Source organism: Equus przewalskii, chromosome 2, assembly GCF_037783145.1.
Source record: "Equus przewalskii isolate Varuska chromosome 2, EquPr2, whole genome shotgun sequence".
Classification (NCBI taxonomy): domain Eukaryota; kingdom Metazoa; phylum Chordata; class Mammalia; order Perissodactyla; family Equidae; genus Equus; species Equus przewalskii.
The window spans coordinates 69365427-69437515 of record NC_091832.1 but is presented as its reverse complement, the minus strand read 5'-3'; the positions used below and the strand labels follow the sequence as shown (position 1 = coordinate 69437515).

The 72089-nt window shown below is 37.1% G+C and overlaps 1 long non-coding RNA gene across 2 annotated transcripts; it reads right to left on the bottom strand.

The window, feature by feature from the left end:
- Positions 1–12554: 12554 nt before the first annotated feature.
- Positions 12555–51406, bottom strand: LOC103562882 (uncharacterized). 2 transcript variants are annotated; one of them, XR_011536901.1, is made up of 5 exons: positions 51198–51406; positions 39055–39166; positions 33837–35224; positions 19575–19930; positions 12555–16325 (listed from the first exon to the last, which is right to left on the bottom strand). It is a non-coding gene; the product is annotated as an uncharacterized lncRNA (long non-coding RNA). The 2 variants fall into 2 exon arrangements; XR_011536902.1 differs by lacking the exon at positions 39055–39166.
- Positions 51407–72089: the final 20683 nt, after the last annotated feature.

The following is a 72089-nucleotide window of genomic DNA, read 5'->3' as shown; positions in this document are numbered from 1 at the left end:
GTTTTTTTCTGCGTGGTGTTTTGACCCTTGTTTCTCCATTCTTGTTCTCCTTCAATGCTGTCCTTTGGCTGTTAATCTTTCAGGAATTCCTCAAAGTTTCCAATTTACATTATTTCAGTCTTTTTTATTTCTTAATGAAGTTGTCGATTTATCCTTTATTAAAAGTCTTTATGTCATCACAAGAATTATGTTGCAGGAAGTGAGATAAAAAATTATGTTTGTTCCATAACCTGGACCCAAATGCCGTCCTTTGGATTTTGCAACATGAAAATCATGAATGACCCTGATAAGAGCAGGTTTAACAAAGTGGTGGGAGGAATGTAGATTTTTGAGGATCGAACAGTAAATAGTGGATGCAGAAGCCACAGCAGTAAGTCCAGACAATCGCCTATACAATAGTAACATTTCCAATTCAGATTATCATTTGAGATATTTGACATGTGATCTTTGTTTCTATGTAATAGAAACATCGTATAATATTTCAGAGGAACTGATAGCTTGAAATGCAGCATACGTTCCATAACTGTAGAAAGGCAGATCTTGTACAGAGTACAGAGCTCAAGAGACTAGAGGCTCTATTTCCAACAGCTGTTCAAACACGGATTTGTTAAGTCACTTTGAGTAAATTACTTAACCTAGTCTATAGAATATTATTTCTTGTCCCCTGCCCACCTCAGACTTGCTTGGTGAGGATTCATAGGCACAGCACTTCTTGACTCATATATATGATCTGTCAAGGTTATACGTTGATGGGGCGTTAATTGCTCAATTAGCGTCTGAGAACACGTTCTCTAAGCCAGTCTTTTTGAGAGATCCCTGGTCCACCAACATTAAAATTATCTGGGTTTCTGAGCCACAATCCAAACCTACTAAGTTAGAATGTCTATGGATAGGCCTGATAATCAGCATTTTTCCAGCCCTTTCGTGAGTCTACCCCAGGCCGAGTTTGGAGGATCACTGCTTTGGGCCAGGAAGCTCTGCATGCCTGCCAACGAAAGAGGTGATTAATGTTCCTGTCAGGTTACACTTATTTATATGTCAAAGAACAACCACAATTTAAAATAGGAAACTGACTTTTAAATCAGCATAATTAGGATGCTCTTAAATGATAACAGTCAAACTTTTGGGGGAAAAATTGGCTTGGTCCGAAGCACACATTTACGGATGATAATATCACAATGTGAGAGACTGTCCCACATTTCTTTCACCTTCATTTTGGAATGTATTGCTACCACATCAAATACAGTTTTCAAGGCAAAATTTGATAGCTTGAGGAGTCATTCACTGAGTCCCCTTTTTCCCTTGGTTCTCCTCTGCTACTGGGTAAGAAAAAAGTCAAGTCTCTAAGTCATTCCAAATACACAAATTTTGTGTATAAAATTGTACACAAATGATAGAAAAGGGGAAAATTACTCTGGTCAAACACAACTTGTGTAAGAGTCCCAGCCTTAGAAACCTCTTGGGGGACTGCAACCTTTCAGAGACTTTTGGTTTGAGAAAGCTAGAGACTGGAACTACGGAGTCACACAGAGGAAATCCTGTTAACTGTTACCAGGTCGATCATGTGACCCAGGGCTCTTTAAAATGAGACAAGAGCTTTGTCCTCTGCCTCTGCTGCTGCCCACAGCACCTAGAGTCGACTCAGGACCACGCACCCTCTGGGCGGTGAGAAGCACCAGAAGATGCTCCAGTGTCCACCTCTTCTGCTTTTCTCCCCCAGCTCCCTCACTGATGTTCTAGAACACTCTAACCACTTGACCCACTCTGTGATGGTCTTTTAGTTTTAACATCAAAGGAGAAGCAGTAGATGGAGCGTTCATATGTCTTGATAAATATTTTCTCTGTCCTGTAATTCACAATTTTGGTCTAACACAATTGATTCTATGATATTAAATGATTGAAAAAAAATTTCTTTTTTACTAAATGAGAAATTTCTTTGAAAGGATTATATTTGACTTATTGTTTTTGTGCGTTTGAAACCTCTCATGGCATTTGTATTCCACCAACTGTTACACTTAAATTTTCTTTCATTTGGATTAATAGAGTCTTGAGAGAAGATACCTTGGTATCCTCTTGTCTCTTTAGCTTCCTGTCAAAATCTTTATGAATGTGCTAATGAGGTCATATGCTTTTTAAAAATCACCGGTTAATTCTGAACCAAAACCAAACAATTCCGTATATGATCATCATTACAATAACAAATAATTCAAGCCCTGGACTACTGCAGTTCCTGCTCCTTTAAAGGCCTCTACCAGAGATAGATGAGGAAAATACCTAAGCATTCAGTGAGTGAGTGTTTTTACAGACAAATGTCAAATGCATTTTTTGGTTATCTGGAAGCTTCTATATTTTTCTGAGAACACATCATTGGAACCTCTAAATAATTAGATAGTCATTAAATGTGAACTTTGGTTTTGTTTAGTAGTTAGGACCAATGTTATCTAATCAGAGACTTGGTTTCAACATTTTCCCAGGAATTAGTCAGAAGTAGTAATGAAGAAAGCAGGTATTTTCATTCAAAGTAAAGCATAGAGTTGAAGAGACCTAGCAATTCAGTGCTGAATAGTAGCTTGTAATAATTAGCAAAAACTAACATCTGAATGAATCAATCACGTCTTTGTTTTCATCTTGCAGTAAAGGCAATGAGACTTTAATGAGTGTCCGTGTGTATAAATGAGGTAATTACTTGGGTTTGTTCTGCCCCCCACTCCCTGCCCCCACTCCCCTCACCCTAATCCCCCGCCCACGTTCTCCTCTTCAACCTTTCAGTAGAGGTTTTGAGTTTTTCCACCATTCACGTATAACCTCTGTTCAATAATGGACAACTGAGAGGGAAAAAGACACAAATTCAATTAAATTCTCAGGATGCCTGCTAACTCAGCAAAAAAGAGTTTTCACTTAACTATTTTTGGGAGAATTTGCATTATATATTTGACAATAGTACTGTTAACATCTTGATTCCATAATGATTATATGAATTGTGAGCCCCTTCAGTGTACAATCCAAATTACATCTCTCCATTCTCTTCATACAGACTTGCTTTCTTCACAGCACACAGAAATTATTTCACAAACACTTTCTGAGTTAAATGAGATTTTGCTACCTCTTGGGGTTTTTTTCTTTTTTTAAAAGATTGTTAAGGTATGCTTTTGTTTTTGGTGAGGAAGATTGGCCCTGAGCTAACATCTGTTGCTAAACATCCTCTTTTTTTTTTTCTCCTTAAAATAACACTACATAGTTGCGTATCCTAGTTGTAAGTCCTTCTAGTTCTTCTATGTGGGATGCTGCCACGGCATGGCTTGATAAGCTGTGTGTAAGTCTGTGCCCAGGATCTGAACCAGTGAACCTGGGGCCACTGAAGCAGAGCCCGCAAACTTAATCACTCAGCCATGGGGCGGGCCCCACCTCTTGTTTTGTAACTCACTGAAGTCCACAATTGCAAGTTTTGGTCCTGCAGAAGAGAGTGGATGTAGCCCTTGAGGAAGAAGAATTTGAAAGTGAGTTTTCCTCTCAATACAATGTTCACAATCTGAGTTTCTGGGGATTAAGGAAGCACCACCGTTGAATGCTTTAATACACCGGGAAAGAAAATAGAAGATTAATAATTCTAAGACTCTATAGACCTAGCTGGGGACAGGGAGCCAACGGGCTTAAGAGAGATCAGGCACAGGTAACAGATGTGCTTTTCTTCAACAACAAAATATCTTGATAATAGAGAAATTGCACATAAAAAAATGTAGAGTTTTGACTTCTCTTGGATTCTAGTAGATTGGGCAACACTTAGCAATAATCCCTTGGAGCTGGAGAGGCTACTCTCTTGTTACAGACTCAGTTCTCTGGTCTAATACGTTCCTGTAAAGCTGTATTGTTTTACTTTGGGCCTTTAGATGTTTGGCTTTGTGACTCCTCTCCCATTACAAAGGCTTAAAACTTAAAATTAACTAGGACAAGTTGGATATTTTTTGGCATTTAAAAACATTTGCAAAGAGGTTGGAATGAATTAAATTTGTACTTTCTTGAAACCCCCATCAGGAACTCCATGCCTCTCTGGAGCTCCCACTAGCACTCTCATTCCCAACAGGGAACTGGAATATCACTTAGGGTCACGTGTACAGGAAATGGTCCTCCCTACAGTGAGTCCCAATGTTGTGTGAAAAGACCTGGGGGTCTATCTTCTAATCATTCATAGCTTCAAAGATCTGGTCCACGGTGTCAACTGATATGATGAGGGATATTGGTAAAACATGATGAGGTGCTGGATGAAACTTCTCTCTTCCAGCCTGACCCACAACCAAGACTTTGCCTGCCTTTGTATCTCATATTGGGGTAAATCTTCAAAAATGGCAAAATTATTTTTATGCTTATTTAAATTATGGGTTTCACATTTAACATTGTGAGTGATCCTAAAGATCCATGGAATATAGTAATTTATTTTATGTTGAATCTATTTATAATTGTGTTGAATCTAGTCTTTGGAGACTGGTAATCAGGACATTAATCACTTCACTAGCTAGTGAGCCTTATGGGTCACACATACCTACATCTCCATGTGGCATTGTTGTCCTATTTTTATTTTTATGTATGTATTTTATGGTGGTATATATATTATATAATACTATAGTTGTAGTCTCAAAATAGGAAAATGTCATGGGTCTACTTTAATAATAAAGCAATGTAAATATACCCTCAGTTTACCTCAAGTACAGATTTAAAATATTTTTTCCAGATTTGGGAACTATTTCCAGTAATAAATCATATGGCATGTTGGCAGAAACATTTCTCTAGGCTCTATCTGTCTTTAATTTTGGATGTTGTTAGTATATTTATTTCACTGCTTCACAGGCCTGCTTCCCTGAGATCTATGGGGTTAGTAATATTTTTACGCAGAGTCACAATAGCCCTGTGTCATTCATCCCAGTAACGTGCATGAGCTGAGAAGTTGGCTTGTCTTACAAATGTTAAGAAAAAATGCTTCATACCAAACTTCTTAACAGTGGCCTCTTCTCAGAGAATAAATCATTCTATGTTTTCTTTAAGATTCACTGCCAAAGTTTAAATATTTATAACTTCACATGAAGCAGGAATCAGGGTTTTGAAGTCCCAAAGCATAAGCTAAAGTCTTAAGTTCTGTAATTAATAATAAACTGCATGTTTGTACAGATACAACAGGTGTGTAGAAGATCAATGTTTCCTATTTGACAAGGAGAAGTGAAAATTAAGTGTTCAACACTCAAGCTTACTTTTCCACTAGCAAAAAGGGGCTATCTTATCAATTTAATCTCACTGTGTAGATATACGGGTGGCAATGATTTGAGCGAAAAAAGTAAAGAAGCAGGCCAAGAAAAGCAGAGGAGACCAAATACAAGCGTCAGAGCAGAAATAGTTCAATGGCCTAGTAAATAACTAAGTCCAAGAAGTTGCTGACTGAGAGAGCTGAGCAAGACCCAAAGCCCAAAGTCCCTGTGGAATAGTTTCCCATCATGGTGTCCATAGGAATGGGGAGAGCAAGGGCAAGCAACTCAATAAAACGACGTGTGTGCAACACTGAGAGTAGGACAAAGTGCTTGGAACAATTAGTTTTCCCAACCTCAACTGCCTTTTCTCACTCTCTCTGGTTAGTGTCAATTCCAATATAATTTGACAACAGGAATACAGGTGAAGCTAACTGAGAAAAACTGGAGGATAGTGTGGACAGGGGTCAGGGAAAAGTCACTGTTCTCTAAGACACTTTTCTAACAATTACAAGAAGAAAGAACAAATTTAGGGTCATTCTTGAATTCCTCCCTTAAGTCAGGTTTTATTTCCAGTGTAGGAGGTAACTTGTTTCTGTGCTTTCTGGCCAATAGCCAAGAATCTTTCTTTTACTTATAAAGAAATTTCCATAAGGATGTGGAATGGGAATCAAAGAGCAAATGGAGAGTGAAAAAGGTTGTGGAGCCAGGGAACACTCGTCACCCCTACTCTCCCAGTCGCAAAGTTCCACCCTACACCCAGCGGACAACCTGCCCTGATCCCAGAGCCCAGGGGATGCCCGCCTCACATGATGGCAGATCTTTGGTCAGAATGAGTTCTCGCTCTTTCACACAACTCTGGTTATAATCCGATCATCTCCCCTACTCTCCTCACTCCTTTTAAATATTTAGCTTTCTTTGCGAGCTCCCTCAAACAGTTTAAGTTCGGAATCTTCATTCTTAAAGGATCAGCGTTGGTCCTTCACAAGAATAGTACTAATTAGGAACGATTTTTGGTCTCCTCCATTAACTCAATCCAGATCTGTCATCTGATATTGCCCTGAGAGACTAGTAGAAGTTAGACGTGCTGGTTTTTAACACTGTGTCTGCTCTAAAGCCAGAGTGAATTCCAAAGATTTAAAGCAAATGTCTCTACTATTCAGGAAGAAATCACTTCCAGCTTAGAGATTCTTGACACAGTCTGGTAAGCCTTCTATAACCTCCACTATAGCTTCAGTAAATAGCTGTCACTGAGTCAACTCTCTCTGGGCCATAATGAGCTAATGTAGACTAGCGCTAATTGATAGAAATAGAATGCGAGGCACAGATGTGAGCCACACGTGCAATTTTAAGTTTTCTACTTGCCACATTTTAAGAAGTAAAAAAGAAAACACAAGTGAAATTAATTTTAATAATATTTTTTTAATGTGTGTTTAAAATATTATCAATACAACATATAATCAATGTAAAATTTGTTAATAAAATGCCTTACTCTTGTTTGTACTAAGTTTATGAAATCTATTGTGTCTTTTATGCTTATAGCACATTTCTCTTTGGACCAGCTGTATTGCAAGTGCTTAATAGTCACTTGTGGCTAGTGACTACCGTGTTGGACTGAATAGCACTGGTCTTAAATAGAGGGCCTAGGGGTGAGAGTTTCTTTTTCTCACACGTGCTGGGATTCCTTTGAGACACACAGTTCCCTAAAAGAAACTAATTTTTCTAAATCCTATACAATTTTTTTATGACTTGAAATATGCACTAAAGATACTTTCAGACACTTTTCCATTCATTGTGATTCTGATTGATTCTAACCTCTTGCTTTTTGCCAAGTGGGTGACTGTCTTTGCATCTCTACCCTATTTCACCCCCAGCCCCTGCTCTACCACCCCTACACAGGAGCAAATTTTCCACAAATTTAAAGAGCCACACATTTTTATCATGGTGCCGAGATTTCCTCCAAGCAACTCATTTGGTTTTTCCTCAACTTAACCTGCAAAAGAGAGAGGGTGAGAAAAGAGAAACTGTGTTCTTTCTGTTTCGCTGGATCTTGCTGCTACAGTGGATTTTGGCTTGAATACCAGCTAAAAATATTACTAATCAGGTGATGGACAATCTCTATCAATTGTCACTTAGGAAAAAAATGTTTGCTGAGACTACATGACATGTGGACCAATTCTCCATGAAGGTGTCTGCCTCCACCCTAAGGCTGTTCAGGTTTAACTGATTATTTGTCGGGGTTTCAAGCCCCTATCTTTATTTGTGCTATAATCTCCTCCATCAACATGTAAATTAAGCTGTCAGTTTACTTCATTTATTTTTTTACTCTTCATTAATCTTAACTTTAGGACAAGCCAATAATTCTCTACACAATTTCAATGTAAATGAACACAAAATATTTCCGAAATACTGATGACAAGCTATTGTTTAATTTGCAGCGTTTTGGAAGAAATGGAGTTTTTTCCCCAAGATATTTTTCTAGACTCTAGGTCCTCAATGTGGTGTCTTAGCTCTGAGCCTTCAGGTCTCAGTGGTCTTGTAGATTTCCTGATAGCTGTAGAGAAAAGTAATCCCAACAAGAGCAAAGAAAAAGCTGTTGTGTGTGCAAATGCCCTACTTTTTATCAAACACCATATAAAAGAACAAAATGGAGGGGATGAGCCTCACCTGAACTAATATGCTTGTCTTTAAAATAGGAAATGTCTCATTCAAGAGAAATGCACTCTCCTTATGGCTCTAACTGGTCGGGGAAGACACAATTTCTGCAGGCAGAGCTGTGCGTTCTCTTCTCTGGTCACGAGAAGGTAGACTACAGAGCACCTGGACAAAGGGGAATGTTTTCAAGAATGCCCTCCAATGGGCACACAGTGTGGGCAGAAGAATTCAGTAAGAAATTTAGCCCTTGGACTTTATACAGGATTTCCCCCACTAGTGTAACTCCTTCTCCAGAGGATTGCCCTATTAGTTTTCTTTTCTTCTGGGTCTATCTTAGCAACTGGCATCTTCCATGTCCTCAATAAATATTTGTTGAATTAATAAACCTAATACCCAAACTTCTAAATGTCCATTATGGATACTATGAGAATAATGTTGAAAGATACACTTTCAGTTAATACAGGGTGGAGAATACACTGGTTCAGGTAAATTGTTATAAGCGGAACAGTTGCTAAATTATCGTAATTTTTTCAAAGAAGTTGGGAAAAATCCCCCTCCCCCACTGCCCCAGTCCCTGCCCATCACCCAACCTCCCAGGTCCACTCACTAGAGAATGAAGGCCTTGGTGAAGCAAGGGGTCTTCACTGGCCTTCAGTTCTAATCGGGCAGGTTGTGGACAGCAGTGCTTGGAAGAAAATGTTTTGAATATAATTCTCAAGTGTGTATGGAACAAAACCCTTTGGAAGAGCATATGACGTTAAGTGTCTTAAGATATATTTATACTCACTGAAAAACATTCCTGAAAGGAATTTTTTAAAGGTTTTTGTTGTTTTTCTTATGTTTTCATAAGTCTCTCAAGAGTAAACTATGAAAGAAACTAACTGAAGATAGGGACCTTTTTGTGAAAATAAATTCCATTCTGATTTAGTATGTGCTCTTTGAAACCTCATTCATCTCTCTTATGATTTGTTTGTTGTGTTATTAAAAGGTTTTCTGCATGACTTTGGCATTGCAGTAGTAGAATGTTTTAAATAATGTGGGAAAAACAAATTATCAGTGTTTATCGGGGTAGGGAATATTTACAAATCTTCAATTAAATTTGCAGTAGTTGGTCACATGGAGACAAAAACATGAAAGAATATCTGAGAAAAATATTTGAGATGAGAAGAGAAAAATAAAGCTGTCATGAACATTTCTGATGCCTTTTTTATAGCTGTAACTCTCTACACTACATTGTGTCATTATTTACCCTGCAGTTCAAATCTTACCTTCCATTTTGTGTTTGGGAAGAGGAAAAATGGACAAATTCTGAACAAGATCAATAAGTCAACAAAGAAAAAAGATATTTAAAGAATTCTCGTAATCTGATTATGTGTTCTTAAGCTCTCTCTAAAGTTTGGATATGACTAAATGAATGAGTGTTCTAAAATCCTATTTTTACCATTGGTGAAAAAAATAGTTTGTCAAGAGTATTCCTTTTATAGAATGAAGCTTCAATACATGACAGAGCACTGAATTTTATTAGGTGACTTAAACCATAAAAAAATAATAAATTTTTCAGAGAATTAGGCGATGGAAGACTTATGAAAGTTTTATTAGCATCTGTCAGCTGGATTCAACAAATAAATTTGGTTAAGCATGAGAGGAAACCCATCTGTTTTATCACAGTCAAAATGCTTTCAGGGGCCAGCCCCGTGGGGTAGCGGTTAAGTTCGCACACTCAGCTTTGGCGGCCAGGGGTTTGCCGGTTTGGATCTCGGGTGTGGACCTATGCACCGCTTATCAACCACGCTGTGGCAGGCGTCTCACATATAAAGTAGAGGAAGACAGGCATGGATGTTAGCTCAGGGCCAGTCTTCCTCAGCAAAAAGAGGAGGATTGGTGGTGGATGTTAGCTCAGGGCTAATTTTCTGGAAAAAAAGAAAAAAAAAGCTTTCAATAAAAATTAGTGTTGGGGTCCAAATATGTACATAAAATTGCTTTACCTTGGGATACATCCAACCTTAATACTACTAGTCTCATGAATTTTAATCCTCCAAAATAAATTTATAACAAGACAAAAGATAAATAAAGAAATAGAGCCCCCAGTAAATCCATGGGACTCGGTGAGGTCCTTACCCTGAGGACTAGAGATGCAGGTGTTAGGAAAATTAGACTATATTTTGTGGGTCTGCTTTCCTCAGATGCAGTCTGTGCTATCTCAAATATTTTCTCCATGTGCTACACTTTTTCTAAATCTTGTTACTTCCTTTTCTTGTCAAAATCTTGCTTAGACTCTCCCCTAAAATATATTAGTTCTATTAATAATCAGTATTATTGATGCAATAGATTCTTAAAGATACAACATAAAAATTGTTGAATGTGCTAAATAAATTCCAGTATTGATAGTGTAATTACATTTTATCTTTATTTCCCGTTTTTCAGGAGAGGAAGACAGCATCAGCCGAGAAAGATATTTTGGAAGGAACTACAGAACAAATTTCCATGTCAAAGATGAGGGTACATGCTAGTTAATCTATTCTGTTTATTTCAAAACCACTTTGTAATGGACTGGAAAATAATTAAAATTTTGCCTTTAAGAATCACAGTGGAATGAAGGGCGTTAATTATTCCAAGAATTGGAAAAGATTTTAGAAATCATGTAGTCTTGTGCTCTTCATTTTATAAATGAGGATGCCGAGGCCCAGAGAGGATCAATGATTTCTACAAGATCATGTCGCTAGTTAACGGCAAGACTAAAACGGCCACCAAGGATTCCTGTTCCCCATTCCTGTATGTTGTACCATGGCACCTCATTTATACTAGCAAAAAAATAAGTATCATTATGGATTTTAAAAACCACTATCCAACATTCACATACACCCTTAAGTGAGTGCATATGTTAGAACACACCAATTAACATTGTGTATTTTCTTCAATTACCTCAATTTTTCTCGAGGTAGTCTTCCTCTCTTCAGAAGAACAAATGTTTTGATGAAAACCTTAAACTTTTAAGGAAAAGTCACTTGATGGCTAATGTTAGATAAAGTAAAAAAGCAAAATAAACTTTTGTCAATAAGTAAGGCACAACACTATAGTAAACTGTCTGAAGAGTAGACTACTTAGTCCCAAGCACTCTGAGACTTGTCAGAGTTGGTAGCAGGTCCTCTGCTCCCACAAGGGCATTAGAAGGTTGGTTCTTTTTCTTCTAGTGCAACATGTCTGTAGAGTGGTGTTAAATAATGGTTTGGACGCAAGAGCATCTCAAAGTGGATCATATGCGACCTTGTGCATTGCTCCCACAGTCAGATAAACTCTTTCCTCCTTTCTTCCAGCCTCCACACCAGACCCTTTAAAAAATCCCATATGTTATTGCTTTGTGAAACTCAAATCTTGTGTATTCGTCCTTGAATATGACAGTAGTGTATACTTTATTTTCCAGATGGAGAAAGTCTTTGTCATAAAAATCAATAACTTTAAAATATATATTAGTTAACAGTAACTTGGAAATGATTCAAAGGAAAAATAAAGCTATTTTCAACATTAGTAAATCCAAGGGAATCGTAAAACTTTCAGTGGTGTTTGGATCAAAATGGAGACTGCTCTTTCTTTAGTTAATTGAAGTCACATAGGAATGTAAGATACTTCTACTATATGAAATTTCTTAAAATCTTTTATATTTTTATTATGTATTGCCTTTACTTTAAGTGTCTAGATAGAACTAAAATGGTCAAGGCACATTTCTAAATCTAATTAACTACACATTCAGAAAAGCATTTCTCTCCAAATATCAAGAGCAAAGTGTGTTAATTTCATATATCCCAAGCTTGAAAATATTTTAAGGCTTTTCAAGTTTTTCTATTTAACTCACATGTTCAGCCAATTTATATTTAAATTAAAAGTATTCTTATATTTTTGGTCACAATTTTAGCTTCTTAAAATCTAAAAAGAAAACATTTTTAAAACCTAATAGAAAGATTTCTGAGAAATAATTTCAGTGCACGTTAAATACACTAAAACCATTTAGGCATACAGGAAAGGAGATTTCACTGCCTGGATTAAATTAAGAGTTGCCTTAAAAATACATATTTTAATACATAAAATATATTTTCAGATTGTTATTCAGCTTAAGTACATGTTTATAATATCATTGCTTGAAAAGTGAAACTAATAAATTCTTTCATAATTCAAGCTGAGAAAAATACTAAAACAGCAAAAAAAAAATGGTCATAAAATGAAATATGTAGGTGGTGGCTGATTTATGTCTTTTTCAGTCTTTTAGCTATTTCAGATGACTTGCAGTTTAATAATTTAGTTTAATAGCAACAATTAAACTCTTTCTCTAAGTATCCAATTTCTTTTTGACCATGTCACTTCCATGTGTTCTCTTAGATATGAGTTAACAAGACAAATGAGCCCAGAAACTATGAGTACGCTGCAAGGGAAAATGCTCCTGGAGAACATCTGCTTTGGGTAAAGCAATTAAATTACAAAGATCCTGGTGGTGTGGTCAGGATTCTTTTCAAGAGAAGAGCAAGAAGCAAAAGAGGGCAGTGGGAACCCCTGACACCCTCCTTCCTTACGGAATTTTATTATCAGCAATGAAGGGGCCAAGAAAAATCTGTCTTCTTTTGTTTTCCTTTGTATCAATTTCCTCTTCTGAAATAAGGAAGTCTAAACAAAGTGGTCTAACTTTTGAAATTATATATATATATTTTGAAATTACATATATGTAACATATACATAATACATACACACAATATATACACATATATACATAATGCATATACAATATACACACATATACATGGTATATCTATCTGTACACACATATACACACACACGTATTCCAGTTTTAGGTCTATTTAGATGTATTCTCTGAACAGTAAAATCTACCTTAGAGATATTATAGAGACTGTCAATTTTCCTGAGATTTCCATGCCTATTTTAATCTGTAGAGTGATTGAACATCATTCTTATGAACATGTGGGCTCAGGATCAGTGCTTCACCTATATACCTCCAAGACCAACAGTGAAAAGCTTTCTAATCAGGCTTATGTGGGGCAAAGGCTGGTGTAGGAAGTAACATGAAGTAGACTGTGATTTGTGGAGAAATAGTGGCTCATATTAAAAAACAAGATTATAGGAGAAATCAGCTATTATACCATCTGTTTAGATACCCTTCTTAGCATCATTAAAACTTTGATGGAATAACATTTGTGGGATTCATTAACATTTTTCTTTAGTGATAGTGTTTGAGATAGTAAACATTCAGAATTGAAGGCATTTGTCACACCCACTAGGATGGGCAGGCAGGAGCCAGGAGCACACAGTGGCATCACAGCCTTCAGTAGGTTGGCAGGAGTGCCCACGTTAGTTCTCTTTCTCTTTGGTTACCCAGTTGCCTCTCAGGTCTAGACATGAACCAAGAACAACTCTTTCTGGTCAGAGATGAAGAGAAGGAAGCAAGGGACATCTTATGATACTATTCTGAATGAAATGAAAAAATGTGGGCTGTATGACAAGCTAAGCACTTTCAAAATATGGATTAATAGAATGAAGCCAGTCGTAGATGGGATGTCTCTCAACATGTACTTCAAGGTCTACCAGTGGGCTGTGGACTGAAGGACTTAAAAAAGATCCAGACATGCAAGTTGTTTCATTTGTTCTTACAGGTAAGTGGTCCTAAAGTTCTTGGACTTCTATTTTTTTGTATAATTAAAGGTAACTTACTAAAACTAAAAAGCATTGCTGACAGTTGCTAACATTGGGTTTGCAGACACTAAAATGAACATGCTACTAAAGTTTGCTGAAGACTTTAATTCCAACGTCTTACTAGAATTCCAGTGATTTGACAATGTTATAAAACCTCTTGTACAGAGAGTAGAGATAAGGAGTGGTAAAAGTCAAGATTTGAAAACATATCTCCCACTAGCAAGTGCTCTTTATACGTCATTCAGCTGAATAATAGTTTGGATCATGAGGGTTTCAAATACCTTCATAGACTGGAAGGGGATGACAAATCTAAGAGGAAATTTAATTAGGAACAAAAATTACACAATTTTAGACTTCATTTTGAAATATCAGCTGAAAACATAGAATTAGGGACTCTCTGCTTTACATATATGCATGAGAAACAATTTCAAACTTTAGGAGGGACATTGATGAACTTGAGTTTGTGCAGGGAGCAGTGAACGGTCTGGGCAACACGTAGAGTTAAAAGAACTGGAAATGTGTGACCCAGAGAAGAAAGGATTTAGAGTAAATGAAATAGTTGTCCGATGGAAGAGGGATCCTTTATTCTATAGAGTTCCGTGGCTTCATCTGCAGAAACACAAAGAAGAAATATGTTAGACAATTACATAAAAGAGGACGCTTTCTTCTGCATCTCAGCTTCCTACTCTGAAAGAGGATAAAAATATTGATCCTTATACCAGGAAACATCTAATTAGTGTGTGAAATCTTTGGATCATATAGTGGAGGTTGTAACATACGTCCCATTCCCCCCCTTTAGAATGAAGGACTACTTATCCTGGCTGCCAAGAGTGCTGCTGAAGGACAGTTCTTACCTTTTTAGAAAGTTGTAGCAATGGTACATCTGGGATTAGGCACATGCAGGGCTGGCGGGCACAAGTGAGCTGCATAAGTAGGTAGTCCAGAACACTGGGAGCCCCATGTTATCTACCATTGATATCCCGGTGCCTCTCCCTCCACTCACTCCTATAGCTACATTAGGGGACCCACCTTACAACAAAGGAAATGAGACAATGGGCACATGACCATAAGATCTAGCGATTGTATCCCATACCACACCCTCCGGAAGCTGTTGGGTTGAGAGAGTGATAAGAAGATTGTGGCAGGCACAGCTGAGGCACCAGGTTGGTACGCCACCAACTTAACCATTCAGGATGCAGTATAGACTCTAAATCAACGATTGTTATATGGTGGTGTGTCCCCAGTGGATAGAATTCAGGAATTTGGGAACCTTCACTCTCTCTTATCCTCTTGGAGAATTTGTGCTTCCATTCACTGAATCTCCTGGGCTCTGTGGGTTTAGAGGTCTTGGTTCCCAAGAGGGGAATGTTTCCAGCAGGGGACATAGCATGCATCCCACTAAACTTAAAGCTACATCCTCCCCAGGCACTTCAGGATCCTCAGGCCAAGGGACCAGTAGGCAAAAAGAGGAGTTACCATCATGGCAGAAATAACTGACCATAATCATCAGGGAGAGGGGCAGCTGTTGGTACACAATAGGGGCAGGGAGGAATGTGTTTGACACTCAGGTCATCAATTTGGACACCCCTTGACCAATTTCGATGGTAAATGGATATATGCTGCAATCTGGCCTGAGAACAGCATGAGGACTCAGGGCTCAGATAACTCAGGGATGAGAGTTGAGGTCATGTCAACAAGTCAGCCACCCAGGTCAGCAGACGTGATAGCTGAGAGTGAGCAGTACCTGGAATGGACAGAAGAGGAAGGAGACAATGAGTGTCAGTTGTGGCTTTGAGACCAGCAAAGGGGTCTATAGTCAGTCCCGTTATCTTTCCTTTTTTAAGTTTTCCCCAGGAAAAGTGTATCAGAATCATGGAGGAGCTGCTCTAGGAACGTCACTCTCCCCTCACACTCCAACACCACCTCCTAGTCCATGTAACTAATGTCTTTCACCTGAAATAGTCTTTACCTTGTCTCTGCTTCCACTCTTGGGTCCTACATTATTCACCACATAACAGCTAGAGTGAATTTTTGACAACATAAATCAATCATGTTATTGTTCTGCTGAAAAGACTCCAAAGGTTTCCCATTGTCCTCAAAATAAACTTCAAGTTCATGGCCCCAGGCTACACAGAACTTATCTCCTCCTACCTCTCTCCCTCTAGCTCACGCTGGCTGGCCACGTTAGCTTCACTCTTTCTTGAGCACATCGAACTCCTTCCCACATCGGGAGCTTGCTTTAGCCTATCGTCCCTTCTGCTTGGACCGTACTTTCTCCTGATCTTCACATGGCTGGTGGGTTCACTTCCTTCAGGTCCTTGAACAGATGTCACTTCCTCAGAGAGGTCTTTCCAGACCACTCTAGCTGAAATACCCCACCTCATCCATCACAACCTAATTGCTTAGGTTGCTTTAATTTTTTTCAATGTACATGAAACATTGTACATGTAACACTTTCTCATGAGACAGTTATTTAAGTATTAACTTGTTATTTAGGTATTACTTGCTGTTGAGGTAATATTGTCAGAATCCCCACTCTGTGTGAGCTTCATGAAGACGAGTCCTTTTCCTCTCTCATTTATCTTTACATCTCTAGCACGTAGCACACCGTTCAGCAGGTATTAAGTGCTCAGTAATGATTTGTTGAATTAATGAATGATGCAGACATTTATTAAATGTTGACCAACCGATCGTTTCATTGAACCTGTTGCCTTCTTTTGTGGTGAATTTGGTTTCTTTTTCGATCTAAGAATAAACCAAAAATAGGGACCATTCTTAAAGATATTGCGAACAAAAGATCGTTATATTCTTTATATTTTAAAGAAAGGGTGCTATTTACATGGCTCGGTTATACTGTCTATTGCTCTGAAGAAAATTGCTCTTGAGCTCACTTTAGTAAGAGTGTTTGATCTGCCTGGCCCAGATTTTAATTATAAACTTCCAGATGAGTCATTCTTTCTTTGGGAACATTTATCCTACCTGTTTCCACCACTTCCTCGGGGGAGGTTAATCTAAATTCTGATAATGCCAAGAAGGGCAGAACTTGAGTTTTGTTCTTATTATTAACAAGTTTAAATGAGTTCTTTTGAAGGTTTCCTTTTATTTGAAACACATTAATTGTGACTTTTTAAATTGAAGTCAGCCATTAATACATAATTCAGAGTACTGACGTCACTGTTCTCTTTCTCAATGGTACAGACAAAGCACTTTGTAAAGCAAAGCCTGGCCTATTGTTACAGTAAAGTTCATGAGCATTCAAGCCTAATATTTTGAAAGCAATCTTTTAAGTCACTAGAGACACTGTCCTACCTTTGTATGCAGAAGAACTTGTTGATTTACATTTTATTTAAACAAAAGGAGTTGATGAAATGTCCAGCTAATCGACCTGAGAGTTCTTTTATTTTCGTTTTGTCAGAAGTCAGGACTACTTTGCATTCAATTTAGATATTAAATGACATTTCTCAGGAACATTCAGAATTAGAGACAATTGCAAAAATAAAATTGGAAATGAGCCTGCAGTTCCCTCAGTTGGAGATTTGGGGGCGTGGTGGGTAAGATGAAGTACTATTTTCAGGTGACTCACATGACCTAACAGCACAGCTTCTCTGCTTTCTCCCCCTTGAAAGGCAAGATCCTTTCTCAGACATAGGAGGACCTGTTAAACTTCACCTCAAGACAGCCTACAAGGGGCAATGTGTGTTCACCTTCTGCAGTAGACAGAATAATGGCCCACAAAGATTCCATGTCCTAAAACCCTAAACCTGTGAATATGTTAACTTATGCGGGAAAAGCTAGTTTGCAGATGTGATTAAGTTAAGAACCTTGCGATGGGGAGGTTATCCTTGATTATCCAGGTAGGTCTAGTGTAATCATAAGGGTCCTGATGAGAAGGATGCAAGAGGAGTCAGAGTCAGAAAAGAAGGCAATGAGACAACATGAGCAGTGGTTGGAGTGATATGGCCACAAGCCAAGGAATGCTGACATCCTCTAGAAACAGGAAAAGGCAAGGAACAGATTCTCCTCTGAAGGCTCCAGAAGTAACAAGCCATGCAGACACCTTGATTTTAGGGACTTTGGACTTCTAGAGCTGAAAAAGAATAAAGTATGTGTTGTTTTAAGCCACTAAGTTTGTGGTAATTTTTTACGGCAGCAACAGGAAACTAATACACTTACATTATCTTGACTAAAGCTAGGGTGGAACACGTGTTTAATAGTCCCCTAAAAGCTGCTCTGCCTGGGTGGGTGGCCAGGAAAAGCCTCCCTGTTGTGGTTAACATGTCAGGTTTGCAAATAGGGGTGATGCTAATTTATCTGCTCAATAAGATAATTAGTGAGTACCTAGCACGCTGTAGGAATAACTGTAGGTACGAGGGTTACTGCAGCAAAAATACATCCTAATGTCAGGGGCCCTACCCATTAAATATTTGCCTGCAGCTCCTCCTCTCGGTTTTGGTATAAAATAAAAGCTCTTTGGACTGTGGTTTTGAGGATACATGATACAAGTGAGTAGAGATCCACTTCAAATTACAAGTTCAGTTTAAGCTTAAGCACTCTTTATATCTTAATTCTTTTCTTTATCTATTCAAATCTAGTGCAATGATTCTTGAGCAAAAGGCATAATCCCACAGAAGGCATAGCAAAATCTCAAGAGGTACATGTGTAATTTGAGTAAGGCCACTTTAGAATGGCCATTGCTTTAATTCTTGTTATATTATTTCATACTTTTTGAATTTTCAAATGAAATTAAATGAGAACATGAGACTTAAGGTTGAGAAAGTCTGATTTAGAGTCACTGAGGTCTGTCAATTTTTCCTGGGAAATTCCCCCCCATATCTTATTTTTACTCTTTGCTATTACTGTGACAGCATCTTATTGCATTATATTGACTTCCTCAACCACGCCGTTATTTCCGCCATGATTAGCACCATGCCTTAGTCATCCATGTACTCCACAACTAGTATAGAGTTTACTGTTTAGTATATGCTTGATACATGCTTAATAAATTTGAATTCCTGTTCTGAAATTTTCCACATTCTTTGCCTAATATTTTATAATTCCCAGAGTACTTTTCACAATGCTGATGCCAGCAAGGCATTCAGTACTTCTGGTCAACCAATGAATTATTTGGCTAAACTATAGTTATACCCTTGTATCCTGTATCAATTTTATCTTTAGGTTATTTGATTAATCCTCATTGATTATTTTTATTAAACTTTTTTTTCTGCAGTGCTAATTGAAGAGTTGTTAGAAATAATTAAATTACACGTTTATAAAATTAATTTCTTATCTTATTGGCTAGTGGTTAGGGTTTTTTTTGTATTTTGTGCTTCATAAATCATTAAATTAATATGAAAATATTTATTTCCTTGTTCTTTGACTTCTTTCCTCTCAATTTTGTCTTCCACCCTCCTCCAAGTGTGGTAATTTTCTCCTTTTAAATGTTTTGATTTCTAAATGACTCTATCCCTTAATGTATTTACATCTTATTTTATCTGTAAACTATAATGTTAATTTGAAACCTAGACTCTTCCAGGTAAAATAATCACTTACAATCTTACTAATATCGCTGTTATAAAATATTATATTAATGAAAAAATTTCAATATAATTCATCATGGAACAGTAATTTTCTTTGAATTGCTAACTGATTCACCACCCATACCCCCAGTGTCTCAGTCCAGATAGAGCAAGAGCCAGAAAGAGCTCTTTATCTCTTCCTTAAGTATCTAAAAAATAAAAACCAAAACCTTCACTGGGAAAGATCACTACTCCCATTGGATTTTTAAGCCAAATGGTTATAATTTAGAAAAATCAAATTTTGTGACTTCTTTACAGACTAAGTTCTGTGGTTTTGTCTGAAAATAGGTAACTTTGAGATGGTACAATATAGTACTTTAAAAACAGACTCTCTTATTAGCTGACAGAGCGCTTTCCAAATAGCCATCAAAGCTAATTATACCTGAAAAATGCATTTACTTTTTAAAGTATTACTTACCTTGATTACTCATAAATTTTTTTTGTTGCTGCTTCTGAGAGAAGTCTATTCTTTCTGTAGTGAAAGTTCATAGCACATAGCAGCGCAATAATTTTATCTCTTTTACTCATAAAATAATTGCTGAATGGGAAAACACAATCCCATTGAAGGAAAAAAAGGAAAGACATTTTTGGGGCTGGCCTTGTGGCCGAGTGGTTAAGTTCACGCACTCCGCTGCAGGTGGCCCAGTGTTTCACTGGTTCAAATCCTGGGCATGGACATGGCACTGCTCATCAAAACACGCTGAGGTAGTGTCCCACATGCCACAACTAGAAGGACCCACAACGAAGAATATAATACAACTATGTACTGGGGGGCTTTAGGGAGAAAAAGGAAAAAGATAAAATCATTAAAAAAAAAAAGGAAAGACATTTTTCAGTAATTCTGTCTATGATGTTAGCAAGATGGCAGAATAGGAAATCCAGCGCTTTCCCCACAAAAACTCCCATAAAACAACATTTGGGCCAAAAACCTTTATGACAACTCCATAATCCAGTCAAAGAGTTGCAACACCTCAGATGAGAACTAAATCAAGAAAAACACTTTGAAATGGTTAAGTAGAGCAGTTTCACTTTACCTATGTCAGCCCCTCCCCCAAGCCAGCACAGCTGAGTGCTGAATGCTGAGAGAGATCCATCCTGCCAGCAATTTCCTCCTCAGAGGAACGAGTAGAGTAGACGAAGCATGAATATGAAATCCCCAGTCATTCAGGGTGCTGCCAAAGAGACCTACTTCTGTTTCACTGCACTCAGAGCACTGAGGCAACCAACATAGTTAGTACTCCCAGGCAGTGAAGAACAAAGAAAAGGGGCAGCGTCTCTCAGCATTCTGTATGGTATTACAGGACTGAGAGAAGGTGGACAGCCCTGAGACATCTCCTTCAGGGAGAGAAGTGGAACTTGTATTCAGCCTCATGGCATTCCAGTGCACTCCCCTAGGGAAAAAGGGCAGGCAGCTCTCAACAGCCTGACCTCCTCTGCAGGATTGAGAGAAGGTGCACAATCCTGATATTTCTCCTTCAGGAGGAAGGAAGAGAAGTGGAGCTGACATCCATCATTTGGGCATTTCAGTGCACTGCCCTGTGGAAAAGGGGCGAGTGGCTCTCAGCAGATGGAGCAGCTCTGTGGACTAGGGAGAAGGCACACAATGTAGAATTTTCTCTTTCAGGAGGAAAGGACATAAATAGAGCTTGGACCAAACATCCCAGAATTTCAGTGCACTGAAAAGGGGTAAGAGGGTTATAGTGGCCTGTGTGGCTCTGTGAGATTGGGAAAAAGCATAAAACTTTGAGACCTCTCTCCTAGGAGGAAGGAAGAGGAGTGCAGTGTGCATTCAATGTCCAAGCCTATCAGCACACTGCTCTGGGGCAAAGGGGAGGCTGGCTTACAGCAGCCAGCATGGGTCTGTGAGATTGGGAGACAGCACACAAACCTTAAACTTTTCACCTAGAAGGGAAGAAGAGGAATGGAGTGTGCACATCACAGAAAAGGTTTGAGCGGTTCCCAGAATCTCTAGCTGGTCTTCTTAGTAAAGGTCTTTACCTGATGAAACCAATCTGTAAAGCCTGGAAGAGGTGGCTGCTGCTTCAAATAGGCAGACACCAATACAAAGCCACAAGGAACATGAAGAATCAGGGAAATGTGACACTACCAAAAGAACAAAAGAAATCTCCAGTAACTCACTATAAAAAAATGGAGATCTATGAATTGCCTGACAAAGAATTCAAAGTAATTGTCCTAAAGAAGCTCAGAGAACTATAAGAGACATAAATAGATAACTAAACAAAATCAGGAAAACAATACATAAAAACATGAAACTATCAACAAAGAGGTAGAAACTATAAAAACCTACCAAACAGAAATTCTGGAGCTGAATAAAACAATAATTGAATTGAAAAATTTTAAGCTTCAACATAACACTTGATCAAGCAGAAAAAAGAAAGAGCAAACTCAAAGGCATGCCAGTGGAAATTATCAAGTCAGAGGAGTAGAAGAAAAAAGAATGAAACAGAGTAAAGAAAGCCTATGGGACTTATGGGACATGATCAAGTAAACCAATATATGCATCAAGGGATAAAGCTGATTTAAAAATTAATGGCTGAAAATTTTCCAAATCTGAGGGAGGAAAAGGACATCCAGATTCATGAAACCAAAAAGACCAAAATAGGAAAAACCTAAACAAGTCTATACTGAGGCACATTATAATCAAATTGTCAAAAGTCAAATACAGAGAATTTTGAAAGCAGCAAGAGAAAAATGCCTAGTCATGTACAAGGAAGCCCCCATAAGACTATGAGCAGTAACCTTGTAGGGCAAAAGGAAGTGGGATGATATATTCAAAGTGCTGAAAGAAAAGAACTGTCAATCAAAAATACTATGCCCTGCAAAAGTGTCCTTCAAAAAATGAAGGAGACATAAAGCCATTCACAGACAAACAAAATCTGGGGGAGTATGTCACCACTAGACCTGCTTTACAATAATGCCATAGGGAGTTCTTCAAGCTGAAATAAAAAGATGCTAATTAGTAACATGAAAACACAAAAGTATAAAGGTACATATATAAACAAATATAGAACACTGTGATACTGTAATAATGGTGTGTAAATCACTTTTAATTTTAGTATAAAAGTTATAAGACAAAAATATTAAGAATTACTATGACTATAAACATTTGTTAATGGATTCACAATATAAAAAGATGCAAATTGTGTTATCAATAACAAAATGTTTGTGGGGAGAAGCAAAAGTATAGAGCTTTTGTATGTGAGTTGAGTCAAACTGTTATTGGTTTAAAATAGACTGTTATAAATATAAGATGTTTTATGTAATCCTCATGATAAACATAGATATATAGATAGATAGATAGATATACATATATAAAAGATATACAAAAGAAAAAGAGAAAGGGATTAAATAACATCATTACAAAAACATCAACAAAACACAATGGAAGATAAGAAAGAACTACAAACCAGATGGAAAAGAATTAACAAAATGACAATAGTAAGTCTTTTCCTATCAATAATTACTTTAAACATAAATGGACTAAATCTCCAATCAAAAGACATAGAGTGGACAAATGGATAATAAAACAAGACCAAATTATATCCTGTCTATGAGAGATTCACTTTTACATTTAAAGACACACATAGGCTGAAAGTGAAAGGATGGAAAAAGATATTCCATGTAAATGGTAACCAAAAGAGAGCAGGAGTGGCTCTATTTATATCAGACAAAATAGGCTTTAAGTCAAATACTGTCACATGAGATAAGGAAGGATATTATATAAAGATAAAAGATATATATATCTTCTAATTCATCAAATAGATATAATAATTATAAGTATATATGGACTCAATGTCAGAGCAGGTAAATATATAAAGCAAATATTAACAAAATTGAAGGAAGAAATAGACAGCAATACAATAATAGTAGGTTATTTTAATACTTCAGTTTCAACAATGGATAGGACATCCAGAAAGAAAATAAAAATGGAAACAGCAGACTTGAATGACACTATAGACCAAATGAACCTAACAGAACACCACTCAACAGCAACAGAATATGCATTTTTCCTAAGTACACATGGGAAATTTTCCAGCATAGGCCATATGTCAGGCCACAAAACAAATCTTAGCAAATATAAGAAGACTGAAATCATACCAAATATCTTTTCTGACCACAATGGTATAAAACTAGAAATCAGTAACAGAAGGAAAATTGGAAAATTCACAAATATGTGAAAATTAAACAACACATTCTCAAACAACCAGTGGATCCAAGAAGAAATCAAAAGGAGAATCACAAAATATCTTGAGACATATGAAAATGAAAAAACAATAGATCAAAATTTAGGAGATGTGGCAAAGGCAGTACTCAGAAGGAAATTTATAGCAATAAATGCCTACATTAAAAAAGGAGGACAATCTTGAATAAACAACCTGAACTTATACTTCAAGGAACCATAAAAAGAAGAACAAACTAAGCCCAAAGTTAGCATAAGGAAGGAAATAATAAAGATGAGATCAGAAATAGAACAGAGATTAGGAGAACAATAGAAAAAAAATCAACAAAACTAAGACATGGTTTTTTGAAAAGACAGAAAAATTGACAAGGGGCTGGCCCCATGGCCTAGTGTGACCTAGTGTGGCCTAGTGGTTAAGTTCAGTGTGCTCTGCTTCAGTGGCCTGGGTTCACTTCCTGGGCACGGACCTACACCACTCATTAGTGGCCATGCTGTGGTGGTAACCCAGATATAAAATAGAAGAAGACTGGCATGGTAAATTCTCATATCTATGCCAGGTAAATCCTGGCATCGCTCCGGGTAAATCTTCCTCAAGCAAAAGAGGAAGGTTGGCAACAGATGTTAGCAAAGAAATATTGACAAACCTTCAGCTAGACTAAGAAAAAAAGAGAAAAGACTCAAATTAATAAAATCAGAAGTGAATCAGGAGCCATTACAGCTGATGCCACAAAAATAAAAAGGATCATAAGAGATTACTATGAACAATTATAGGCCAAAAAATTGGATAACTTAGAAGAAATGGAAAATCCCTAGATAAATATGACTTACCAAGACTGAATCACGAAGAAATAGAAAATATGAACAGACCAATAATGAGTAAAGTGATTGAGTCAGTAACCAAAACTCTTCCAACAAAGAAAAGTCCAGGACCAGATGGCAGCACTAGTGAATTCTACCCTTCATTTAAGAAAGAATTAAAGCCAATCCTTCTCAAACTCTTCAAAAAAATTGAAGAGGAGGGAACATTTCCAAACTCGTTTTATGAGGCTAGAATTATCTTGATACCAACCCAGACAGAGACACTACAAGAAAAGAAAATTACAGGCCACTATCCCTGATGATTATAGATGCAAAAGTTCTCAACAAAATCTGGCAAACTGAGTTCAACAGCACATACATCATGATCAAGTGGGATATATCCCTGGGATGCAAGGATAGTTCATTATACAAATCACTACATGTGATTTGCCACAAAACAGAATGATGCGGAAAAAAATCATATGATCATCTCAATAGACGCAGAAAAAGCACTTGATAAAATTTAACAATCTTTCATGGTAAAATCTCTCAACAAATTAGGTATAGAAGGAATTTTCCTCAGCATAATAAAAGCCATATATTATAAGTCCACTGCTGACATAACAGTCAATGGTGAAAAGCTGAAAGCATTTCTCTAAGATCAGGAACAGGGCAAGGATGCCCACTCTTGCCACTTCTATTCAATATACTACTAGAAGGCCTAGCCAGAACAATTAGGTAAGAAAAGGAAATAAGAGGTATCAAAATAAAAAAGAAAGAAGGAAAATTATCTATTTGTAGATTACATGATCCTATATGAAGAAAACCCTAAAGACTCCACAGGAAAACCAACAACTGGAGATGGTTTCAAGATGGCAGCATAGGCAGGCTCTGAACTCACCTCCTCCCACAGGCACAAGAAATTTACATCCACTCTTGGAACAATTACCCTTGAGAGAGAACTGAAAACTGGATAAAAAGAACCCCCGCAACAAAGGACTGTGCTGACTGAGGTGGAAGAGGCAGAAATTCCCTTCAGGAGAGAAGAAAGCCACCTTTAAGCAATGACACTTCATGGCCTGCTGGGAGCAATCTTAATGTGCAAAGCCTTCCCTGAAGGAGTGGGGGACTTGAAGGGAGAAGCATTACTGCTATAAGCAGCTTATGGACTCAGCACAAGCAAGATGAGAGTCATAATATCTGGCTTTGCTGGCTATTAATTACAATGGGGAATAGTCCCAGAAAAGCTATAGGATATAAGGGGAAAAAAGTCAGCTCTTAAAGGCCCATGCACAAATTCACTTGTTTCAGAAAGCAACCTAAAATCACCAGAAAGAAAACTGCACAGTCCTTTTGTGAAAGAGACTTACTTGATAGGCTCTGGGTGCATCTCACTGAGAGGTGTGGCCTCCCCAGGGACTGAGACATTGGTGGCAGCCATTATTGTGACCTAGTACAGGCGTGCTGACATACACACTGGCAGACACCATTGGAGTTCTTCCCTGGCCTGTTAACATGAAGGGGTCTGCCCCATCCACTAGAGCACCAATTTAGTCCAGCTCAGCCAGGACAGGCAGCCACCCTAGGGACTGGCTCCACCCAACAGCAAGCACTTGGGTAACTTGTGGGCCCACACAGATGGGGTGCCTGGAACCTCTGCAGCCAGGTGAGGGGGTCTGCCTCTGTAGGGCAGGGCATGCATGAGGAGCGAGTGGAATGTATGGGGTATTGGTGGAGTGTGTGGGGCCTTTGCAGGGGGGTGACTGGGTCTGCTTCAGTGGGTTGGGGTCTGCATGGGGAAGGACTGTGTTGATGGGGTGTGTGGCCCTGTGGGCAGTGGGGCTTCTCAGCTGCAGCAGACTTGTGATTCTCAAACAACCTCATAGAGGATAAATCCCACCTTCCAAATTCTGAAAGAACTAGGCACTCCCATGCCTGGGGCCAGGCTCACTCAGTTGCAATCCTGAAAGAGCTGACAACAGCCTTGCTGTTGCTAGAGGCCTACAGCAATTGTAAGCCCCTGAGCCGAGCAACCAGTCATACTGGGGGCCTACTCACTTAACAGAAAAACTGCAACAGCAATGTGCTACTAGACATTGCAGTCAACTATTCTGGGGCTCCACATGCCAAATAAAGTGACTGAAGGGCCCATAGCAGTGACACACAGCTGAGCATTATAACCAGCTGGCCAGGGGACAGCCTAGCCTCCCCAGGCACCTGCAGCAAGAATAACCCTACCACAACAGAAAGACACATGTGCCCACAAATGGGACACTCCTGGAATGTTTGGGACTGTTGACAAGATGAAGTACAGTCCTGGGCCTCATAAGGTATCTCTTACATAAGGCCACCTCTCCAAGATTGGGAGACATAGATGATCTACCTAAACACAGATATAAGCACAGAGAAAGAGGCAAAATGAGGAGACAAAGGGATATGTTCTAAGTAAGGGAACAGGACAAAACCCCAGAAAAAGAACTAAATGAAACAGAGATAAAAACTACCTGACAAAGAGTACAAACTGAGTCATAAGGATGCTCATTGATCTTGGGAAAAGAATGGATGAACTCAGTGAGAACTTCAACAAAGAATTGGAAATATAAAAAATAACCAATCAGAAATGAAGAATACAATACTGGAAATGAAAAATTCACTAGAGGGACTCAATAGCGGAGTAGATGAGACAGAAGAACAGAGCAGTTAACTGGATGAAAGACTAGAGGAACTCACCCAAGCTGAACATATAAAGGAAAAAAGAATTAAAAAGAATGAGGACAGTCTAAAGGACCTCTGGGAAAACATCAAGCACACTCATGTCTGTATTACAGGTGTCCTAGAAAGAGAAGAGAGAGACAAAGGAGCAGAGAATCTATTTGAAGAAATAATAGCTGTTCCTAACATAAGGAGGGAAACAGACATCCAGGTAAAGGAAGAACAGAGAGCACCAAACAAGATAAACCCAAAGAGCCCCACATCAAGAAACATTATAATTAAAATGTTAAGAATTAAAGATAAAGAGAGAACCCTAAAAGCGGCAAGAGAAAGGCAACAAGTGACATACAAAGGAAACCCCACAAGGCTATCAGCTGACTTCTCAGCAGAAACCTTACAGGCTAGAAAGGAGTGGCACGATATATTTAAAGTACTGAAAGGAAAAAACCTACAGCCAAGAATGCTCTACCCAGCAAGGTTGTTATTCAGAATGGAAGGAGAGATAAAGAGTTTCCTAGACAAGCAAAAACTAAAGGAGTTTATCACCAAGAAACCAGCCATACAAGAAATGCTAAGGGGACTTCTTTAAGTGGAAAAGAGAAGACCACAAATAGGAATAAGAAAATTATCAAAAAAACCCAAAAGCCAATAAAATCACTGGTAAAGGCAAATATACAGTAAAGGTAGCAGATCAATCACCAATGAAGCTAATATGAAGGCCAAACGTCAAAAGTACTAAAATTATCTATTTCCATGATAAGAGGGTAATGGATACACACACACACACACAAAAGAGGTTAGATATGATATCAAAAACATAAAACATGGGAGAAGGGGAGTAAAAGAGTAGAGCTTTTGGAAAGAGGTCAAACTAAAGAGATCATCAACTTAATATAGATTGCTATATATGTAGGTTATTATATATGAACCTCATGTAATCACAAACCAGAAACCTATGAGAAATACACAAAAAATTAAGAGAAAGGAACCCAAACATAATACTAAAGAAAGCCATCAGACCACCAAGGAAGAGAGCAAGAGCAGAAAGGAACAGGGAAGAACGACTAAAACACCCAGAAAAAAAGCAAAATACCCAGAAAAAAAGTAACAAAATGGCAATAAGTACATACTTATCAATAGCTACTTTAAATGTCAATGGACTAAATGTTCCAACCAAAAGGTATAGGGTGACTGATTGGATAAAAATCAAGACCCATATGTATGCTGCATACACACCTCAGACCTAGAGACACTCACAAACTGAAGGTGAAGGGATGGAAAAAGGTACTCCACGCAAATGGCAAAGAAAAGAAAGCTGCAGTAGAATACTTATATCAGACAAAATAGACTTTAAAACAAAAACTGTAGCAAGAGAAGCAAGAGACAAAGAAGGGCACCACATCATGATAAAAGGAACAATCCAACATGAAGATATAACACTTGTAAATATCTATGGACCCAACATAGGAGCACCTAAATATATAAAGCAACTATTAACACATATAAAGGGAGAAACAGACAGTAACACAATAATAGTAGGGGACTTTAACACTCCACATTCTGCAGGATAGATCACATGTTAGGCCACAAAACAAGTCTCACTGAATTTAAGAAGATTGAAATAATACTAAGAATCTTTTCTGACCACAGCAGTATGAAACTAGAAATCTACTATAGGAAGAAAATCAGAAAAGCCACAAAAATGTGGAGATTAAATAAAATGCTACTGAACAATGATTGGGTCAATGAAGAAAGCAAAAAATTCATGGAGACAAATGAAAATGAAAATATGACATGCCAAAATTTATGGGATATAGCAAAAATGGTTCTAAGAGGGAAGCTTACAGCAATACAGGCCCACCTTAATAAACAAGAAAAATCTCAAATAAACTAACAGTGCGCCTAAGGGAACTGGAAAAAGAAGAACAAACATGGCTCAAAATCAGTAGAAGGAAAGAAAGAATAAAAATCAGAGCAGAAATAAACAAAATAGAGACTAAAAAACAATAGAAGAAAATCAATGAAACTAAGAGATGGTTCTTTGAAAAGATGAACAAAACTGGCAAATCTTTAACTAGACTCACCAAGAAAAAAGAGAGAAGGTTCAAATAAATAAAATCAGAAATGAAAGAGGAGAAATTACAATGGACACCTCAGGAATACAAAAGATTATAAGAGAATACTATGAAAAGCTATGCCCCAACAAATTGGATAATCTAGAAGAAATGGATAAATTCTTAGAATCATACAACTTTTCAAAACAGAATCAAGAAGAAATAGAGAATTTGGATAGACCAATCACCAGTAAGGAGATCAAAAGAGTAGTCACAAACCTCCCCCATAATAAAAGTCCAGGACTGGACAGCTTTCCTGGTAAATTTTACCAAACATTCAAAGAAGACTTAGTACCTATCCTTCTCAAACTCTTCCAAAAAAATTGAAGAGGAGGGGAAGCTTCCTAACTCATTCTACAAAGCCAACATTACCCTGATACCAAAACCAGACACGGACAACAAAAAAAAACCAAAATTACAGGCCAATATCACTGATGTACATCAATGTAAAAATCCTTGACGAAATACCAGCAAATAGAATAAAACAATACATTAAAAAGATCACACATCATGATCAAGTGGGATTTACTCCAGGGATGCAGGGATGGTTCAACATCTGCAAATCAATCAATGTGATACACCACATTAACAAAACGAATAAAAATCACATGATCATCTCAACAGAGGCAGAGAAAGCAGTTGACAATATACAGCATCTGTTTATGATAAAAACTCTGAATAAAATGAGTATAGAAGAAAAGAAGCTCAACATAATAAAGGCCAGACAAACCCACAGCTAATATCATTCTCAATGGAGAAAAACTGAAAGCTATCCCTCTAAGGACAGGAACCAGGCAAGGATGCCCACTTTCACCATTCTTATTTAACATAGTATTGGAAGTCCTAGCTGAGCAATCATGCAAGGAAAAGAAATAAAAATGATCCAAAGTGGAGAGGAAGAAGTGAAAATGTCACTATTCGCGGATGACATTTTATATAGAGAAAACCCTAAAGAATCCACCAAAGCTTTTAGAAATAATAAATGAATACAGTAAAGTTGCAGGATACAAAATCAACTATAAAAATCAACTGCATTTCTATTCATTAACAATAAAGTAGCAGAAAGAGAAATTAAGAATACAGTTCCATTTACAATTGCAACAAAAAGAATAAAATACCTAGGAATAAACTTAACCAAAGAGGTGAAAGACCTGTACAATGAAAAATACAAAACATTGTTGAAAGAGATAGAAGACACAAAGAATTGGAAAGACATTTCATGCTATTGGATTGGAAGAATTAACATAGTTAAAATACTTCCTAAAGCTATCTAGAGATTCAATATAATCACTATCAAAGTTCCAACAACAATTTTCACAGAAATAGAACAAAGAATTCTAAAATTTATATGGAAGCAAAGACCTCAAATAGCCAAAGGAATCCTGAGAAAAAAGAACAAGGCGGGATGTGTCACACTGCCTGATTTCAAAATATACTACAAAGCTACAATAATCAAAACAGCATGGTACTGGCACAAAAACAGACACATGGATCAATGGAACAGAATGGAGAGCCCAGATATAAATGCATACATCTATGGACAGCTAATTTTTGAGAAGGGAGCCAAGAACCTACAATGGAGAAAGGAATGGCTCTTCAATAAGTGGTGTTGGGAAAACTGGACAGCCACAGGCAAAAGAAGAAAAGTAGACCATTATCTTACACCATACACAAAAGTCAACTAAAAATGGATTAAAGAGTTGAATATAACACCTGAAACCATGAAACTTCCAGAAGAAAATATAGGCAGCATGCTGTTCAACATTACTCTTAGCAACGTATTGTCAAGTACCACGTCTGACCAGGCAAAGGAAAGAACAGAAAAAGAAAACAAATGGTACTACATCAAACTAAAAAGCTTCTGCACAGCGAAGGAAACCATCAACAGAATGAAAAGATAACAACTGGGAGAAGATATTGACAAACCATATATCTGCCAAGGGATTAATATCCAAAATATATAAAGAAATCTTACATCTCAACAGCAAAACAACTAATAACCCAATTAAAAAATGGGTAAAAGATATAAACAGACATTCCTCCAAAGAATATATACAGATGGCCAACAGGCACATGGAAAAGATGTTCAACATCACTAAGTATCAGGGAAATGCGAATCAATACTGCAATATCACCTCACACCCATTAGAATGGCTATAATTAACAAGACAGAAATTAACAAGTGTTGGAGAATATGTGGAGAAAAGGGAACTCTCATACACTGCTGGTGGGAGTGCAAACTGGTGCAGCCACTATGGAAAACAGCATGGAGATTGCTCAAAAAATTAAGAATAGATCTACCATGTGATCCAGTTATTCTACTACTGGGTATTTATCCAAGGAACATGATAACACGAATGTGTAAAGATATACGCACCCCTATGTTCACTGCAGTATTATTCACAATAGCAAAGACTTGAAGCAATCTAAGTGCCCATCAAGGGACGAATGGATAAAGAAGATGTGGTGTATATACACACAATGGAATACTCCTCAGCCATAGGAAATGATGAAATCTGGTCGTTTGTGACAACATGGATGAACCTTGAGGTTATTACGCTAAGTGAAATAAGTCAGAGGGAAAAGTCAAATATCATATGATCTCACTCATAAACAGATGACAAAAACAACAAGAAACAAACATATAGAGATAGATATTGAATTGGTGGTTACCAGAAGGGAAGGGAGGAGGGGGGAGGGCAAAAGCAGTGATCAGGCACATGTGTATGGTGATGGATTTTAATCAGTTTTTGGGTGGTGACATGATATAATCTACACAGAACTCAAAATATAATGATGTACACCTGAAATTTATATAACGTTATAAACCCATGTTACTGCAATAAAACATCGCAATCCAAAAAAACAAAACAAAACAAAACAAAACAAAAAACAAAAGGAAAAGAAAACCAAGAATTGTTAGAATTAACAAGCAAATTCAATAAAGTTGCAGGACACAAATAATCAACACACAAAAATCAGTTGCATTTCCATACACTACCAATGAACCTTTCAAAAAGGAAATTAAGAAAACAATCTTATATACAATAGCATCAAAGAATAAAATACTTAGGAATAAACTTAACCAAGGAAGTGAAAGACTTGGACACTGAAAAGTACAAAACATTGATGAAAGAAATTAAAGGAGACACAAATAAATAGAAAGACATCCCGTGTTCATGGATTGGCAGACTTAATATTGTTAAAATGCCCATACTAACCAAAGCGATTTATAGATTCAATGTTATCTCCATCAAACTCCAAATGGCATTTTTTCCACAGAAATAGAAAAACCAATACTAAAATTTATATGGAACCACAAAACCTCGGAATAGCCCAAACAACCTTGGGAAAGAAGAAAGCTGGAGACATTCCACTTCCTGATTTCAAAGTATATTACAATGCTTACAGTAATTAAAACAGCATGGCACTGGTATAAAGACATACATACAGACCAATGTAACAGAATAGAGAGCTCAGAAATCAATCCGCACACATAGTCAACTGATCAACAAGGGTGCCAAAACTACACAATGGGGAAAGGACAGTTTCTTCAGCAAATGGTGTTGGGAAAACTGGACATCCACAAACAACAAAATGAAATTGCATTGTTATCTTACACCATACACAAACATCAACTCAAAATGGGTTAAAGATGTAACGTAAAATCTAAAACTATAAAGCTTCTAGAATAAAATATAGGAGAAAATCTTCTTGACATTGGTCTCAGCAATGATTTCTTGGAGATGACACAAAAAGCACAGGCAACAAAAGCAAAAATAGACAAGTGGAACTACATCAAACTAAAAAGCTTATGTCATAGCAAAGGAAACAATCAACAGAGTGAAAAGTGAACATACAGAATGGGAGAAAATATTTGCAAACCGTATATCTGGTAAGGGGTTAATTTCCAAAGTATATAAGGAACTCCTACAATTCAATAGCAAAAAACAACCTGATTACAACATGGGCAATGAACTTGAAGAGATATTTCTCCAAAGAAGATTTACAAATGGCCAAAAAGGCATATGAATAGGTGCTCAACATCACCAATTATTAGGGAAATTCAAATCAAAACTACAAGCTATCACCTCACACTTGTTAGGATGTCTATCATCATAAAAAGAAAAGATAAGAGTAGGCATGGATGTGGAGAAATTGGAACCCTTGTATACTGTTCATGGGAATGTAAAATAATGTAGCAGCTATGGGAAAATTTGTGGAGGTTCCTCAAAAAATTACAATGACAACTACCATATGGTCCAGCAATCTCCCTTTTGGTATACATCCAAAAGAACTGAAATCAGGATCTTGAAGATATATCTTCACTCCCATGTTTGCTGCAGCATTATTCACAGTAGCCAAGATATGGAAACAACCCAAGTGCTCATCAACACATGGATGGATAAAGAAAATGTGGCATATACATACAGTGAATATTACTCAACCTTAAAAAAGAAAGAAATGCTGCTATTTACGACAACATGGATGAACCTAGAGGACATTACGCCAAATGAAATGACCTAGTTAAAGAAGGGCAATTACTTCATGATTCCTCTTATATGAGGCATCGAAAGTAGTCCAATTCATTGAAGTAGCGAATACAACAGTGGTTGCCAGGGGCTGCAGGGGAAAGAAATGTGGAGTTATTGTTCAATGAGCATGTTTCAGTTATGCTAGATGAATAAATTCCAGAGATCTGCTGTACAATAGAGTGCCTAGGGTTAACAATACAGTATTGCGCACTTAAAATTTGTTAAGGGGTCTAACTCAAGTTAAATGTTCTTACCACCAAAAATAAAACGAAACAGAGGGACACGAGGAAACTCTGGAATGTGTTAGATATGTCTATTACCTTGATTGTAGTGATGGTATCACGGGTGTTTCCATATGTCCAAACTCATCAAATTGTACACATTAAATATGTGCAGTTCTTTGTATATCAATTATACCTCTGTAAAGATGCTAAAAAAGAAATTCTGTTATGATGCTACAAAGAAATTCTGTCTAAAATAATCAAATACCTAACTGTGGAAATGTATTTAAAAGTAGTAGCAATGTTCCTTTAAATTTAATGCTGACCACAATGCTTTGTAATTTTCCTTTCAAAAACTGGATTTTCCCAGCATGACACCCAGTGCTGGCATCAGTAAGAGACACTTAAAAACACTCATGCCAAGGAGTTAACAGGAAATATCTTGGCAAATTCAGAGTCAAAAGGAAAGCACAAAATTGTCAGAACACATATCGTGTTTCTCAGAATTATCTGTATCATGTTGGAAGTTTTTATACGGAAGTGTGTGTTGACACAAATGATTAAGGCCAGGATTCCTACAATTGACAGGAAAATGACCTGTAAATAATGACCTGTGATGGACTTGTCATATAGTCATTAAGTGAAATATTCTAGTACCAGTTTCCTCCCTTTGGTGTCCCAGTTTCCGGCTTCTGTGAAGTACTTTTCCTCTGCAAAGATCACTCATTTTATCTGAGACCATCAAGTTTTCTTTGGGCTTTATCAAGTGATAATTTCATTCTCTCTCTTAGTAGATAACAATATCAAATAGAGTTTCACAAGTCTTTTTGGAACACATTTTGCTTGCACAGAAATTTTCTCTGGAGAGCTTCTTATTTCTCTTTGTATATAAAAAACAAAATGAAATGCTTGAAATGTTGAAAGTTTAGAATTTCTTCCATTTAAGATGAAGAATTAATTCTTATAAATCATTAAGCAACCAGTGTGCCATTATTTTACGTAACACAGAATCTGTATTTTTTTATTAAGTTAATAAAGTTCAATATAATTCCTTGGGAAATGATATTCAGAAACAAGCAAACGAGTTAAATATTAAAATTCCATTATTTTACCATATATATAATCCAATGTAAATTTCTGGAAAAATTATTTTATTAACTGAACACTGGATCAAAGCTTCTCCAACTGAGGAATATAACTCTTAAGGCTTGCAGAAGACTAGTAGTGGGGACAGTGAATGAAACTGTAGTGCTCTTTCAGTTTTGAGAGGCTCCAGCAGGGCTCCCTTCTTTGTCGTTTCTCCTTCTCAACCCAAGGAGCACTCTGCGACCAGTGGTCTACTCTTTTTCCGTCCTTCTTTCCTTCCTCCTTTTCTTCTTTTCTTCCTTCCTTTCCTTCAAGTTGATGGTTGGGGGATTACAGTGGAAAAGTAATATGTGACAAGCGCTTTCTTCTAAACCCACAAGTAAGACACATGTATTCAGGCACTAATAGGAAAAGAAAAATGGAGAATTTGAAACCATGTCACAATGGCCATATTATATTAAATCAACGTATGATGTGATAAAAGCTAACATGTAATTAAGGCTGAGAAATGCTTACAGAAATCACTCCATCACCAAACAGAGGTGAGGATTCCATCACCAAACAGAAAAAATTCAATACCCTGCAAATTGCATATTCAAGGATTCACTGTGTTGCTCTTTCTAAATGCTAATATTGGGATAACATTTTTTAGAACACAAAATGACCACTTTTAAGACCCCTATGTAAATAGTCTCACATTAAATGATATCTAAGAAAGAAATAACATGTTGGTTTTCTACAAATGTTTGGAGGTGCAGAGATAAAAGGCAACCTCTCATTTTATAGATAGTAAAAGTGAATTTGAGAGAGTTTAGGGCAAATGTGACTTCCCTATTTTCACATGACCCAAAACAAAACTGGTCTCTAAATGAGTGAGATTCTGATATAATATGATATATGTCCTGTAAGGCAATTCTAATTATGAGACCAGGATTAAGATTCCTTGGAATTGGCAATTTCTGTTCTCTCTCTGCCATCCTCCTGCACTCTCTTTGGACTGAACAAGTATCAATCAACACTGCTGTGTGGTTTACTCTAGAGGCCGGTGAATATGAAAAGAGAAATAAGTCACAACTCCACCCTTTAAAAAACTTCACAATCATGATGGAGAGACAGGACATGAAAAAAGTAAAGGATAAATGCAATACTAGGCAGTCAAGTCCGTTCCCTTTCAGCTTAATCCTCATTGGGGTCTCTCTTTCCAATATCTTCAGCCCTTGAACCATTCTCATCAAAGCTGAATGAAAACTGGTGTAAAGCACCTCTTTGACTTTACCTTTTCTCTGTTGAGACCATCAATGGGTGTCCCTTCAGAAAGAACCTACAACTACTTATCAGGTAAGCAGCACTTAACACAGCATGAACCATCCCTCTACCCAGCCTCCAAATTACTTTTCCAACCTTAGGTCTAATACGTCTATATTAAAAAATTTGCTTCCATGCTCCTGTTCACACCATGCTATGTTGGATCCCCTATCTTCATCTTGTCTATCAAAATTCTGCCATCACCTATGGCCTAGGTTGAATACTACCTTTTTCATAAAGCTTTTCTTGCTTTATGGAGTTGGGAGTGATCTTCTGGTGCCTAGAACATCTTTAGAAACATGGTTATATTGTTCTTGAGGCACTTAACACGTTCACCCTTGAACTATAGTTTCTCCTAATAGTGTATGTTCACTGAGAACTGGAAATATCAACCTCTGACTCAGCCATATTATTTAGAAAAATAGTTAGTACAGCTTTTGTCATAGGCAATCTCAAGAACTAATATAAAAAATACTAGTTAAGAAGGAATTTATCATTTATCTGGCCCAGCTTCCCACTCAAAAAAGGAGAAGCAAAAAGAGACTTGGTTTTAGTTTTGAATAGTTATAATCAAAGACAATCTTTGCAGCATTAGAGTAAGCAAAAATTTCTTAGGAGAAAAATTTTGTTTTTTAAAGATTGCCACCTGAGCTAACAACTGTGGCCAATCATCTTATTTTATTTTTCCTGCTTTTTCTCCCCAAGTCCCCCCGGTACATAGTTGTATATTTTAGCTGTGGATTCTTCTAGCTGTGGCATGTGGGATGCTGCCTCAGCATGGCCTGATGAGCGGTGCCATGTCCACACCCAGGATCCGAACCGGTGAAACCCCAGGTCGCTGAAGCGGAGCACGTGAACCTAACACTCAGCCACAGGGCCAGCCCCAGAAGATTTTTTTTTTTCAATTAGACTCAATTAAAAGTAAAAATACTTGTTCTGCAAGAAACTCTACTAAGAAAATGTAAAGTCAAGCCACAGGCTGAAAGAAATATTCACAACAATTTAACAAGATGACCAAAAAGCTGGGGGGGTTGGGGGAGAAGGGATTTGAACAAACACTTCACACAAAGACATACAAATGGCTTAATAAGCTCAGACACAGAAGTTGAACTTCTTTAGTCATCAGGGAAATGCAAATTAAAACCATCATAAGATACTACTACATACTCATTAAACTAGCTAAAATTAACAAAACAACAATACAACAAAAAAACAATAATACTGACAATACCATCTGTGTTGAGTATGTGTAGCAATTGAGACTCATATGCTATTAGTGGGGGTGGAAAATGGTAAACCTCTTTGGAAAACAGTTTGGTGATTTCTTTTTTTTTTTAAGTGTGGTGGTGGGATTTTATTGAAGTGACACACAATACTCCTTTTTTTTTGGTTGGTGAGGAAGATTGGCCCTGAGATAACATCTGTTGCCTATCTTCCTCCTTTTGCTTGACAAAGATTGTTGCTGAGCTAATAGCTGTGCTCATCTTCCTCTATTTTGCATGTGGGATGCCACCACAGCATGGCTTGATGAGCAGTATGTAGGTCTGAGCCCCCGATCTGAACTTGTGAACCCAGGGCTGCTGAAGCACAGCATGTGAACTTAACCACTACACGACTAGGTGGGCCCTGGGTTTGGTAATTTCTTATAGTTAAATACATACTTTTTGTATGGATTCATTAATTTCACTCTTGGGTATTTACTCAAGAAAAAATGAAAATATATGCCCACAAAAAGACTTACAGATGAAAGTTTATAGCAAATTTACTCATAATAGTCCCAATCTAAAAACAACCCAAACAGGTAAATAGATAAGCAAATCATGAAATATTCATACATTGGAATACTACTCAACAAAAAAAGAAACAAACTACTGATACATGCAATAAGATAGATGAATCCCCAAACATCAACCTGAGCGAGAAGAGTTAGACAGAAAAGAACATGTAGTGGACAACTCCATTCTATAGTGGCACGCGTGGTTGCCATGGCGACAGTGGAGAGGGCATTAACAGCAAAAGGGCTTGAAGAACTTTTTGGTGTGATGGGAATGCCCTATATCCTGAGTGTTGAACTCTCATGACTTCACAGTAAAAGAAAAAAGACCAAATGTGCCTCTACAAAGGGTAGATGCTTCCCCTTGGAAGTCTACTTATTTATACACTAATAAATTACTTACGAAATATGTCCCATTATTTCAACTTAATTTTAAATATATTGAATTAGTGAAACTTTGTTATATAAACTTAGCGTAGCTTTTGCCTAATTGCAACAGAGCTGACCATGAAAGAGAAATGAAATTTTACAGTTCATTTTCCTAAACTCTTGGGGCCAAATGTGTTTTGGGATCCAGAATTCTTTGAATTATAGAATAGTGACGTGGTGCATATACCATATTACACACCAGCCGCAGCATCCTTTAGTTAAAATGTTAATATTCCTCGTGTGAAACACATGGAAATTCATACCAAGTAAGTTAAAGACCATATATAGCCTCATGTCATTTTTAGGACATGCTTTTGAGCCAAATGAGTTCTAGTACCACACTCCTCTAAAATTTTCAGTTTCTAAAGATTTTTGGATTTTGGAATTGTAGGTAATGTACTGTGGACCTGTAGTTCAATTTACCAATAATTATTAAAATGCCCTAACAGGGGTCAGCCCCACAGCCAAGTGGTTAAAGTTCCGCATGTTCTGCTTTGGCGGCCCAGGTTTGTGGGTTCGGATCCCAGGTATGGACCTACTCCGCTCATCAGCCATGCTATGGAGGCATCCCACATACACAATAGAGGAAGACTGGCACAGATGTTAGCTCAGGGCTAATCTTCCTCAAGCAAAAAAGAGGAGAATTGGCAATGGATGTTAGGTCAGGGCAAATCTTTCTCTCTCACACACACACACACAAAAGACAACAAAGAACATGCTTACTGTGTTTCAAGGTTATATAAGTTGCTGTGATGAACTGGTACCTCTGTCAAGTATAGGAATCTTGGCCAACATTAGATTCATGGCCCTGTTCTTTGAGCGTGGAAATATAATCCTGGCCAAAGATAAAGTTTCTGGTTTTAGTGGACTGACTTTGAGAATAAAGTAACATTTTTTATTTGTATGAAACATCCTTCTACTATTTATCTTCATTTTAAAATTTATAGCAATGTCAAAAAACTACAAGAAATGAAGGATCCTTCTGCAGAAAATACAATTTTCTCCACTAAAATGGATAAACAAAAAGCTCAACATGGAATCGAAGACATACAATATTAAATTTTTTGTTAGAATCATTGCATAGTTCTCATTCAACCGGGCCTGATTTCTTCTATGTCCTGGCCAGTGTTTATTGTAGTCTGTGTTTGTGTGTGTACACACACATTTGCCTCCATTCCTAAGGAAACACTGGTAAACATGATATGGCATGGAGGTAATGTGACATAGCACAAAGAGCATGGGGATGGGAGTTAGCAAACCTGGTCTTAAATTCCAGGTCTTTGCTTAAAAACCTTATGACTGCAGATAACTTAGCTTTTCTGAACCTAAGTTTTATCATGTGTAGTCTGAGAGCTGTATATGGAACTTTTCAGGATTGTTTTTAGGATAATGCGAGATACCGTCAATCCTCTAACACAGAGTAGGCACTTGATAAGTGGTAATTATAATAATGTTTATTACAGTATTATTAAAACCTTAACAAACAACTCTATGATTGATTGAAAAGGGAAGTGTAATTGTGTTAGAGATCAGCTTAAAACCTCACCTTGTGAAATGTTATTCTGCTTCTCCCTACAAAACTATTACATATTGTCACCCCTGGAATTTGGCAAGAGCTATATTTGATAGTGTTTGATGAAACTGCACACTCTCTACTGTTTTATAACATGCCCTAAAAAGCCCGTGGTCAGGAATTACAATCCAACTAGTATAAAAAGTTTCAGAATTCTAGGAGAACAGGAAAAAAGTTTTTCACTCAATAGGAAAGATGTAAATTATAACTGGACATCACTAAAAAATTAAAGCTCTGATTGAATTTTGACATAATGAATGAGATTTAATTCATTTTAAGAAAGTTTGGCTATATTATCTGATGATGCAAGGGAGGGAGGGTGTTTTATTGTAAAATGTCAAGTAGGAACAATCAACTAGAGCCCAGTAAGCCATTTATTCTTGAAATAATTCTTTCAGATTGATTACTTAAGTATCAAATGCAGTCAAGCAATTGACTTATTCCTCTTTTATTTATCTATTTACTTTTTCACTACTTAGTTCTTATGGGAGAGCCTATCCAGGTCATCATAACACAAATGAAAACAACTGATAATGGAAAGAATGCTAATTGGTTTCCTCTCTCTCTTATCAGTGATCTGTACACAAACTGACGCTTCCACATTCTTCCTCTTGTTTGTATCCAACCTCTCTATATATGTAGACTTCAAAATTTTTTGGAAGTCATCATGAACTAACAAAGCAGTGCACAGCATTGATAAGCTATATTGAGTAGTAGACAGTACAATTAACTCGGACTAGAAATAGTGTATTTACAGTCATTGGATCAAATATTTATTGAACGAGCATGAAGCCAAGTGCTTAGGATAAAAGCTAAGGATAAAAAGACAAGACTCAGTTTTTGCCCTTTGAGAACCCAGAGTTAAATAGGGGAAACCTGTAAATAAACAAATGCAACCCAGAATGGTACATGCAATAACAGATTGTAGTCAAAGTTATAAACATTTAGGGAAATAATAAACATGCTGGGCCAGCAGAGACAGGGCCATTGCACCACTCAAAGCTCTGTGTTCTGCTCTGAGACTTCCGTGGCCAAACCAACATGGCTTCAAGCCCTTGGGTGAGCAAGGAACTGTCTATGAGTCCCACAATTCCACCTCCTTCAAAGAGACTGTCAGGACAAAATTCATGAATCCCCAGGCCTTTAATTTTAGCTTAAATTAGTCAATGCCCAAAGTCTTAGTGACTTCTTTAAAAAAATAGTATAATCTGTTGCAAAAAAAATATTTTGCAATAGATGATTCTGTTTACCTTCCTAAGACAACTTCGCCCAGCCCATCTGCCTTCTTCTTTCTTCCCCTCATATAACAATGCCCTTGAAAAGGTCTATTCCACAATGTAAAAATTCCTCTATACCATCAACTTCTGTTTAGAATATTCCTTCCATCTCTGCCTCAACTGGACCCTGACTCTCTTGAGAAACCAATTTCACCTGTAGGCTTTAAGAAGCGGCTTTTATTTTTCTGTCACCTCCATATACTAAGCATCAAGCTGTAAGCTTAGCAGATTTCAGACATTTGCTTTCTCAGTGTCCAGTGAGCACTCCTACTGCTGTCAAGCTTGCCTCAGTCATACCATTCACTCTCATCCCTTATAGGTGGCACCTCCCAACCACTCAACAACCCCACCTCTTTCACTGAAGGTCTTGACACCTAAGTTACAGATAGGCTTCCTCTTCATTCCAGATTCCTGCTATCATCCTGTAAGATTTCCAGGTCCATGGCCAACCTATTCTGGATTAGGTTATAACCTAACCGCTTGTTTCCAATGTTCTCCTCTACTTCACGCTGACAGCCATTCTCAAGGCCCTAATCTGGACCTGGCCATAACCTGAAGCTAATCAATTTCAAATCATCTTCTGTCCATAAGGTAATTTTTTCAGTTAATTCTATGATGACTACTCTTTGACCTTTTCAGGGTCTTTAGTCCTTTGACCCTTCCACACTCTACCCTACCCTTATTCCAATCCTAACCCTAACACTAACTGCAACCGTAACCATAACCATAACCATGATCATGACCATGACCATGACTATGACCATAACCATAACCACAACCAAAACCATAACCATAACCATAATTCTTATCTTTACTATCCTCCTGTTTAGTTAAGGTTCCATGGTTCATTATTTCAGCTACTTTTTTCCTTGTAAATGCCAATTCCTTCTGTTTTTTCATTGCATTCATTTAGCAAAAATAAAAATAAATCCTAAAGGAATCAATTTTTAATGTCTTGGGCAGTGAATGATATTGGAGGAAATAACAAACAGAACAAAGTAACACTATAAATTTGTCATCACCGACCTCATCTAGGTCATTAACAAATCTCTCACTGGCCTCAATTATTCACACGTTCTACACTTTTCTCAACTTCTATTTACACCACAACAGACTCACAATTTTTCAGGTCCAGGTGAATTTACTTGCTAAAAGAGAAAAATCGAAGCTATGGAATGGGCACACCCTTAATTCCCAACCACTCAACCTATAAAACTAATCGCGTTTGCACCCATTCTAGTCTCCTTTCCTCTTGTTCAAATAGAAGAAGCATTGTTCCTGATCCTCTTAAGGTCAGTCCTTGCATCAGCGCCCTAGATTCAATCCCCTCTCACCTTCCCAGGAAGCATGCACATTATCCTGTTGCCCTCCTATATAATCAACCTCCTTTCTCAACAGTTCCTTCTCATAAACATTTAAAGAGCTCTTTTCATCTTAAAAGCAAAACAAAAAACATAAACAAAAACAAAACTTTCCTGGACCTCAGTTTTATTTCTATCATCTTATCTCTCTTCCTCTTCTGACCTTGGCAGTCATATTTCTTGAGAAAGTTGAGGACCCTCACTGTATCCTCTTCTTACCTCCCCACTCTCTCCTTAACGTACTCTGACAGGCCTCATGTTCTACTGCTCCAATAAAACAGCTCTCATTACTATCAGCAATGACCTCCACACCACTAAATCCAAAAATCAACTTCCTGTTCCATGGCCTACTTCTCTCTGAGTAGCACTGACCACTTTTAGTGAGAAGTTAGTATAAAGTAATTGTCAAAACTGTGGACTCTGGAGTCAGAAGGTCTAAGATCGATTCCTGGATCTGTCAATTACTAGCTGGGACTTTAAGCAATTAGTTAAAGAAAAATCTTTCTATGTTTCAGTTTCCTTCTCTGTAAAATAGAGACGAAAATAGTACTTACTTCATAGAAATGTTGTAAGAATAATGGAAATGAATCTTTGTAAAGTTCTTAGAACATAGCTTGGCACCTAGTAAGTGCCCAATAAATGTTACTATTAATTCTACTGATCACTCCTTCTTTCTTAAATAACTCTATTTTTTGGCTCCTAAACTTCATACTCTGTTGCTTTTCGTAGAATGGCTATTTATGTCTGCCCTGGATACCATAAAAAAGGAAAATGACATGTTCAGGAATTTAACAATGTCAAATCAAATAGAGAGCTTCTTTTGTGATCCTAAAAAAACCCTCATACTTTTATATATATGTATTTATTTTTATTTGTATACAGCAAGGCAGAAATGGCTGAAAATTAAACTTAACATTTAAGTATTTGGGTTAGTTATAGAATCAAAATGTAAAGTGTATTCACAGACGATCCAAGTGTCCTAAGTCAGAATTAGGACATTGACTAGAAAGAGTGGGGATATTTGGATAGAAGGTGAAAATCTTGAATCTGCTTTAAGCTTTCTTTCAATGGGGTGCTTTTTCTCCTCAAGACCTATGCCTACCACCCCTACTGTGTCTAGAGCTATAACTAGAGAGATCTGAGTACATTCTACTAGGGACAAGTGAAAAATCCAACCTAGGAAGAAATAGGATACACTCCAAAAGATTCGAGATCTTTCTAAGTTATATTGGCATAAACCTAGGAGAAATATGTGAGAATATATTATAAGAGTGTTAGACCAAGGAGGATAAAATATGACATTGGATCAGGCCAAATTAATCAACATGGGTGTACTTATTCCTGAATTAATACAGTAGGTTGAACAAATAAAAGTCTTCTCTTTGTGCCTCACTTTTTCTATATGTTCCAAGGCTCAGTTCTGTTTCCTAATTGCTCCCCAGATAATAATATCAATACATGTTTTAAAATACTGTTTTTTTTCCCATGACTCTCAAACATATATATCATATCTGTTTTTTCTCTGAGCCCTAGACCTTTAGATTTCAAATAATCTCCTCAAAATCTTGATTTGGATATTGAAGAGAGAGAAATTTCGAACTCTATATATCAAAAAATAAACTCATAATTTATCTCCTAAAGATAGTCACACTAGAGTGCTCCTCCTCTGTAAAGGGCTAGACTATCCACGTATTTGCATACGTGAGAAACCTGGGATTGACTCTTGACACTTCCTTCATCTCCACTGCCAATAACCAATCACTAAGTCTTGTCCTTTTGTCTGCCAAATAGCTTTCTAAATCATGTATAATAATAAATGTTCTTATTTTGACATTTCCTTATTCCTTGAAGATTTTAGCACTTGGCTCACTATTACTCTCTTCAACTTTTCAGTATCTGTGAAGATCATCTGTCAATATCATGGACTCTAAATTCTTTCACAATCTCTCTCCCAGTGATCTTTCTTGCCCCCATCTCAGGTAATAATTTGCAAGTTCATGCTCTTGTCTTCGTAAATGGCAGCACTGCAATTCATCCAAATTTTCCATTTCAAGCACCTCATTCTCCAACCAGCAGCTCCGTCTTTCCAGCTAGTTTTAACTAGAATGACAACTCTAACAATCATTTCACCACTCTGGCACCTCAGCACATCAGTCTTCACATCTTTGCTCTCTCCTTGTGCCCTCTCTTTCTCCTTATCCAGTTTAAATTCATAGTCAACCACTTCTCACATATGTTCTGAACTCCCTTGCCTTGCTCTCCCTTTTGTGGTACTGCTGCAAAATGACAACCCTGGTTAAACTCTTTGCCTAGTCTCTGCTTGCATTGACAGACCGTGTCTCTTCTTTCCACAGAGATTGGCTAACAGTTCACCAAACCTATTTTCCTTTCCCCCTGGGTCCAAAGCTAGACGATATTTCCTATCCTCTGTTGACTTAAGGTGTAGCTATGGCATTGAATTTTAGTCAATGAAATGTGAATAGAAATGATGCATACCACTTCCAGGCCTAGCATAAATAAAATTTCTTGAGATACTCCACATTTTCTTTCTTCCCCCGTTTTCCTACTGGGTGTCAATGTCCAGGATAACCTTAGAAAACACATGCTGAGCTTCTATCAGCCACCTCCACTGTCATGTCCCACTACCTATTAGACTTTAGGTTACCGAAATATTAATTCTATTGTGTTGGGCCACTAAGATTTCAGGGTTCATCTGTCACAGCAGCTAGCATTACCTTAACAAATAGAACCACTGTAGAACCATATCTGTAGAAAATACACAACTGTGCTAATCAGTCCCATTTTTAAATTCATGATCACTAACCTTAATTGTCGCCTAACATTAGCACTAAATTTCCCTACTCTATTCAGTCTCCTACTTTCCTAGATAATAACTCATACTTTTCCTCTTTCTTCAAAACTCACACTTGGTCTATCTACAATTTCAATCATCAATGCCTTCAAACACATGCAGAATTTAACCATTTCTTCACCTCAGGTCCATGCTCTCTTCATCTATTTCTACTGAAATAGTCTCCTAATTGGTCTCTTCTTTCAATCTTTTCCAACACAGCAGCCAGGATGATCATATTAAAATGCAAGACCAATTATTCCAGATCTCAAAATCCTCCAGTAGCTTTGTATGAGTTAGAGAGTAGTCAAGAAAATAGAAACGAAGCTGGATATTTCATACTGAGGGGACTCTTGCATAAGTGTTGGACAACTTAAAGAGCACAAGGGTAACACAGAGATTGATAACTGTGGGCAACAGTTGCGTCACTGGGCTGGGGAACAAAAGGAAGAGGTTGGTTCCAGAACCTAGGAGCTTAGAAGAAGGGCTCTGCAGAGCTGGTTCTCATACTTCTAAGGGAGGAGCCACTGCCAGGGTGTTGCTGTTTCCTCTGAGAGTGTACCCCAGGGCTGTACTGGAAATGTCATAAAATGCTGGAGGCCGGATCCAACTTCTGCTTCTGGGCACTGCTGTCAAAGACAGGGACAATAGGAAGGAAGTCCCTTTCTCTGTCTTCTCTCTATGTATCCTGTAGGTAGAATCTAAAAGGAAGCCAGCTGGCAAATATGACTGAGAAATGTAATTGGCAAAGTCCCAAAGTCTCAGCATCATAAAGCCACCGCTTTGTCTACTCAGCACTCATAAAACTCCTCTACACATATTTTAACTTCCATGCAACAACTCTAACAACCTCATGCTTCCACCTAGCAGGGTCCAACTCTCTTATACAAATAAAGTCACTCTCACACTTTCCCCTATAAAGAGGAGATGCCAAGTCCTAACATTTACCATGTCCCAACTCTCGGGGATATTAAATCTTCTTGTTAATTTACAATTTCACTTAGAATCCTTACACAAAGTAATAAGGAAAAAAAAAGGGTGAAAAAAATTAGTGATTCCTCTGGACTCAGATGGATTCACTCATCTGTCTGTGGTCTGCTGCTGGGATGGCTGTGCTGGTCTTTGGGCTGTCTTGTGCATCTGGGGCCTTGGCTATAATGGCTTGTCTCTGTTCCATGTGGTTTTTCATCTTCCAAATGGCAAGAACAGGCTCTTTTACGTGGCAGTTGCAGGGTTCCAAAAGAGAAAGCAGAAGGATACAAAGTCTCTTGAGACCCAGGCTTAAAATTCACGCAATTTCACTTCTGCCATAGTCTATGGGCCAAAGGAGGTCACAAGGGCAGCCCTTTTCAAGACGTGGCAAAATAGATTCTACCTCTTGAATGGAGGGGCTACAAAAATTGCTATTTTGCAATATGCTATATAAGCAAAGAAGGAAACATCCACAGCTCTCCTTTTTCCACTACATCCCCCTCCTCAATTGGCCTTGTGAGTTGGATTTTTTTACCAAACTGCACAGGAACCCACTTTGACCAGTAGTCTAAAATGCTTTTTGAGTTCTAGGAGTAGCATTAACTTAAGTCTAATGCATGGTCACCAGTTAAACGTGTGCAAGCATACTTTGGGAAGGCTTAGAAAAGTTTTATAGTAGATAATTGTGGGAATATTGCAGGTTCTTTCTCAAAGGTATCCAGCCTCCTTTTCAACCATAGAACTCCAGGTCAATGAATTGGCTTAGGTTTGAGAATTGGGTGAGAAACTGTGAATACTCAAGGCAGTTCTGCAGTTCATCAGACCTAGAGTTTTCCTACTGTATTGACTAAGTAATACTTTAGAAATCTGCCCATATATTTTACTCCTAGGATATTTCACTCTTAGGAATTGAGGAGACATAGTCTAAGATCCTGACAAACCAAGATATTCTGATTACCAACGTTTCCTTGATGCTCATTACAGTAACTGTATAAATCCTGATTCTTGAAGTTAGTTTTGCTACTTAACTTCTGCTACTCTGTGACTCGAGGATCTCCACTGAAATTAGGGATCCCTTTTCAGTGACAGCACCTCCCATTGTCATCTTTAGCTTTTAGAGGATAGATATCATAGAGCATTACAAAGACACTGGTGCATGCCTTAGTGAGGGGAATGTCCTCTGGACCCTCTAAAGGGATGTTGTGTGGTGGCACATGTGCAATTTTCACAAGTTAAGTCCATTCTTAGAGATTCCTAAATCCCTAAGCCTTTTTTTATACTAGGTTAGGAAATTCGTATCCAGTCTCATTGAAAGAGGGCCACTATTAAATCAAATAAACCAAGAAAAGTGTTAGAACAATTTCATGCTCAACCCATCATATTAAATCTGGAAGAATAACACTTATGTGTATTACTTTGTCCTGATCCAATGTCACATTCCATCCTCCTTGGTCTAACATCCTTATAAGGCATTCTTACATATATCCCTAGCTTCATGCCAATATAATTTAGGAAAGTATTGTAATTCTTTTAGAATATAACCTGTTTCTTCTTGGGTTGGAATTAGAATGTACTCAGATTTCTCTCGCTGTAGAACTAGACACAATAGGAGCAGCAGGTCTTGAGGAAAATAAGCATCTCACTGAAAGGAAGGCTCAGAGTAGATTCAAGATTATCAGCTTTATTTGTGTTCACCCAAACATCCCTACTTCTTCCCAATCAACGTCCTAATTTTCTTTTAGGACACTTGGAACATTTGTGACTACAACTTCCACTGTAATTTTATAACTAGCCCAAATACTTAAATGTTGAGTTTAATTTTCAGCCATATCTGCTCTGGTAAGTACAACCTAAAATAAATACTTCATAAAAAGGTAAGAGATTCTTTTGGCATCACAAGAGAAGCTTTGAGATTGTTAAACTCCTGAGCGCATCATTTTCCTTTCATATGGTCTCCAGTGTAGTCAGAAATAGCCATTCTACCCCACAGTCATATGGTACCATTACCACGATATCAGTCCATTGCAGCAGCCACTTGGTCCCCTAAGATATTTATTTCAATAAGCACTTTATCCCAAGCAACTGCCTGTGGTAATTTAATTAAATAGTGTATGCCATAGCAATATCAGTAACCCATTTTCTATCCTAACAAAGAAGTTGGCATTAACTAAATTTAAGGTCAAGGACATGACATATCTAAAACAACACCATAAGCCCATCTTTGAGGGTTTCCTGGGATCACTCTTGGCACGTGATGCTGTCACAATCAAGAAAACAGAAACCACATTAAGTATTTTGAACAGAGGGTATTTAAACAGAAAGTTGGTAACCCAGGCACGTGAAGGTGAAGGGACAAAAACGGAACACTGCAGTAACCCAGATAGTAACTCAGAGGGGAGTGCCATCCCTAGGTCCTGGGGACTGGGAGTAGGTGAGAAAATGACCAGGACCTGGAAGGTTAAAGGAGGAGCCCCATGGCAATGGACCTCAGACCTCAGAGAAGTGAGTCCCAAAGGGCCGCTGCTGGAAGCTTTGAGGAGGTGCCTAGGGCTGCTCCAGGAAGTGCTCAAAGAAGGTGAAGGTTGAAGATGCTGCTGATCGATACAAAGAGAAAACAGGAAAAGCAGAAGGGCGTATCTCTTCTCTCCTCCCCTTGCCTTCCAATCTCTTTTTATTGCCTTCTATCTGCAAAACTTAACAGAGAGCCATTTGACTAACTGGGAAATGTAATGTACAGAGTCCCATCTCCATCATCATAGAGAATAATATTGAAGGACGTCTTTAGATCCAAGAGAAAATAGATAAATAACTGACACAGGCTTCTCATCTCACCCAGAGTAAACACTAAAGTCCTACAATGATCTATAGGTTCTGCATAACCTAGTCCCTTGTTACCTTCCGATTTCACCTCTTAATCTTCTCCCCCTACCCTCTGCTTTTAGCATAAAGACTCCCTGCTCCTTCTTGATCTCAGTACGCATGCTCTCATCTCACAGCCTTCACACTTGCTGCTCACTCTGCATGAAATGCTCTCCCCGAGATCTTCATAGCTAGCTCCTTCATTTCCATCCACTCAAAAGTTACTTTCTCAGGGAGGCTGTCCACCTAAAATTTCAATACGCAATGCCATTTCAAATTCCTCTTTCTTGATTTCTTTTTTTTTCCTATGTACTTGTCATTCTGTAAAATACTATTTATTGTCTATATTTATCGTATTGTATACCTTCTTCAGTAGAGTTTTAGATTCACGGGGCAGAGACTTTTGTTGTTTTGCTCATGGCTGAATCCCCAGTGCAAGAACAGTCCCTGGCACATATTCAACATTCAGTAAATATTTTTGGAATTAATGAATATCCAGTAACATAACCCTAGTCCTCATCAACTCTCACCTGGACACATCCAATAGTTTAACTGCTGTCTCTTCAACCATTCTTGCCCCTGTTGATCCATTTTCAACACTGCTGCTACAGTGATTTTTAAAAATTAATTATATATTAGTCAATATTCCAAGCAGCTGGAGGGCGAGTCCTGCATTATTTATAATTATATCCCTGCTTTTTTGCTCCAATCATGGCCCTATGTCGAAAATTGACTGACTTTGGTAAACTTTACTTATTGCGAGTTCCTTTAATCCTTCAGATAATGGAGATTTCTACATATGGCAGCTTTACCAACAGTTCTTCATTTTGCTTGTGGCTCTAATGACCTTATTTATAAATCTTTGCAAAGTCTCTCATTATCTAATTTGGCTTTCCACACCATAGAAAACAAATGGACCATTCTTAATCTGGTCTTTGTCATATCGATGCAGGATAGGAATATATACATCTTCTGTAACATAAAAGTTATGGTCTTGAAATGTTGCCTGCAGACTGACATGTTTGTCACATTCTAGGTTTTTATTTCAAAGAAGTTTCTAATAAATTGAATATGCATTCCTTTGGAAAATTTCTTGAGAATAAGACGTCATAAAATCTCACTTACGATAAGCACTCATGTAAAAAACAAAAGTCCTCTAAGTCACACAATGTGAATGTGTACTTTCTATTTGGCATAGTTGTTTAAAGGTCTAAAGGGGATAACTGTTTAACAAAAATTGTGTAGCAAATTGTTCTTGTTTCTAAAATACAGTCACACATCCTGTACTGTGTTGTCAAGCTTCATTCGTGTGCTCTCTGTAAAAGCTGCATACTTTTAGAAATGAACAGGGTGATATAAACTGATGGGAGGAGAAGATGCTACAAGATTCTGGGCAACAATTCATCATGCCCGCCTGTTATTTCTCTTTGTTCTGAACTGCCATATCCTTTGAGCTTTGCTTATGCCAAGCCGGTAGTTGGATATGCGTGCCTTCTCTTAGGGGGCTGCAGTGGCCTGGAAGTTAGGTTTTATTTGCTTCGTGTCCCACAGAAAACTTTTTACAGGGTAGGTACTGAAATTGGTTGATATAATTAATATAAAAATTGGACGCAGCGAGAAATAAATGAAGCAACTCTACTAACACATCGTTGTTAATTGTTAACGTTAGGAACTTTAATAAGTTAGGAACTTATTAAAGATAACACAGGTCTTCAGATTCAATGCAAAAAATGAATGCCCAGATTGATCAAATATGTAAAATTTGATGTTCTATGCAACAAGCTAGGCTTATACCTCTTGTGAGTGTGTTTGTGTGTATGTGTGTATTTGTGTTTAATGGTTCAAGCTAAATTGAAAGGAGGGATTTTGGTAATTCTCAAAACAGTGCTGGCTATTGTTTTTACAAAATACAAATTGCTGTCCTGCTTCAAATAATATGTCTGAATAGAAATTCATGCATGTTCATTTCCTACCTTCAGCTTTTGCCCTTCAGATCCGGGGTCCTACGACTTTGCAGGGCTGTCTTTTCCTCCGGCTTGTGCTTCTCTCCCTCACTTCCTTTAGAGCAGATGTTATGCAACGTATTGAAAAGCAAATCGCCTATTTCAGAAAGGGTGATTTCTTTATGAGACCCTCTTAATCTCCGAGGAAAATGCAGAGTCACGCAAAAAATGTGCACAAACAGCTGGAGTACAGGTTGACGTTGAGAAACCAAACCTTTTTTTTTTAATATATTGGAAAACGTGAGTGAAGATACTTTTTATAAGACTTCCCCGCTGTTTTCACAGCACAGCATGCAGCCCTGTGAGACTGCATAAGCTATATTTTCACACAAACTTTTCTTAAAATGAGCCAGTACTGATCGTCTAGTCTTTACAAAATACTTACACCTTTGATGAAAAAAAATAAATCCTCCACATCTAATGGTAGGGTTGTAAAAACATATCATAAGGGAATTTTTTTGAAATACTGTGCTGCCAAAACATATGAGTACAAGAATATACTTACTTTTATCTCAGAATTACTTTCACTGATTTATCTTTAATGTAATTATTTTTTTCTATCATGATTTAACCTTGGCTTTAAGCAGGATTTATCTGGTTGGACAGCAGCCAATATTTATGTATTCCTTTAATGTTTAGTGAGTGCTTACATATATATTATCTTACAAAGTAGGCATTCCTCTTAGCCCCATCTCACTAACGTTTGGTGATTACTTTTACAGATGTTTTCCAAAGATGTTAAGGTAAAATCTAAAAAATCCCAAAAGCTTAGAATATTATTTTTCTAATAATTTCTAATAAACTAATAATAATAATTTCTAACAAACTTTCAGAAACTTGTGTAATAAAATAAATGTCTTCAAACTTATTAGTGTAAACCCATGAAAGTAGGAGGAGAAATAATAATAAATTTAATTTATCAGTTTGCATATGATGTTAGTATTTCATCATTGAAGAGATGTTTTTAAGAATTATACTCGGCTACTAGTGACAATTGTCTGAACAAGATACATGTAGCTTTGTCTCATGTTAAAGGAATCTGAAGTTAAGAAGCTTGGCATGGTCAAGGGAAGTATGTTATAGATCACATATATATGCACTATATATCAGAGACTATGCTCTTTCTTTCTGCTCTGTACTCAGCACATGTTTTCCATTTTCAAGGGCACAGTGTAGTTTCTGGAGCTCCAGCATCAGATCACCATTTCTGTTAGGATACAGGAGAAAGCCAAAAGTTTTTCCAGAAGCCACACCCAATAACTTCCACTTATAGCTCACAGGTCATCCTAGTTGCCAGAGGGCATGGGAAAGGTAGGTTCTTGGCAGGCTCATCACTACAGGGATAAAACTAGAGATTTGTTACTAAAGAAGAAATTAAGAATGGGTCAGGGCATATAATTTGCTGTTTGTCCCTCATCCCTAAAGGAACAGGATTTTCCTACTTTTCGTTTCTTTTTTTTTTTTTTTTTGAGGAAGATTAGCCCTGAGCTAACATCTGCCAGTCCTCCTCTTTTTTGCTGAGCTAACATCCGTGCCCATCTTCCTCTACTTTCTATGTGGGACACCTACCGCAGCATGGTGTGCCAAGTGGTGCCATGTCTGCACGGGATCCCAACCGGTGAACCCGGGCTGCTGAGAAGCAGAACGTGCAAACTTAACCGCTGCACCACCAGGCCGGCCCCACGATTTTCCTACTTTTAAGAAGAGTATTTATTCCAACTATCACCCCACATGTAAAAAATGTCCCACTAACAGATTAAAAAGGATCCTTGGTCAATTTAATCCTCTGATTGAAAATTAATCAGAGAAAACAAATTGAGTTTAGTAAGTGAAGGCGACAGTTGAAAATGGAAAATTATCTACTCCAGTTCAAAAGACTATGATGGCAGTAAAAAAATAAGCTACAACTAGAAAATGTGAAATCATTAGTAGTCATGGGGTGCATAGTGATTTACTAAGAAGTTTGACGAAGAGTAGAGAGTTTGGTTAAATGCCAATTTTCTCAAAGAGTTTGCAGTCCTGTTTGTTATTCAATACAAAGCTTATAGTCATTATTTTTAGGAGAAAATAAATAGCTATAATTTCTATCTCATTCAATAAACTATTTATTAAAAATACATACTATTCTCCCATAGGGATCACTTTCTGAAAGTATCTTGTTACCATTAAGGAACTATATTTAAATTATGACTATTGTTTTCTGGAATTCTGAGAGCTAGATAGAATTAAATCATTTTCCAGAGTATTACTCATTCCAATACCAGGCACGACTTAGAATATAAAATCTCTTAGACTTTTGACATCCAACGTTTAGAAGAACAGTGAACTACTGAAAATAACATTCACTCACAATTTCAAAATTTTTGTAATAAACATATAAAAGCATGCTAGACCACACTAGTAATACAGTGCAAGTAATTAAAAATCAAGATACAATTTAATATATAATTTTTTTCAAGATTGGGTAGGAAAAATGATATAAACATTCCTTTGCATTACCTGGAGAAGAACAACAGGCAAAATCTTTTGGAAAGATACACACACACACACACATGCATTTTAAGCCATACGTGAGTGTGTATAAATACACAGAGTATTAAAACAGCCATATTCTTTAACACAGTAATTTCATTCCTGGAAAACTACCTTAAAGAAATAATCCTAAATACTGAAGAAGAAAAAAGCGTGATGCATAATCTTCACGGTAGCGGTGTTTAGAAGTCAAAAACTGGAAACAGTAGTTGTTCAACACAGGATAATAACTAGTAACTCATGGTACGTTCGCTGACTGAAATAGAGTATTGCTAGCTAAGTCACTGAAAGCGTAAGAAGAGAACGCCAAGGTATTGCAGACGCACCAACTGTTAGAAGCAGCTATCACCCCTGGGGCTGGAGGAACACAGGGAGGAGACAGGAGTTGGTAACCTTAGTACCTTGTTTCCTGAAGCCCAGATCTCTGAAGGCAGCCTAGCCGTCTGAAGCTGATGTTTTTGAGGTGGAGCGTGATGAAGCGGGTTCTCAATGTTAAAACAACTACAGACTGGATTCACTTGCTGCTATGGGAGTGAACTGCTACTAGCAGGCTGAGGTAGCATCTCCAGAGTGATGTTCAGGGCATAAGTAGCAGATAGGAAGCTTCCAGAAAGCACAGGTCTTTCTCCTCTAGCCCTTCACTCTCCCTGCGGCGCCCCCTGTTGGCAGAGCTTAACAGGGAACCAGCGGGCAAAGCAGAAATCTTCAGCCCCTACCTGTATTCCCACCTGTGCGAGATCCTGTCCGTTGTGCTCCGCCCGTTTCGGTGGATGCTCACTCTCTCTCTATCAGCTCTTATGGCTTTTGGCATCTGGCAAATGGAGAGTGAGCTAGAGTGGGTGAGGGTGGGGGGTGCTCCCTGGGTCCGCAGGGCTGAGCTGGAGCCTGTGCCCAGCTGCAGTGAGCAAGTTCCACCTTGGCGGATGTGCCAGACAAGTGGTACCCAGGGCTGGCCAGGGAGGGGGAGCGTGTGCCCCACCATCGCAAAGCCGACTCTAGAAAGATGGTTTGGAGATGAGAGAGACAATCACTTAGTAACTGGCACACTACTTATTACCTGTCTCTCCATCTAGAAAATAAACTCTTAAAGGACAGGGTAGCTCCAGTTCTTAGAGCAGTGCCTGGCCCGTAGCAGGAGCTCCATAAATATTGCTGAATTAATAAAGAGGAACTCTCTGTTGTTGAAGAAGGGAAAAATATGAAAAAATCATGGCATCTTTATTTCTACCTTTTAGATTTTCCTAGTCCAGAAATTGCTCCAGCCAACGAAAGGTCTAAGCTGAGGAACACCTCTGCTCTTAGTCGTTGCTGTTCCATCTCTTTCTAACTATGTGTGACTTTGGGAAGCTACCTAACTTTAGGAGCACCAGTTTCATAACCTAAAAATAGAAACAACACTTACTGCAAAGTGTAATTGAAAGGATTGGTAAGATGATCTACACAGAACACCTACTACCATACAGGGCACACATTTGTTCAGTGGATTGTGCTGTTGAAATCATACTCATTTCCACTCCCTTCAACCATTGTGCCTCTGGCATTATTTCCAAGTAGGTATGGTTTCTGAATGATAATATAAACCAGCATTGATTGGGCGTTTATGTTTGTGCCACATGCTGTTACAAGTGTTCTCCTTATGTGAAGTCACTCAATGCTTCCAACAATTTGTGAGATAGATGTTTTTATTTTTCCAGTTTTACTGAAGAGGAACTAAGGCACAGAAAGTTCAGGAATTCTTCTTAGGTGCAGAGTTAGAAAGGAGCAGAGCCAGGATTCGAACCCAGGTAGTCTGGCTCCAGTGTCTGTCTTTTTAGCTACTGTTACGGTGTTTCTTTAATAAAACTACTAGTAATCTTACTGTTAATGCTAATTCTGGGTATTTGCAGGACTGTCTTGTGCAATTATTAATAGGCATTGCACCAGTTCCACCAAAATTCCTGAGTAGAATCATTGGCTTAGAGAAACCACATCTGACTCAACTGAACACACCAAGAATGAGGCGAGGTGGTGTCTCCTTCCACAAGGGTATCTGGACAAAGCTTAAAGTCAGTCAACCTAATTATAAACTGTTATCCCTCTATTATGGAAAAACCCTGTAATTGGATACAAGAAAATCCTCTGTGAAAGCTTGTCCCTCAGGCAAGGTTTAGCCCTGGTCTCAGAAGCCCAATTAAATATGATCAAAACTGTGTTAAAAAAAACCAAACCAGTTATACTTAAAAAAAAATAGATTGAAGGGAAATACTTCACAACATTAAGGCAGCTGTCTTTGGATGGTTATACAATGGGTATTTTTTTTCATTTTCTTTTCCTTTTTTAAAACATTTTTCTTAAATTTTTCTAAATGAGGAAGTATTATTTAAAAAAAACATTTCTTAAGAGAGGAAAATGCTATTAAAAGCAGAAAATTTAGATAAATAAAAATAAAAGAAATTATACATGATCTCACCATTGTATGTTAAAACTTTGCTATATTTTCCAGGCTTTCTCCAGTGTAAGGACTCTCATATATCATGTATATGTGCAGAAATTTTTACCCCCAAATTAGGATCATATTGTTCATACTGCTTTATACTCTGTTTTTCTTTTCACTTATCAGAATACTGTGAGTCTCTTCATCTATCAATAAATACACATATGTAGAATAATTTGCAGTATATTTATTCGTATTAACATATTAGAATTTTTAACCATTTTTCTATTGTTGGATATTTAGGTGGATTCCATTTTATAACTATTATAGCCCAAGATTTATACATTTGTTTTAACCACTTGTCTGATTAGTTCCTCGGAATAAATTCCAAGAGTGGAAATACTGGGTTAATGGGTGTATGCTCTAAGTCTTTTAGTGCGTATTGACTAATTGCCCTCTAGAAATGTGGCTCCAAACAACTCTTTTACCCAGTTGTATGTGGTTTTTTTTCTATTGAGGTAACATTGGTTTATAACATTATATAAGTTTCAGGTGTGCATCATTATATTTCGATTTCTGTGTGGACTACATCATGTTCACCACCCAAAGACTAATCACTATCTGTTCCCATACACATGTGCCCTATTCCCCACTTTGTCTCCTCTCTCCTCACTTCTCCTCTAGTAATCACCAATCTAATCTTTGTATCAATGTGTTTGGTTGTTGTTGTTGTTTTTATCTTCCACTTATGAGTGAAATAATATGGTATTTGACTTTCTCCATCTGACTTATTTTGCTTCGCATAATATCCTCAAGTCACACCCATGTTGCTGCAAATGGCAAGAGTTCATCTTTTTTATGCCTGAGTAGTATTCCATTGTATATATCACATTTTCTTTCCCATTCATCCTCTGATGGGCCCTTAGATTGTTTCCAAGTCTTGGGTATTGCGACTAATGCTGCAATGAACATAGGGGTGCAAATATTTACCCAGTGGTATGTTAGAATACCTGTTTCCTTAGAGACTTACCATGCTCTTTATCATCTTTCTCAATAAAATAAGCTAAACAAAATCTATAGACATTACTTTTTATTTCTTTAATAACTGCTGAGCTTAATGTGCTTTTGTCATCTGTTTTTCTTCTGTGAATTTCCTGTTTTTATCTTTTGCTCATTTATTTATTGTGTGTTTTTAAACTGATTTGCAAGAGTTGCTTATCTTATATTATTTTTAATATGTTGCAAAAGCTTTTACTAGTTGGTGAATTAATTATATAGAAATTCCCATTACCATGTATTTCACATATGGTATTTTAAAGAAAAGACCAAATGTACATTCAGAGGAGTCCTGGAGTGTACTACATGCCTAAGCAGAAACAAGAGCATACAAATCACCGAAGCAGAAGAGACTCTCTCAGCTTGGCACCAAAGTTACAGGAAAAAGTGCTGGGCTCACAAGAGACTCAGGAAGAAATCCAATAATTCAATCTGAGTGAGAACTGTTCCCTCAGCCACACAGAGAAAGGTTTCTCCTCACCACAGTTTCTTCGTGAAACAAAACTAGAGCTTGATATCAAACCCCACAGTATATCCTTCCCAGTTCCTCTCTGCCGGGTCAAGGTTACTCATCCCTTAGATCTCAGCTCAAGCATCACTTCCCCAAGGAAGCTTTCTCTGACCTTGCCCCTAGATCAAACCTCCTTTTTTATGTTCATGAGACAGTGTAATCCTTTGCAGCATTTCTCACCATTATGATTTTACCTTTATTAACCTGATTATTTGAATCCTCTCTCTTTCTTGTTCACTAGAATGGATACTTCCCGAGGGCAGAAACCATCTGGTTTTGCAACTCTTCATCTCTGTATATTTAGCCTGTCACACAGGAAATACATGGCAAAGATTTCTTAGGTAAATTGATTATATACAAATATGCATTATAAATTATAATTAACATTCATTGAGAGTGAGTTCAGACATTCTCCATGAATACTTGTGACATTTTCATGAAGTGCTGACTTTAAGAACCACTTTAGATATTATTAAATAGAAAAATCTAGACTTGGGAGATCGTGATTTACCAGCAAAATGTACATTCTGGTGTCCCAAGTGAGCAAAATACATTTTTCTCCCTAGAGTTCTAGGTAAACGACGGCTGTTTAAGTAGAATTACTTTCCATTAAATCCCTCATAACATTTAAAAAGGCTGTTGACTAGCCCCACAGAAACCTAAAGAATAAAGGAAAAAAAATCCTCTGTACTTGTACAGTCCAATACGATAGCCACCAACCACATGTGACTGGTGGACAGGTCAAAGATGGCTAGTTGAAATTGAGATACGATGCATGTGTAAATTACGTGTGGGATTTCAAAGACCGAGTATGAAAAAAAGAGTGAAAAGAGTCAATAATTTTTATATGTTGAAGTGATTTTTGGATATATTGGGTTAAACAAAATATATTATTAAAATTAATTCCACCTGCTTCTTTTTACTTTTTTTATTGGGTCTAGTAGCAAATTTACAATTCAATATGTGACTCACAATATATTTCCATGGGATGGTGCTACTCTTTACTATAACTCCCAGATGCTAACTGAAATTGGCTTTATACCTTATATTACCTATTTAAAAGAATTGAAAACTCAGAATTCTGCAAAAGAGATGTTTGAGTAATAAAAATCTGTTATAAAAATCTAAGTGCTAACACTTACTCACTGAAAGTCTTCAAGTTTCCACCCAATGTCCATTTTCTCTTATTTTACCCACAATTTAACAAATGTGCCTATTCACTTTCTAAGGTCAAAGAAATATACTATAAGTGTTGAGAAAGGTCGCCACTAGCAAGTACACTGACATCTGAGAATTTCAGCTCCTACTCCTTTGCATCTTGTTAGCTGACCACCTACTAACAAGGAAGGTAATAAAAAATACTATGAAAAGAAGATGGAACAACAAATCTACGTTGTAGGGGGCCACATAGTGTGCTTAGTGCAGGAACAAGAGGGCTACACCCTCCTTATTCTCTGAGAACTTTCTAATATAGTCCAGTACAGTTACTGATGTTAGAAAAAGTTAAATGATCCTAGGGCATGCACACTCCATTTAAGAAAACATAGGACAAGTGCTATCCAAAGTGATGAAAATAAAATATGGAATTATGGTGAGTTTGTCTACTAAGAACAGCTTCTTCTAAGATAAAGGGAGAAACAGTGATGGGTGGAGAGAGGTAGTAGGAGATGAGAAAGAATAGGGTTGTGTTCTGCTTGGTCAAAGTTTTATTATTAAAGGAGCTGACTTTAAAAACTGAGTCATCTTCTATTGTGTAACATAAGAATTCTTAGGACAAATATATATTAGATAAACAGAATGTCATGAAATAATATCTTCATATTGATACCAATTATTGTAACCCATTTATTAGTAGGAAAATGTTCTGCCCTGCTTCCTATGTCAAATGCCATCTTCCTTTGCTTTAATGACAAGATTTAATGGGGCCTTTGGATTATTATACGCTTTGGCCTAAGCAAGTGAATGACCATTAGGTCTGTTCACTGACTTCAAATCACATGTTATCAGTGAAACCTTCACTGCTGAGTTTCCTTTCATTGTATCTGCAGGCTGACCATTTCCTGTCAATGTCCTTAGAACGGAGAATATACTGAAAACTGAGGTCAGCCACTATGCCGCTAACTCTACCCTTCTGGCTTTGGAAGATAAAGCAGTTTTTATTTTGTTTTGTTTCAAAATATTATTTTTTTCTTTTTTAAAAAACCAATGTTAGATTTTTCTGTGATTTGTTTCTTGTTAAAAATCAGCAAGGTACATTTCCAACAATATATAGTGTTGTCCAAAGATTTACCCACTGCAAAGTGAATTAATTTCTTACTGTGCATCTTACGCTTCATTCAAGAATTTGCATGCTCTGTCCAGCACACAGTTTTTGAGACAGCACAGAGTAGGAGTAACTAAGATCTGAATATGACCCTTGTGATATGGGGACTCACGAAAGACTAGTAAATAATGCGCGATGACTAGCTCAAGAAAAAAATTTTTGTTTAAGTCCAGCATATTAATTAGAACTATAATGCAATATCTTTCATATATATCTATACATATATACATATATATCTATACATATATATCTATATATATTGTCTACACATTTGTGTTCACAAACTTGTGTTCTTCTAGAATAAATTTCATAGGTTACTTTTCTTATTTCTTCATCTTTTTATCTTTGAAAATATAATTGGGTCATTATTTTGACCATGTTGATGAAAAGTGAGCATATCAATATTTAAAAGAAGGTAAACAAAACTCCAAATATAAATATCAAAATGGGAAGACTTTAATGGTGCCGGGTGACCAGAGGACAGTTAGCTCAGCTGCTTGGAAGTGTGACAGTCATTCTCGCCCTTTGTATTTCTCATATTATTATTAGACTGGCTAATGACCAAGGTGTGAAGGATTCAGATTCTGAGCTCTCAGTAATTAGCAGTTTACAACCTGTTTTGATTGGAATGACTGAAGGCGGTGGAAACCACTTACATGTGGGGGGAAACGGGATGAAGAGGGAGACAGTGGCTGTTTATTTCTGGAAGGTTTGTTATTGTGTTGTCATTGCTACCACTTAAGTGAGTTCCTTTCTTTTCAGCTTCAGACCACGTTTCGTTTCCTGCTCTGTTGCAGAAAGCCGTCTTTAGGAGCAATAAAATCAACTAATTGCATAAAATGAAAAAAATATTACTTGAATCAAGAGGTAAAGGGATCCAGCCATTTTATGGTATCACGTGGTGAAGAATGTTCTTAATGACCACTCCAATGAAATTGTTTGCAATAGGCAAAATCAGGGCTGGATTCACACACAAGCAGATTAACGTAATTTTGACAGGTGCGAGGAAGGGCTCTCCCCTAGAAAGGGCCTAGACTGGGGTCTCTGAGCAAATCTAATCCAAGGAAATAGTGTACTACAAAAAGAAGAGAGAAGAGCCAGCCTGGTGGCATAGTGGTTAAGTTCACATGCTCCGCTTGCTTCAGTGCCTGGGTTTCTGCAGGTTTGGATCCCGAGCATGGACCTAGCACCACGGTTGCAGCCACACTGTGGCAGCATCCCACATATAAAATAGAGGAAGATTACCACAGATGTTAGCTCAGCAACAGTCTTTCTCAGCAAAAAGTGGAAGATTGGCAACAGATGTTAGTTCAGGGCCAGTCTTCCTCACAAAAAAAAGAAAGAAGAGAGAAAAGAGTGAATGACGGTAAGTGTAGGCCTGAAGAAAAGACATCTTACTTTTTGTTTCAATTCTGATTAAGCCCTTGAGCAGGAGTGGGATAGGGGAGAAAATATATCAGTTGCACAGTTGTCTTCAAAGTGGTTTTTGATATTATTATTTTATCTTTTTGTTTGTTCACTGATTTTTGGTTGGTTAATGTTTTAAACTAAGCCAATCACTCAGTTTCCTCACTGGTCAAATGCCAGTTGAACTACTTTTGGCTTCTAAATGGAAATTTCTGATTCTCTTGCAATTATCCACTAGTGTGATTTTTCTTTCTTTTTCAAGTCCCAGGGTCTCTGCTTCTCTGTTACACGCACTCCAGGGACAGATGGCAGAGAAGACACCACCTGTCTGACAAAAGACACTACCTAGTTGGTGCTCTGAATGTCATGCTGAGAAGCAGTAGCTGTCACCGAGGAAGTATCGATTGTTATATAATTGTCCATTCGAGTGTTTGGTTATATTCCGTTTTGTATTATGTACTGCCTTATATTTTTAAACTTGATATATATGTCTCTGCAAACTGTTAAGGACAGAGACAACAATGTAATGCTTCTTTTATAGTCTCCAAATAAGAAATTCAAGAGAATGAAATAAACATTTAATAAATTATATTCAACAGTGGACCATAGTTATGAGGACAAGGCTGTGACCATTTTGCTTACCGTTGTGTCTCTCCTGCTCAATACAGTTCTTGACGTATGGTTAAGTGCTTCACAGATATTTGTTTAATGGATGAATAAACGAACTTTTTAAAATCACACATTAAATTGTCAGCTGAGATTGAGGCTGCACTGAAGGGCAAGAGTGGAGCGAAAAAAACTTCCTGCTCTTGGATGATAGGTACTACTAAAGGTCACGCGGAGACCATGTTTCACAGTTGGTTTGCTCTGCCTTATTGGCCTATGGTCAGAAACAAGGGCAGAGTCAGGGAAACTTGGATGGGGTCTAGTTATGCTTTTAAATCTTCAGAGCCAGGATATATGCCACCACCCACGACCCCATTCCCAACTCCCAGTTCCCTCATCAAAGGATGGACTTGGACTGAACGCCTCACTCTGTTTTGGTTAGGGGGACCAGCTTATATTTTCTGGTCAAGTAATACTATCCTTTGCGAAATTCACAGCACATGGTTTTGATCATTTTACACTTTAAACTTGGAGGAAAAAAAACCTCTTTGTAACATTTTTTGCAAGACCAGTTACAGCTCGTGGCTATATGAGCACCTAGATTCATCCAGAAGACTCACGGGTTTCACCCAAAATTTGTTAGTTCTGGGGCCAGCCCCATGGCCGAGTGGCTAAGTTCACGCGCTCCGCTTCAGTGGCCCAGGTTTTCGCTGGTTCGGATCCTGGGCCCGGACATGGCACTGCTCGTCAGGCCATGCTGGGGTGGCATTCCACATGCCACAGCTAGAAGGACCCACAACTAAAAATATGCAACTATGTACTGGGGGCTTTGGGGAGAAAAAGGAAAAATAAAATCTTTAAAAAAAAAATTTGTTAGTTCTACTATTTCAACACATAATCCATTCTCTCCTCTTTTCTTGCATGCTAGGTTAGAAATTAGGTGCCATGCTTTTGGCATTTCCGTGTCTCCTGCTTGGCACATGATGTGTTCATTAGATTTTGTTAAATGAGTGAATGAATGAATGGCCATTGTATTTTCTGTTACTATTAATACATTTTCTTTTTCTCCTTGGGAGGAGTTACTATTTTTCAGAATATATCTATTTATCCTCTGATTCATGTTCATGTCCTGTATTTTAAGACCTCATGCTGGGAAATCCTAATTTCCTGTCATAAGGTTGATTTGACTACTCAGAGTCTTCTTAACCTTGATTTGTTACAGCATGTTCCCAGCATTCTGATTCACGATCGCCTCATTAAAATTAGAACAAAATATACAGAGGGAATGTTTTCCATACAGTCCTTAGGATCTATTTTTTTTCAGCTCTCCCTCTGCCCACTGAATTGAAAATATAGCTAGAAACTTAAAAAAAAAAGCTACTGAATGGATATTTCAAATTACAATTTACTAACCGGACATAAATATGAAAAAAAAAGGTAATCTAATCATGGTCATCTAATATAGTTAGGAATATATCTAGGAATCCATTTAGGAAGTACAAATAAAAATAATAAATATTGATATATTTTTTAAAAATAAATGTCCTTAGGATGTAATGTACAACATGATAACATAGTTAACACTGCTGTGTGATATATAGGAAAGTTGTTAAGAGAGTACATCCTGCGAGTTCTCATCATAAGGAGAAAAATTTTTCTTTACTTTTTATTGTAGCTATATGAGATGAAGGATGTTAACTAAAGCTATAGTAGTAATCATTTCACAATATATGTAAATAAAATCATTATGCTGGATGCCATAAACTTATACAATGATGTATGCCAATTATTTCTCAATAAAACTGAAAAAAAAATAGATGCCTTTAACCTTTGGGTTTACAACTTAGGTCTTCTGTCATCATAATTATTTGACATTACCAGAAAGATAACATTTTAAATGAATGCATCCTTTAAAAGTTTTCAGCCTCTCTTTTCAGTAGTCCATCAGATAAGGTAGTACAGGATTTTCCCCTTATGTTCTGAAGCAATTGGAACCAATTAGCTGATCTGGGGAACTCTCAAAAGAGTACTATTATGAAATTTTCTAATTCTAATACTCTCCCCTCTAAGATTTCCAAAGAAATGTTTGGAATATTTTTCTTTTAGAAACTTTATGCTTTTCCTTTTAATCTACAAATCTGACTTCCTGAGATAGTTTTTGAATACACTCCTTTTTGTTTCCGTTTATAGCAAGAGGAGATGAAATAATTTATTTCACAATAACTTTGGGAAATTTCACAAATTATAGCATAGGTAAAACTTGACCTTGCTCCCATCCCTCTGTCTATCCCATCTGTTTGGCCTCAGCCCTCTCTGTCTATTTTGAGCCAAAGGACCTCACTCTGAGCAAGTTACTAAATATCCTGGAAAAGGTGTTGGCTGGTAACCTAAATTGCATCATCCCCAGTATTATATTTTATCACAGGATTTTATAAGCAGAATATCCTTGACAATCCGGAAGAAACGGTTGTTAGTAATGAAATTTCCTGTGGCAATATTTAAAAGTGTCCTACAATGGCCACCTGATCCAGTCAGACCCTGTGAACAGATACTTTAGGAAGTACTGGACAGGTGGCAGGGCTGGATAGATGTGTAAAAAAAGAAGAAAACATTTTTCACAGCAAGCATAATGTATGGGGGATCAGATGACAGACAGTTTTTCTCCTATTTCCCCAAAAGTCAAAAAACCCCCCAAACCCATGTAAATTCCCCACATATATGCCTCAAGCTCTTCAGTGGGTAGTTGTGTATATAAATAGGGTGAGGCGGTTATAAAAGAAACAAGAATGAGAAAGGGTTTTGCTGGTATATGTCCGTCTACAGAAAGAACAAGTCAACTACTAGACTCTAGAAACCCAATCAATTTTCTGATGGAGAGATGTCATATCTGGAGAGATGTCACATGGCAAGTGTCCCCGAATGCTGTACAAGTTATTACTAAGATTTACTGATTCAACAGCTATAGAATCACCTCTTGGACTAAATGAATTAAGAATTTAAATTTCAAGTCTTCAATTTTTCTAGTTGAAAAGCTAAAATTACCTTTTAAAACATACACTTTTAAAACAATTTTTGGCATATTACTTTAAGAGGTAAGCTTCCTAGAATACTTTGTACATATGTTTTACAATTACTCCTAATTTGTGTATCTGTGTGTATGTGTTTGTAAATTTATTTATAGGTACTCATTATGTTTATTTGCATTTTATTTATAAAATATGCAAAAGGACCTCCACTTCTAATATATATATTAACAATTTTAAAAGTTTATAAGTATGAAGAAGTACAGTTTACATTCAAGTTAACTTTAAAGTACCAAATATTTATAAATCTAGTTTATAATGTGGATAAATAATGACATCTGATTTGCTGTCTCTGTCATTCCATGAAAATACTCATGAAAACCGGAAAAAGAGAAACAAAGACTCGATGTTATTTTTATTCTTTCAGTTTTAAATTCTACTTTTTGATCAATTTAAACAACTCTTACCACTACTTACTTTTGATTTTTTTCTTTTTTGTTTTCATCTTTTTATGCAATATTTGGTATGTCCAAAGAATAAATGTGACACAGATTTAATTTACAAGGCATACTAATAAGATGAACGACCAGGTACCCAACACCGCTGTGCTCTTTTCCTATGCCATCCTTCTGCCTCACCCTCTAGGCATAACTACTATTCTGAATTTTATGTTTGCCATCCTCCCCACCTTTTTTAGTTTTATTGCATATGTATACAGCCCTAAATACCATATTGGCTATTCTTCATCTCCTTAAGAATGTTATACACAGTCTTCGGGGATTTGCTTTTTTTCACGCAACATTCTATCTTTGAGTCATCTTTGTTGTATAAAACTGAATGATAGTGTTCTGTTGTACGCATATGCCACAATTTATTTATCCATTCTCCTGCTGATGAACAGTTGGGATCTTCCAGCTTTTTGCCACCGTGGACATTCTTTTACTTCCAGTGCACATGTATAAATCTTTCTCTAAAGTAAGTACCCAGGAGAATTGCTGAATTCTAGTGTGTGAACATCTTCAATTTTAGTAGGAAGTATTACTTTTTCTAAATCTGTTGCTTACACATCCTCATCAATACTTGGTAATATCAAAAAACTTTTCCCAATTTAGAGGGATAAAATACAATCTCATGATGCTCTCAATTTGCATTTCCCTCATCATTAATGAGATTGGATATTTTTAATGTACCTATTCAATATTCTTGTTTCCTCTTCTGGGAAACGTAGATAATCTGTAAATGTTTTCTTCCTATTTTTTCTATCGCACTATCTGTCCTTTACTGATTTGTAAGAATCCCCTATACATTCTGCATACTAACTATTTATTGGTTATATATTGCAAATACATTCTTGTAGAGTATGGCTTGTTTGATCACTTTATTTATGATGTCTTCTGAGGAATATAATTTCTTAATTTTTAATGTAATGTAAGTTATCAGTCTTTACTTTTGTAGTAGTGCATTTTCTGTCCTCTTTAAGAAAGTTTTCACTACTTGAGAAGATTGGATTTTCCCATGATGATGTTTTCCTATTTTTTTCTCTAAAAGTTTTAAGTTTGTCTTTCACAGTTAAATTCTTAATCTATCTGATAACTATTTTCATATGCATTGTGAGATTGGGATCTAATTTCATTTTTTCCACATGGATACCCAACTGTCACAGCACTATTTACTGAATAGCTTTCCTTTCCACGGTTATTAAATGTATTCCCTGTATCCTATAGTAAATGTCTAAACAAGCATGAGTCTCCTTCTGTGTTATCTAGTGTGTCACTCGGCAATGTATTTATCATTGTGCCACACCACAGTTTCCAAATTAGTTTAGCTCAAGAGCAAATCCAAATAATTATAAGGCACGTCCTCTCACCTTATTTTTCTCGTACAGGAAGTTCTGTTTTCTTGGTTATTTGCTCTTCTGCGTGTATTTTAGAATCACTCTGTCAAATTCTACACAAAACTCTAAGGATTTTGATGAGAATTATATTAAATGTATAGGCAAATGCCAGTGAGAATTAAAACTTTGTGATACTGAGTCTCCCAGCAATAAACACTGCTATCTCCCCATTTCTTTAGGTCTACTTTACTACCTTTCAAACAAGTTTTATAATTTTCTCAAAAAATATTTTCACAGCTTTTGTTAGAATTATTCTTAGGTATGCAATAGCTTTTGTTCCTATGGTAAATGGTAACGATCTTAAAATCTGATTTTGTTATTTGGTGCGGATATACAGAAATATAACGGGTATTTTATTAGTGATCACATCACTAGCCAGCTTGCTAAATTCATGTTTCTAATAGTCTGTAATTTTGTGGGGCACTTTTGTTTCGTGTTTTACAAGCAATTATATCACTGGAGAATAATGACATTTTGGTTTCTTCCCTTTTAGGTTGTTTAACTTTTATTTCTTCTTCTTGTATTACTGTGCTAAGACTTCCAGTATCACGTTTAACGGTGCAGTAAGATTATATGTCCTTAACATTTTCATGATTTTGAAAGGAATTCTCTTAATGTTTCACCATTAGCAATAATGTTTCCTTTATCCTCTTAGTGGAAACCCCTTCTCAGGTTAAAGAAGCTCCATTTTTTTCCCGGTTTGCTAAAATTTTTATCATTTTCAGGGCTGAGTCTTTTCAACTTGTTGTTTTATGCGTATTTAATCTTTAATGTGGTGAAAGATATTTATAGATTTTTAAATGTTAAATGTTGGTCATTTGTGAATTATGTTTTTTATCAACTGCTGTATGTATTTTGGGCCTATTGTAATTTTCTTCATGACTGAAACAGGCCTATAATTTTCCTTTCTTGTATAATTCTTGTTTGATTTTGGTGTCAAGGATATATTGCCTTCAAAGGAGGAGTTGGGGAGTATTTCTTCCTCTTCAACCATCTTTAAAAATGTTTATAAGACCAAAACAATGGTGCCTTGAAAGTTTTGTCCAATTTGCCTGTAAAATCATTCTGACCTAGTGTTTATTATATGCATATTTTATCTACTGATTCAATTACTAGTCTATATTTAGGGTATTTCTTCTCTTTTTTCCTTCTTCTTCTCTTCAAAGCCCCCCAGTACATAGTTGCATATTCCAGTCGTAGGTCCTTCTGGTTGCCCTACGTGGGACACTGATTCAGCATGGCTTCATGAGCGGTGCCATGTCCGTGCCCAGGATCTGAGCCGGTAACACCCTGGGCTGCTCAAGCGGCGTGTGTGAACTTAACCATTTAGCCACAAGGAGGCCCCTATATCTTCTTTTTTAAATCAGTTTTGTAAGTGCTATTTTTCTCAGAGTTTGCTCATTTGCATATATTTTCAATACTATGAGGTTTTTCTTGATATTTTCTTACTTTCTTTTTCTCTCTGCTTTAATGGTAGATCTGTTGTCTTTTTAATTCCTACGATTGCTTGTTGGTCATGTTTTCTCTCCTTTTTCCAGAACAATCTCTGTAGAGATTTGCTTTTGGGCTTAGGTGATCCTGTTTAGGTCACTTCTTTCTGCCATTTAAAAAGTTATCTCCTAACATCTGCATTCTTTGAGTTTATTCCATTGTTTTTCTGTTTTCATATATTGGATGATTAGCTCATTAATTTTCGTTTTCTCTGAATTTACATTTACAGGTATGAACAGTTATCCTCGAAAGTACTGCTTTCACGAATTCACAGGGTCTGATGTGTAACATTTGTATAATTGTTCACTTTTAAATACCTTAAAGTTCCCATTATGGTCTCTTTTTAATCCGTAAGTTATTTAAAAATATGTTTCTAGATTACAAGCATATGTCATTGCTGTTTTCTGCTATCGTATTTTAATTGCACAGTGTCCAGAGAATGGAGAACAGGGTCTCATAAAATGATTTTTTAAATTACTTCAGACCTGATTTTGGCTTAATGTATGGCTAATTGTTATAAATGCTTCATGTATACTTTAGAGAACAGATATCCTTTAGTTTTTGCATGTAGAAATCAAACTTGCTAACCCTGTTGTTTATACCTTCTCTATCTTTACTAATTTTTGACTGTTTGAACTAAGTGAAATGCATTGACATTTCTCATCCTGATGGTGGATTCACAATTCCTCCCTCTTGCTCAATGTACTCTTACTTTCCATATTTTAAGACTAATTTTTTCCATAGGGATCTGAGTTTATATTTGTTAGATCTTCTTGATGAATATAAATTTTTATCACAATTTCATGATATTTTCTAATCTTTAACAATGATTTCATTTTAATGTCAGTTTTGTCTGATATTAATCTAGCCGCCACATCTTTCTTTTCATAGTGTTATTTTGGTCTATTTCTGTTGGAGCCAGCCTTCAAAATGGCGCCCAAGGATTCCCAACTCCCCTCCCTCCACACACACACACAGTGAATAGGGTTGACATATGTAATCACTAAGAAGTTACATAAATGGCAGTGTGTGCCTTCAGGCCCAGGTTACAAAAGACGCCATGGCTCCCTGGATCATCTACTCTGTGGGAAGCCAGATGCCATGTTGTGAGAGTACCAGGCCTATGAGAGGCCCTTCAGCCCCAGTTGGGTCTTGAGATGACTGCAGGCCCAGCCTGCATCTAGACTGCAATCTCTTGAGATACTCTGAGTCAGAATTGGGCAATTAAGCCAGTTCCGAATTCCTGATCCATAGAAAATGTGGAATGATACATGTTTATTTTACATCATTAAGTTTTGAGATCATTCGTTATGAAGCAATAAATACATATTGAGAGATGATAGATAGATAGATAGAAGATACAATCTTATCACATCCTTTTACTTTAATGTCCCCATGTTCTTCTAGTAGGAGTGAGTAGCATATAGCTATGTTTTTTAATCCAATTCAGTAATCTCTTAGTTGAGGGCTTTATTGATTTACTGTGATTATTGATATATTTTGACATTTTTCTACCATCCTATTTTTTAAATTGTCCTATTTCTTTATGCACCTTTTCTTTCTTTTTAAGTAATTTGGCAGTTTCTTTCTTATATCATTTTCCCCTCTATGATGTTAGCATTTATATCACATTACTTTTCATTTATCATTTATTACAGAAAATTTTGCCATTCATATTTAACTTATAACGTCCAAAGATATCTAAAGCTCTGCCTAAATACTAAGTTGATAGAATATAGTAACATGATCACTCCTTTTTGTGACTTACGTTCTATTTTTGCCTACTATTTTAGAGTTGTCTTTCTAAATAAAATGACAAATAATTAGACACTCTTTTTATTTTATGCAGATGCTACTGTTTAGATTAAGATACGTTTACTATTTTATTTTATCACTATTTTTTTCTTGCATCTCAGATTACTCTTCTGTGATAATTTTCCATCTTGCTGAACTACATCTAGAATTTCCTTGAGTAAACAATTGTTAGTAGTAAACACTCTGTTTTTGTTTATCCAAAAACAAAAATTTCACTCTTATTTTTGAAAAAAAATTTTACAAGTTAGAAAAAGATTGACTTCAGTTCCAGTAGTTCAGCACTTGCAGGATTCTCCTGTCTAATTTTCAGTCATCATTTGTTGATAAGTCTTTACTTCTCTTGATGCTTTTAAGAAGTTCTCTTTGATTTGGATGTTCTGCAATTTTATCAAGACACATCTAATTGTGGATTTCTTTTTATTTATACTTTTAAATATTCATTATGTTTCCTGGATCTGCAAATTCAGGTTTTTTATTTATTTTGCAACTTCTCAGCCACTATCTATTCACCGATTTCCTCCCTTCATTGTCTCTCTTTTCTCCTTTATGCCTTCCAACTACACATGTCTTGGAGCTTCTCATTCTCTCTTCTGTATATCTCAACTTCTTTTTATATTTTATTTTTTCCCCCTCTGCTCTGCATACTACGTAAGTTCATCAGATATATATTCGGCTCACTAATTATTTCTTCAGCTGTATCTAAAAATCTGTTTAACTGGTTTATGGAAATTTTTTATTTCAAAAATTGGTTTTTTGGGGCCAGCCTGGTGGTGTAGTGGTTAAGTTTACATGCTCTGCCTGGGGTTCACAGGTTTGGATCCCAGGTGCAGACCCACACAGCACTCATCACACCATCCTGTGGTGGCATCCCACGTACAAAGTAGAGAAAGATTGGCATAGATGTTAGCTGACAATCTTCCTCACCACAAAAAAAAAAATGTCTTTTTCATTTCAAGAAATTCTATCTTCTTTTTTTAAAGTCTTGCTGACCATTACTGACAGTTGTGTATTGCTTACTCATATCTGTGGTTCCATGTTTTATTTTCTTAAGCATTTATGATATAGCTTATAGTAGGCAAAATGATACCCCACAAAGGTGTCTATATCCTAATCACAAGAACTTGTGACTATATTAGGATAAATGGCAAAGGGGAATTAGGTTTGCAGACAGAAATAAGACTGCTAATCAGAAGTTAGAGAGATTATGCTAGATTATCTATGTGGGTCTAAAATGAGCACTAGGATCATCAAAAGTGGGAAAGGGAGGCAGAAGAAGTGGGTCAGAGGAAGAGATGTGATAATGAAAGCAGGATCAGGGAAATATAACATAGCTAACTTTGAAGATGAACAGACTGTGTTGATCCAAGGAATGTAGGTGATCTCTACATGTTGGAAATCGCAGGGAAATAGATTTACCTCTAGATGTTCTAGAAAGGAACTCAGCCCTGCCAACACCCTAATTTTAGGACATCTGACCCCCAGAACTATAAGATAATAAATTCGTGTTGTTTCAAGCTACAAACTAAATTTGTTACTGCATCAATAGAAAACTGATACATAGCTATTACATATTCTGTTTCTGACTACTTTAATAGCTCAGGTCCTTAAGAGTCAAAGGTAATTGTTTCCCATATCTACTAGCTATTATTCTTTTTATTTATTCTTTTTTTAATTGCAGTAAAATTGGATTATAACAATATATAGCTTTCAGATGTACATCATAATATATTTCAAATTCTGTGTAGATTACATCATGTTCACCACCCGAAAACTAATTATAGTCCATCCCCT